Below are 72,089 nucleotides of genomic sequence, written 5' to 3'. Positions count from 1 at the left end.
TAACGGCCCCCCTCTTTGCCGTCTGCTAGCAAACGGCAAAGAGCAAAAAAGCGGACGACAAAGGGGGCGGACGGCAAAGAGACAACCTAACTAACGGCCGTCCCCCCACCCGCTCCCTCCCTCTCTCTCTCTTTCTGTCCTCCCCACCCCGAAGACCACCGCCACCCGCCGCGGCCCCCGCCACCAGCCACCCGCCGCCACCCCCACCACCCGCCGCCACCACCCGCCCACCCACCGCCTCTCGCCCCGTCGCCCCGACCACCCGCCGCCCTCCTTGCCCCGTCGCCCCACCGCGCGCCGCCGCCCTCTCGCCCCGTCGCCCCGCACCCCTCCCCTGCGGCGCCCCTTCCACGCAGGCCAGCCGCCCCCTCCCCTCCCCTGCGTGGCCGTCCCCGCCCCGTCCCGCCGCGGCCTCCCCCTCCACCGGGCTGCCGCCCCCACCCGCCGTGGCCTCCCCCTCCACCAGGCCGCCGCTGCCCCCACCCGCCGTGGACTCCCCTCCACCGGGCCGCCGCCGCCCCCACCCGCCGCGGCCTCCCCCTCCACCGGCGATCCCCTGCGCAGGTGAGTGATCTTCCCCCTTTTTTTAGTTTAGTTTGTTTTAGTTTAGTTTCTTTTAGTTAATTTAGTTTCTGTTTTAGTTATAGTTTTACTTTAGTTTTATTTTCAGTTTTATTTTTAGTTTAGTTTATTTTAGATTAGTTTTAGTTTTAGTTTAGAAGAATAAGAAGAGTAGAAGGAGGAGGAGGAGGGAGGAAGAGGTGGAGGGAGAAGAAGAAAGAAAAGAAGAAGAAGATGAAGAAGAAGAAGAAGAAGAAGAAGAAGAAGAAGAAGAAGAGGAAGAAAGAAGAGGAAGAGGAAGAGGAGGAGAAGAAGAAGAAGAAGAAAAGAAGAAGAAGAAGAAGAGGAAAAAGGAGAAGAGGAAGAAGAAGAAGAAGAAGAAGAAGAAGAAGAAGAAGAAGAAGAAGAAGAAGAAGAAGAAGAAGAAGAAGAAGAAGAAGAAGAAGAAGAAGAAGAAGAAGAAGAAGAAGAGAAGAAGAAGAGAAAAAGAAGGAAAGAAAAAAAACAGGAAAAAAGAAGAAGAAGAAGAAGAAGAAGAAGAAGAAGAAGAAGAAGAAGAAGAAGAAGAAGATACCCTGACACCCCGACCCCGACACCCCGACACCCCGACCTCGACACCCCAACAACCTGACACCACACCCCGACCCACACCCCGACCCCGACACCCTGACACCCCGACCCCGACACGCCACCCCGACACCCCGGCACGACACCCCAGCACGACACCCCGACCCCCGACCCCGACACCCTGACACCACACCCCGACCCCGACCCCGACCACCCCAACACCCCGACCCCGAAACAGCACCCCGACCCCGACACGGCACCCCGACCCCGACACGACACCCATGACACCAGAGGCCGACGAGGTCATATATTTGTGAATTATGAGTTAGGTCATATATTTGATGCCACTGAACCCTATGAGCCCGTCATTGATTATAGTGATGATGATGATTATGCATTTATTGATGATAGTGATCGAGATTATTAGTAGTGTCAGGTATTCAATTTTTTTATGTTGTACTTGATGATGATACATAAGTGATATACATATTATTATTCATGTCGGTATTTTTTTATGTTGTACTAATTTCGTTTACTCTTTGTCATGGCAGGTGTTGAAAGATGGTGGGCGCTGGTCGGGAGCGCTCCGAGGCCCCTTCTTCGTCGGCGCGTGGTGGGAGGTCTTCCATTCCACACGCACCTCTCCGTCGAGCGTTGCTGGATAGTATGGCAACACCGTCGGGCCCTTCTTCATCGACAGCGGTGCCCAGCAGGGGACAAGGTAAGGGAGGGAAGAAGAGAGGAGTTGGAGCACGTGGTCGCGGGAGAGGAGGTAGGGTGACTGCTAGGGCGCCTTCCTCGCCGCCACCCCCAGCTGTTTCACCCGAGCACGTGACTGCTAGGGTGGACTCGGCCGAGGAGGAGGCTACACGGACTCCGGTCCACGAGCCTTCGGCCCACGAGCCTCGGGTCGACGGACCTTCAGCCCATGAGCCTTGGGTCGACGCGCCTTGGGCCCACGAGACCCCGGAGGAGCACACGTCTGGATGGGGTACCTGGCCGGATGAGCCTGAGGGGCCGAGTGGCCATGCTGATGATGGCGGGGAGCCGACTGATATTGAGGAGGAGGGGGGCACCGTCTACCAGCGTGGTTGTACACGACTCCCGTTCGTGCCAGCGACCCGCGAGCAGAGGTGGTTGATTTTCCCTGATGGGGAGAGGTAAGTGCATTTAATCCTTTTATACCTTCTGCATTCACGTTTCTTCAAATATCTAATGCGTTGGCCTTGTCATGCTGTAGTGGCCAAGGACAAACGTGCCCAAATGAAGGTGTGCCACACCATCAAGGCAGCTCAAAAGAATGGCCAGCCGTCCACAACGCGGCCAAGGACAAACGTGCCCAAATGGAAGGTGTGCCACACCATCAAGGCAGCTCCAACTTATATCAGTTCGGGCGCAACTGGGTATGTGGTTTGCTTCATGATTCATGAGATTCATTCATCATGCTAGCTTGAGCCCTTTAATTACTAATTTACTTTGTTTCTCTCTTTCAGGCACGCTACAATAAGGCGGATAAGGTGCCAGAGGTGTACGACATGTATGCCATGGCCCACACTGCCTCTTTTAAGAAAGTCAAGGCATTCTCTCCGTCTGACCTCGATGATGCAAACAACTTCACCAACATCTCCTCCCACGACAAGCTCGTGAAATATAGAGATGAGGGGAAGGCGAGGAAAGGGGAGGACTTTAACCCAAGCCAGGGTCCCATTGATCCAGAGCTGGTGATGATATCTGGTGGCGGGAGGTCCCATGGCTCCATAGCCATTGGAGATGGACTTATCCGTTGTCCTAGCACTCTCCCGGAGATCAAGGCGCGCCAGTCGAGCTCCACTCCTAAGATAAGGCCTCGTGAACGGCCAGTCCAACTCGCCATCAAGGTTAGTTATACATACTCAGTTATCTTTCTCCATTACATTGTTTGTGCTTCCATCAATGATTACAAATGGTAACGAGGAGTGGTGTTGCAGGCTGCTATACAGAGTGAGAGAGATAGAACGGAGAAACTTCTGGCGGAGGCGGCGGAGAGGCAGCGGGAGTTGGAGGAGAGGACGACAACGATGTTGGAGGAGGAGAGGGCACGGAATGACATGCAGGCAAGGGCCATGTACGAGCTCCTTGTGGTAAGTTTCTTCTGCAGATTAGCCAAAACATTCATGTATTGTTTGTCTCACTACTAACTAGTATGACTGAGTCGTCAAAACCAAATGTGCAGTCTGTGTGCGAGAAGACCGGTCAGACCGCTCCGCCGATGCCAGTGATTGCTCCTGGGACCACGGTGAGTTTAATTTGAATGGACATTACTTGCTAGTCTTAACATTTGAGTGTCATCATGCTAATGAGACATTGGAAATGATCTTTGGTGCAGCGTAACTCCAGACAAGCATCGCGCGATCCTTCTCCAGCTACCGGCACGAGCCTGCCCGCTCCTACACCTCCATGATCATGGTAAGTTTCTCTAGTGTTTTGCTTAACAAATGCATAAAGACCTAGACTTAGCCTTATTTCCTCCAAAATGCTTACCACAATGACCTAGACTTAGCTTTATTTCCTCCAAAATGACTTAATAAGCTTACTGACCTCCAAAACCATCCATTTTACCTAAGTTAGCTCTAAAATGATCTATACTTAGCTTTGTTTCCTCCAAAATGACCAAAGTTAGCTCTAATATGCTTAGTTAACTAGGTTTGCTCAATAATGACATGTACTTAGCTTACTTATGTCAAAAATGGCATAATTAGCTTAGTTAGCTCATAAACGATCCATTTTACCTAAGTTAGTTCTAAAATGATCCATTTTACCTTAGTTAGCTCATAAATGATCCATTTTACCCAAGTTAGCTCTAAAATGACCCATTTTACCTTACTTAGCTCATAAATGATCCATTTTACCCAAGTTAGCTCTAAAATGACACATTTTACCTTACTTAGCTCATAAATGATCCATCTTACCTAGGTTAGCTCTAAAATGATGCATTTTACCTAAGTTAGCTCATAAGCGATCCATTTCATCTAGGTTAGCTCATAAACGATCCATTTCACCTAAGTTAGCTCACAAACGATCAATTTCACCTAAATTAGCACATAAATGTCATATATTCTTCTTCTTCTTCATTTTCTTCTTCTTCTTCTTCTTCTTCTTCTAATCTTCTTCTTCTAACTTTCTTATTTCCCTTTTTGCAGAATTCATTCGCTTCACGGAAGCTAGCATAGATGGAGTGCTTGTTTGGATGAACTATGTTTCTTTTGTATCGATGAACTATGCATGTATGGTAGGATGACACTATTGTAATATGTATGGTTGGATGCATGTATGTGGAACTTGCTATGTATGGTTGATGGAACTATGCATGTATGATGAAATTATATGTGTTGGATATCTCATATGTTTGCTGTGAACTTGCCATGTGAAAAATATATATGTATCATCTATTTGCCGTGAAAATGGTTGGGTATAAGGAAAAACAGAAAAAAGAGGCAATTCAGGCTCTTTGCCGTCTGCCACCGACGGCAATGGGCTCTTTGCCGTCCGCGGCGGACGGCAAGGAAGCCACGTGGCAACCACCTGTGCTTCCTGCCAGCTGACCCATTTGGTCAGTTTGCCTACAGTGGCAGACGGCAAAGGCCGGATGCTCTTTGCCGTCAGCCACGGACGGCAAAGACTGCCATTAGCCACCTAATGGACTAACAGCGAATTTATTGCCGTCAGCTTTCTTTGCCGTCCGCCGCTGATGGCAAAGGCCCCTTTGCCGTCCGCTTCAGAAAGCAGACGGCAAAGAAGCTCTTTACCGTAGCCTACTTTGCCGGAGCCTTTTGCCGTCCGCGGTAGACGGCAAAGGCCTTTGCCGTCCGCCATCCTTGCCTTTGCCGTCTGCCGTGGCAGACGGCAAAGTAGCTGATTCCTATAGTCTTACCTCAATGGGGATATGCACATCCCCAATAATAAGAATATCATATTTCTTCTTGGCAGTAGGAAGAGGAAATTCAAAACCTCCAAAAATAATCGATGGAATTTTTCCAATAGAATTAATACTATGGACTTGAGGTTGTTTCCTCGGAAAGTGTACCGTATGCTCATTACCATTAACATGAAAAGTGACATTGCCTTTGTTGCAATCAATAACAGCCCCTGCAGTATTCAAAAAGGGTCTTCCAAGAATAATAGACATACTATCATCCTCGGGAATATCAAGAATAACAAAGTCCGTTAAAATAGTAACGTTTGCAACCACAACAGGCACATCCTCACAAATACCGACAGGTATAGCAGTTGATTTATCAGCCATTTGCAAAGATATTTAAGTAGGTGTCAACTTATTCAATTCAATTCTATGATATAAAGAGAGAGGCATAAGCTAACACCGGCTCCAAGATCACATAAAGCAGTTTTAACATAGTTTCTTTTAATGGAGCATGGTATAGTTGGTACTCCTGGATCTCCTAGTTTCTTTGGTATTCCACCTTTAAAAGTATAATTAGCAAGCATGGTGGAAATTTCAGCTTCCGGTATCTTTCTTTTATTAGTAACAATATCTTTCATATACTTAGCATAAGGATTCATTTTGAGCATATCAGTTAATCGCATACGCAAAAAGATAGGTCTAATCATTTCAGCAAAGCGCGCAAAATTCTCATCATCCTTTTTCTTGGATGGTTTGGGAGGAAAAGGCATGGGTTTCTGAACCCATGGTTCTCTTTCTTTACCGTGCTTCCTAGCAACAAAGTCTCTCTTATCATAACGTTGATTCTTTGATTGTGGGTTATCAAGATCAACAACAGGTTCAATTTCTACATCATTGTTATTACTAGGTTGAGCATCAACATGAACATCATCATTAACATTATCACTAGGTTCATGTTCATTTCCAGATTGTGTTTTAGCATTAGAAACAGAAATATCATTGGGATTCTCAGGTATGTCAGCAACAGGTTCACTAGAAGCATGCAAAGTCCTATCATTTTTCCTTTTCTTCTTTTTAGAAGGACTAGGTGCATCTACATTAGTTCTCTGAGAATCCTGCTCAATTCTCTTAGGGTGACCTTCAGGATACAAAGGTTCCTGAGTCACTTTACCCCCTCTAGTTGCAACTCTAATAACAAAGTCATTATTCTTACTATTCAATTCACTAAGAAAATCATTCTAAGCTTTAAGTACTTGTTTTACTTGAGTGGTAACCATAGAAGCATGTTTACTAATGAGTTTAAGTTCACCTTTAACTCTAGACATATAATCACCCAAGTGTTCAATCATATAAGCATTGCGTTTTAATTACCTACCAAAATAAGCATTGAAGTTTTCTTGCTTAACCATAAAGTTATCAAAATCATCCAAACATTGGCTAACAAACTTAGTAGGAGGGATTTCAGATTTATCATATCTATAGAGAGAATTTACCTTTACTACCTGTGCCGGGTTATCAAGACTGAGTGGTTCTTCAATAGGTGATGAATTAAGACCATGTATTTCTTCAACAGGAGGTAAATTCTTAACATCTTCTGCTTTAATACCCTTTTCTTTCATAGATTTCTTTGCCTCTTGCATATCTTCAGGACTGAGCAATAGAACGCCCCTCTTCTTCGGAGTTGGCTTAGGAGTTGGCTCCAGAATTGGCTCAGGAAGGGTCCAATTATTTTCATTTGTCAACATATTATTCAATAGAATTTCAGCTTCATCCGGTGTCCTTTCCCTGAAAACAGAACGAGCACAACTATCCAGGTGGTCTCTGGAAGCATCGGTTAGTCCATTATAAAAGATATCAAGTATTTAATTTTTCTTGAGAGGATGATCAGGCAAAGCATTAAGTAATTGGAGAAGCCTCCTCCAAGCTTGTGGGAGACTCTCTTCTTCAATTTGCACAAAATTATATATATCCCTTGAAGCAGCTTGTTTCTTATGAGCAGGGCAATATTTAGCAGAGAAGTAATAAATCATGTCCTGGGGACTACGCACACAACCAGGATCAAGAGAATTAAACCATATCTTAGCATCACCCTTTAATGAGAACGGAAATATTTTAAGGATATAATAGTAGCGAGTTCTCTCATCATTAGTGAAGAGGGTGGCTATATCATTTAATTTAGTAAGATGTGCCACAACAGTTTCAGATTCATAGCCATAGAAAGGATCAGATTCAACCAAAGTAATTATATCAGGATCAATAGAGAATTCATAATCCTTATCAGTAACAAAGATAGGTGAAGTAGCATATGCAGGATCATATTTCATTCTAGCATTCATAGTTTTTTGTTTAAGCTTAGCTAATAATTTCTTAAGATCACTTCTACCATTGCAAGCAAGAAAGTCTCTAGCAGTTTCTTCATCCATAACATAACCCTCAGGCACAAGAGGCAATTCATATCTAGGGGGAGAATCTTCATCATCACTTTCATCAACATTATAAGTTTCAATAATTTCATTCTCTCTAGCCCTAGCAAGTTGTTCATCAAGAAATTCACCAAGTGGCACAATAGTATCAAGCATAGAAGTAGTTTCATCATAAGTATCATGCATAGCAGAAGTGGCATCATCAATAACATGCGACATATCAGAATTAATAGCAGAAGCAGGTTTAGGTGTCGCAAGCTTAGTAAAAACAGAAGGTGAATCAAGTGTAGAGCTAGATGGCGATTCCTTACCTCCCCTCGTAGTTGAGGGATAAATATTTGTTTTCTTATCTTTCAAGTTCTTCATAGTGACCAGCAGATATAAATCCCAAGTGACTCAAAGAATAGAGCTATGCTCCCCGGCAACGGCGCCAGAAAATAGTCTTGATAACCCACAAGTATAGGGGATCGCAACAGTTTTCGAGGGTAGAGTATTCAACCCAAATTTATTGATTCGACACAAGGGGAGCCAAAGAATATTCTCAAGTATTAGCAGTTGAGTTGTCAATTCAACCACACCTGGATAACTTAGTATCTGCAGCAAAGTATTTAGTAGCAAAGTAGTATGGAAGTAACGATAACGGTGGCAAAAGTAACAATGATAGTTTTGTAGTGATTGTAACAGTAGCGACAGAAAAGTAAATAAGCGAAGAAAAATATGTGAAAAGCTCGTAGGCATTGGATCGGTGATGGGGAATTATGGCGGATGCGATTATTCATGCAACAATCATAACATAGGGTGAAACAGAACTAGCTCCAATTCATCAATGTAATGTAGGCATGTATTCCGAATATAGTCATACGTGCTTATGGAAAAGAACTTGGATGACATCTTTTGTCCTACCCTCCCGTGGCAGCGGGGTCCTAATGGAAACTAAGGGATATTAAGGCCTCCTTTTAATAGAGTACCAGACCAAAGCATTAACACTTAGTGAATACATGAACTCCTCAAACTACGGTCATCACCGGGAGTGGTCCCGATTATTGTCACTTCAGGGTTGCCGGATCATAACACATAGTAGGTGACTATAGACTTGCAAGATAGGATCAAGAACTCACATATACTCATGAAAACATAATAGGTTCAAATCTGAAATCATGGTACTCGGGCCCTAGTGACAAGTATTAAGCATAGCAACATCAATCTCAAAACATAGTGGATACTAGGGATCAAACCCTAACAAATTTAACTCGATTACATGTTAAATCTCATCCAACCCATCACCGTCCAGCAAGCCTATGATGGAATTACTCACGCACAGCGGTGAGCATCATGAAATTGGTGATGGAGGATGGTTGATGATGACGATGGCGACGGATTCCCCTCTCCGGAGCCCCGATCGGACTCCGGATCAGCCCTCCTGAGAGAGTTTAGGGCTTGGCGGCGGCTCCGTATTGTAAAACGCGATGAATCTTTCTCTCTGATTTTTTTCTCCCCCAACACGAATATATGGAGTTGGAGTTGAGGTCGGTGGAGCTCCGGGGGCCCACGAGGCAGGGGGCGCGCCCCGCACCCTCGTGCCCAGGGTGTGGGCCCCCTGGCCTTGATTCTTTCGCCAATATTTTTTATTATTTCCAAAAATAATCTCCGTGGAGTTTCAGGTCATTCCGAGAACTTTTGTTTCTGCACATAAATAACACCATGGCAATTCTGCTGAAAACAACGTCAGTCCGGGTTAGTTCCATTCAAACCATGCAAGTTAGAGTCCAAAACAAGGGCAAAAGTGTTTTGAAAAGTAGATACGACGGAGACGTATCATGGACGAGGGGCAGAGAAAGGGGAAAACGCTCGCGAAGGGACCTGCCCAACCCCTCGCGAGGTGGGCGAGAGAGAGAACAAGTTAAACCAGAATCGGAAACGACGGCAAAAAGCGACAGAACCAAACCAGCAAGGAACACCAGGAGCAAATTTCAACTAAAAGGAGGCGAGCCAATTACGGAAAGCAAATGAAAAGCCACGTCCGGCACCTAGTCTAGTCTTCAAGTCTGCTCACGAGCGCGAGCTAAGTGCTGCCACTTGGACGTGGGAGGGAGCCCCTAAGGCCCGAGGGTGGCACTCCTGAGACTCTGGGGCGTGTACAGCCCCACTCATTATTACGTGAGAGTGTCACGGGCGGCGATCTTCACAGGCACTGGCCCTTCTTCACAGGCACTGGGCCTTTCTTCACAGGCGCTGGGCCTTGCTTCATGGGTAGAACTTCCGGAGGTGCTGGATGTTCCAGGCGTTCTGGATGGGCACCCCGTCCTGTGTCTCCAGGCGTGCGGCGCCAGACCTGGAGACATGGATGACCTTGAACGGGCCCTCCCACATGGGCGAGAGCTTATGCAGCCCTTCTCTGGGGAGGACCCACCTCAGGACGAGGTCACCCATCTCGAGCGTCCTGGAGCGGATGTTGCATCAGTGGTATCGCCGCAGCGCCTGCTGGTACCTTGCCGCCCGTAGTGCGGCTTCGCGGCGGCGTTCCTCCCCCAGCACGAGGTCCATCCCCCCCGTGGCGTCCTGTTGCTTTTCATCAAACGCCAGGACCTGTGCGGAGCGATGCCTGACCTCATGAGGGAGGACCGCTTCTGCTCCGTAGACGAGGAAGAATGGGGTCTCGCCCATTCGCTTGGTGGCAGTGGTGCGGATGGACCACAGCACGGACTGGAGCTCGTTGTACCAGCCCTTGCCGCATGCCTCGAGCTTCTTCTTCAAAGTCCTGGTCTTGAGGCCCCTCAGGACCTCTGCGTTGGCGCGTTCGGCCTGGCCATTGCTCCTGGGGTGTGCCACCGAAGCGTAGCAGATCTGCGTTCCAAGGTTAGCACAGTATGTTCTGAAGAGACTACTAGTGAGCTGTGAGCTGTTATCAATGATGATGCGGTTGGGGACCCTGAAACGGCTCACGAGACTCTTGATGAACTTGACCGCGGAACCGTGTGGGATGGTGCGGACGGCTTCCACTTCCGCCCGCTTGGTGAACTTGTCGATGGCGACGTAGAGGTAGCGGTAGCCCCTTGGCGCTCGAGGAAATGGGCCCAAGATATCCGGCCCCCAGACCACGAACGGCCAAGTGAGTGGGATAGTCTGGAGGCCCTGAGCTGGCTGATGGATTTGCTTGGCGTGGAACTGGTAGGCTTCACAGGACTTCACCAGCTCAGCTGCGTCGTTGAGCGCCGTGGGCCAGTAGAATCCGCTGCGGAATGCCTTGCCGACGAGGGCCCGTGATGACGAGTGGTGCCCGCAGTCCCCACCATGTATGTCGGATAGCAACTCCTTCCCCTGGTCTCTGGAGATGCAACGCAATGAAACGTCATTTGGTCGCTTCCTGTATAACTCACCATCCCGGATGCAGTATGTCGTGGCTTGCCGGGCCACGCGCTCCGCGTCCTCCTCCTTCTCCGGCAGCGTCCCTTGCATTAGGTATTCCTTGAATTCCTTGGTCCAGCATTCCTCCTGGGGCTCGAGCGCCAAGAGTAGGCGCGCTCCCGAAGTTGGGCCATAGGCTGGGGCTCCTGTGGCAGGCGGCTGCGGGAGCTCCTCCCGAGGCTGGGCTGTCCTTGGAAGTGGTGTCCTTGCTGACGGCTTGAAAAGCCGCTCCTCGAAGACGCTAGGCTCTTGGGGCTGCCGCTTGGACACCCTCTTGGCGATGTCGTCAGCTTCCTTGTTGGTGACGCGAGGCACGTGCTGCAATTCCAGGCCCAGGAACTGCTTCTCCATCTTGCGCACTTCCGTGAGGTATGCCTCCATGTGCTCGTCCCTCGACTCGTATACCTTGTTGGAGAAGTTGATGAGAAGCTGCGAGTCGCCCCTGACGGTGAGGCGCTTCACCCCCAGAGCTGCCGCAGCTTTCAGGCCAGCTATGAGGCCTTAGTATTCTTCGATGTTGTTGGAGACCTTCTCGCCCTGCTGAAACTAGAGTTGCACGACGTAGTAGAGCTTGTCTTGAGTGGGCGAGACGAGTACTACTCCAGCCCCCGCGCCCTGGAGCGCGAAGGCCCCATCGAAATACATGACCCAGCCGTCGGGCGCCTCACTTCCCGGCGAGGTGGACAGGTCCTCGCCTACTTCCAGTGTCTGGGCATCCATCCATTCTGCCACGAAATTAGCGAGTGCAGCTCCCTTGATGACCCTGGTGGTGCTAAACTCCAACTGGAATGCCTGCAGCTCGATGTTCCACTCAGTGACCCTTCCAGCTGAGTTGGGGCTCCTGAGCACTCTCTCCAATGGGTAGGCCGAGATGACCTTGATGGGGTGGCCCTGGAAGTAGTGCCGCACTTCCGTGAGGCCACCAAGAGTGCGAGCAAAAGCTTCTGGGGCATAGGGTACCGTGCCCTTGCGTCCCGCAACACCATGCCGACGAAATACACCGGGTGCTCGACGAGAACCGGTGTGTCGGTGAGGCTCGTGTCCTGCAGGAGTTGGGGTGTCTCGCGAGGTAGTGGGACCTTTGACGCTTGATCGCTTGCCGGGACCTTGACGGTGTCGTCCTGCTGAGCTTGGTCCTCTGCCGATGCCGCTACGGCTCTTGCGGTGTCTTCCCGACCTTGCGTCAGTCCGGTTGCAGCTCGGCGTGACGCGCCTTTGGCTTGGTGTTCTTCCCGAACCGCCACTAGAGCTGCGCTGGCTGAGTACGGAGTGGCGGCGAGATAAAGCACTAGGGGCTCGAGAGGCCGCGGCGCCACTATCACTGGAGGGCTGGTCAGGTATCTCTTGAGGTCTTGAAAAGCTTGGTCGGCCTCCGGGGTCCACTCGAACGGGCCCTTCTTCTTCATCAGCTTGAAGAAAGGGAGGGCACGCTCTCCCAGCTTGGAGATGAAGCGCCCCAACGCAGTCACCCGTCCAGCCAGCTTCTGCATTTCCTTGAGGGTCTGAGGTGGGCTCATGTCTTCGATGGCCTTGATCTTTTCTGGGTGTGCCTCGATCCCTCCGTGTGATACGAGCAAACCCAACAGCTTGCAGAAGGGACACCAAACACACACTTCTCTGGGTTAAGTCGCAAGTTCACCTAGCGTAGACTTGTTGGGGAACGTAGTAATTTCAAAAAATTTCCTACGCACACGCAAGATCATGGTGATGCATAGCAACCAGAGGGGAGAGTGTTGTCCACGTACCCTCGTAGACCGACAGCGGAAGCGTTATCACAACGCGGTTGATGTAGTCGTACGTCTTCACGATCCGACCGATCAAGTACCGAACGCACGGCACCTCCAAGTTCTACACACGTTCAGCTCGATGACGTCCCTCGAACTCCGATCCAGCCGAGTGTTGAGGGAGAGTTTCATCAGCACGACGGCGTGGTGACGATGATGATGTTCCACCGACGCAGGGCTTCGCCTAAGCTCCGCAACGGTATTATCGAGGTGTAATATGGTGGAGGGGGGCACCGCACACGGCTAAAATATCGTATATCAAGTGTGTCTAGAGGTGCCCCCCTGCCCCCGTATATAAAGGAGCAAGGGGGAGGCCGGCTGCCTTTGGGCGCGCCAAGGAGAGGGGGGAGTCCTCCTCCTAGTAGGAGTAGGACTCCCCTTTCCTAGTCCTACTAGGAAAAGAGGGGGGGAAGGAAAGAGAGGGAGAGGGAGAGGGAAAGGGGGCTGCGCCCCCCTCTCCTAGTCCAACTAGGACTCCTCCTGGGAGGGGGCGCGCCACCTCCTGGCTGCTGCCCTCTCTCTCCCCTCAAGGCCCACTAAGGCCCAATACTTCCCCGGGGGGTTCCGGTAACCCTCCGGCACTCCGGTTTAATCCGAAACTTCTCCGGAACACTTCCGGTGTCCGAATATAGTCGTCCAATATATCAATCTTTATGTCTCGACCATTTCGAGACTCCTCGTCATGTCCGTGATCACATCCGGGACTCCGAACAACCTTCGGTACATCAAAACATATAAACTCATAATATAACTATCATCGTAACTTTAAGCGTGCGGACCCTTTGGGTTCGAGAACTATGTAGACATGACCGAGACACCTCTCCGGCCAATAACCAATAGAGGGACCTGGATGCCCATATTGGCTCCCACATATTCTACGAAGATCTTTATCGGTCAGACCGCATAACAACATACGTTGTTCCCTTTGTCATCGGTATGTTACTTGCCCGAGATTCGATCGTCGGTATCTCGATACCTAGTTCAATCTCGTTACTGGCAAGTCTCTTTACTCGTTCCGTAATACATCATCCCGCAACTAACTCATTAGTCACAATGCTTGCAAGGCTTATAGTGATGGTCATTACCGAGTGGGCCCAGAGATACCTCTCCGACAATCGGAGTGACAAATCCTAATCTCGAAATACGCCAACCCAACAAGTACCTTTGGAGACACCTGTAGAGCACCTTTATAATCACCCAGTTACGTTGTGACGTTTGGTAGCACACAAAGTGTTCCTCCGGTAAACGGGAGTTGCATAATCTCATAGTCATAGGAACATGTATAAGTCATGAAGAAAGCAATAGCAACATACTAAACGATCGGGTGCTAAGCTAACGTAATGGGTCATGTCAATCACGTCATTCTCCTAATGAGGTGATCCCGTTAATCAAATGACAACTCATGTCTATGTCTAGGAAACATAACCATCTTTGATTAATGAGCTAGTCAAGTAGAGGCATACTAGTGACACTCTGTTTGTCTATGTATTCACACATGTATTATGTTTCCGGTTAATACAATTCTAGCATGAATAATAAACATTTCTCATGATATAAGGAAATATATAATACTTTATTATTGCCTCTAGGGCATATTTCCTTCAGTCTCCCACTTGCACTAGAGTCAATAATCTAGATTACATAGTAATGATTCTTACACCCATGGAGTCTTGGTGCTGATCATGTTTTGCTCGTGGAAGCGGCTTAGTCAACGGGTCTGCAACATTCAGATCCGTATGTATCTTGCAAATTTCTATGTCTCCCACCTGGACTAAATCCCGGATGGAATTGAAGCGTCTTCTGATGTGCTTGGTTCTCTTGTGAAATCTGGATTCCTTTGCTAAGGCAATTGCACCAGTATTGTCACAAAAGATTTTCATTGGTCCCGATGTACTAGGTATGACACCTAGATCGGATATGAACTCCTTCATCCAGACTCCTTCATTTGCTGCTTCTGAAGCAGCTATGTATTCCGCTTCACACGTAGATCCCGCCACGACACTTTGCTTAGAACTGCACCAACTGACAGCTCCACCGTTCAATGTAAATACGTATCCGGTTTGCGATTTCGAATCGTCCGGATCAGTGTCAAAGTTTGCATCAACGTAACCCCTTACGATGAGCTCTTTGTCCCCTCCATAAACGAGAAACATATCCTTAGTCCTTTTCAGGTATTTCAGGATGTTCTTGACCGCTGTCCAGTGATCCACTCCTGGATTACTTTGGTACCTCCCTGCTAAACTTATAGCAAGGGACACATCAGGTCTGGTACACAGCATTGCATACATGATAGAGCCTATGGCTGAAGCATAGGGAACATCTTTCATCTTCTCTCTATCTTCTGCAGTGGTCGGGCATTGAGTCTTACTCAATCTCACACCTTGTAGTACAGGCAAGAACCCTTTCTTTGCTTGATCCATTTTGAACTTCTTCAAAACTTTGTCAAGGTATGTGCTTTGTGAAAGTCCAATTAAGCGTCTTGATCTATCTCTATAGATCTTAATGCCTAATATATATGCAGCTTCACCGAGGTCTTTCATTGAAAACTCTTATTCAAGTATCCCTTTATGCTATCCAGAAATTCTATATCATTTCCAATCAGTAATATGTCATCCACATATAATATCAGAAATGCTATCGAGCTCCCACTCACTTTCTTGTAAATACAGACTTCTCCAAAAGTCTGTATAAAACCAAATGCTTTGATCACACTATCAAAGCGTTTATTCCAACTCCGAGAGGCTTGCACCAGTCCATAAATGGATCGCTGGAGCTTGCACACTTTGTTAGCTCCCTTTGGATCGACAAAACCTTCCGGTTGCATCACATACAACTCTTCTTCCAGAAATCTATTCAGGAATGCAGTTTTGACATCCCTTTGCCAAATTTCATACTCATAAAATGCGGCAATTGCTAACATGATTCGAACATACTTAAGCATCGCTACGGGTGAGAAGGTCTCATCGTAGTCAATCCCTTGAACTTGTAGAAAACCTTTCGCAACAAGTCGAGCTTTATAGACAGTAACATTACCATCAGCGTCAGTCTTCTTCTTGAAGATCCATTTATTTTCAATGGCTTGCCGACCATCGGGCAAGTCAACCAAAGTCCATACTTTGTTCTCATACATGGATCCCATCTCGGATTTCATGGCTTCAAGCCATTTTGCGGAATCTGGGCTCACCATCGCTTCTTCATAGTTCGTAGGTTCATCATGGTCTAGTAACATGACCTCCAGAACAGGATTGCCGTACCACTCTGGTGCGGATCTTGATCTAGTTGACCTACGAAGTTCAGTAATAACTTGATCTGAAGTTTCATGATCATTATCATTAACTTCCTCACTAATTGGTGTAGGTGTCGCAGAAACTGATTTCTGCGATGATCTACTTTCCAATAAGGGAGCAGGTACAGTTACCTCATCAAGTTCTACTTTCCTCCCACTCACATCTTTCGAGAGAAACTCCTTCTCTAGAAAGGATCCATTCTTAGCAACAAATATCTTGCCTCCGGATTTGTGATAGAAGGTGTACCCAACAGTCTCCTTTGGGTATCCTATGAAGACACATTTCTCCGATTTAGGTTCGAGCTTATCAGGTTGAAGTTTCTCCACATAAGCATCGCAACCCCAAACTTTAAGATACGACAACTTTGGTTTCTTGCCAAACCATAGTTCAAAAGGCGTCGTCTCAACGGATTTCGATGGTGTCCTATTTAGAGTGAATGCAGTCGTCTCTAAAGCATAACCCCAAAACGATAGCGGTAAATCAGTAAGAGACATCATAGATCGCACCATATCTAATAAAGTATGATTACGACGTTCGGACACACCATTATGCTGTGGTGTTCCGGGTGGCGTGAGTTGCGAAACTATTCCGCATTGTTTCAAATGTAGGCCAAACTCGTAACTCAAATATTCTCCTCCACGATCAGATCGTAGGAATTTTATTTTCTTGTTACGATGATTTTCAACTTCACTCTGAAATTCTTTGAACTTTTCAAATGTTTCAGACTTATGTTTCATTAAGTAGATATACCCATATCTGCTTAAATCATCTGTGAAGGTGAGAAAATAACGATATCCGCCACGAGCCTCAATATTCATCGGACCACATACATCTGTATGTATGATTTCCAACAAATCTGTTGCTCTCTCCATAGTTCCGGAGAACGGTGTTTTGGTCATCTTGCCCATAAGGCACGGTTCGCAAGTACCAAGTGATTCAAAATCAAGTGATTCCAAAATTCTATCGGTATGGAGTTTCTTCATGCGTTTTACACCGATATGACCCAAACGGCAGTGCCACAAATAAGTTGCACTGTCATTATCAACTCTGCATCTTTTGGCTTCGACATTATGAATATGTGTATCACTACTATCGAGATTCATTAAAAATAGACCACTCTTCAAGGGTGCATGACCATAAAAGATATTATTCATATAAATAGAACAACCATTATTCTCTGATTTAAATGAATAACTGTCTCGCATTAAACAAGATCCAGATATAATGTTCATGCTCAACGCTCGCACCAAATAACAATTATTTAGGTCTAAAACTAATCCCGAAGGTAGATGTAGAGGTAGCGTGCCGACGGCGATCACATCGACTTTGGAACCATTTCCCACGCGCATCGTCACCTCATCCTTAGCCAATCTTCGCTTAATCCGTAGCCCCTGTTTCGAGTTGCAAATATTAGCAACAGAACCAGTATCAAATACCCAGGTGCTACTGCGAGTATTAGTAAGGTACACATCAATAACATGTATATCACATATACCTTTGTTAACCTTGCCATCCTTCTTATCCGCCAAATACTTGGGGCAGTTCCGCTTCCAGTGACCAGCCTACTTACCGTAGAAGCACTCAGTTTCAGGCTTAGGTCCAGACTTGGATTTCTTCTCCTGAACAGCAACTTGCTTGCTGTTCTTCTTGAAGTTCCCTTTCTTCTTCCCTTTGCCCTTTTTCTTGAAACTAGTGGTTTTACTGACCATCAACACTTGATGCTCCTTTTTGATTTCTACCTCCGCTGCCTTTGGCATTGCAAAGAGCTCGGGAATTGTCTTATCCATCCCTTGCATGTTATAGTTCATCACGAAGCTCTTGTAGCTTGGTGGCAGTGATTGAAGAATTCTGTCAATGATGCAATCATCCAGAAGTTGAACTCCCAGTTGAATCAAGTGATTATTATACCCAGACATTCTGAGTATATGCTCACTGACAGAACTACTCTCTTCCATCTTGCAGCTATAGAACTTATTGGAGACTTCATATCTCTCAATTCGGGCATTTGCTTGAAATATTAACTTCAACTCCTGGAACATCTCATATGCTCCATGACGTTCAAAACGTCGTTGAAGACCCGGTTCTAAGCCGTAAAGCATGGCACACTGAACTATTGAGTAGTCATCAGCTTTGCTCTGCCAGATGTTCATAACTTCTGGCGTAGCTCTTGCAGGAGGCATGGCACCTAGCGGTGCTTCCAGGACGTAATTCTTCTGTGCAGCAATGAGGATAATCCTCAAGTTACAGACCCAGTCTGTGTAATTGCTACCATCATCTTTCAACTTAGCTTTCTCAAGGAACGCATTAAAATTCAACGGAACAACAGCACGGGCCATTTATCTACAATTAACATAGACAAGCAAGATACTACAGGTACTAAGTTCATGATAAATTTAAGTTCAATTAATCATATTACTTAAGAACTCCCACTTAGATAGATATCCCTCTAATCATCTAAGTGATTACGTGATCCAAATCAACTAAACCATGTCCGATCATCACGTGAGATGGAGTAGTTTCAATGGTGAACATCACTATGTTGATCATATCTACTATATGATTCACGCTCGACCTTTCGGTCTCTGTGTTCCGAGGCCATATGTGCATATGCTAGGCTCGTCAAGTTTAACCTGAGTATTCCGCGTGTGCAACTGTTTTGCACCCGTTGTATTTGAACGTAGAGCCTATCACACCCGATCATCACGTGGTGTCTCAGCACGAAGAACTTTCGCAATGGTGCATACTCAGGGAGAACACTTTTATCTTGAAATTTTAGTGAGAGATCATCTTATAATGCTACCGTCAATCAAAGCAAGATAAGATGCATAAAGGATTAACATCACATGCAATCAATATAAGTGATATGATATGGCCATCATCATCTTGTGCTTGTGATCTCCATCTCCGAAGCACCGTGCTTGTGATCTCCATCTCCGAAGCACCGTCATGATCACCATCGTCACCGGCGCGACACCTTGATCTCCATCGTAGTATCGTTGTCGTCTCGCCAACTTATTGCTTTTATGACTATCGCTACTGCTTAGTGATAAAGTAAAACTATTACATGGCGATTGCATCTCATACAATAAAGCGACAACCATATGGCTCCTGCTAGTTGCCGATAACTCGGTTACGAAACATGATCATCTCATACAACAAATTATATCACATCATGTCTTGACCATATCACATCACAACATGCCCTGCAAAAACAAGTTAGACGTCCTCTACTTTGTCGTTGCAAGTTTTACGTGGCTGCTACGGGCTTAGCAAGAACCGTTATTACCTACGCATCAAAACCACAACGATAGTTTGTAAAGTTGGTGTTGTTTTAACCTTCGCAAGGACCGGGCGTAGCCACACTCGGTTCAACTAAAGTGAGAGAGACAGACACCCGCCAGTCACCTTTAAGCAACGAGTGCTCGCAACGGTGAAACCAGTCTCGCGTAAGCGTACGCATAATGTCAGTCCGAGCCGCTTCATCTCACAATACCGCTGAACCAAAGTATGACATGCTGGTAAGCAGTATGACTTATATCGCCCACAACTCACTTGTGTTCTACTCGTGCATAGCATCAACGCATAAAACCAGGCTCGGATGCCACTGTTGGGGAACGTAGTAATTTCAAAAAAATTCCTACGCACACGCAAGATCATGGTGATGCATACCAACGAGAGGGGAGAGTGTTGTCCACGTACCCTCGTAGACCGACAGCGGAAGCGTTATCACAACGCGGTTGATGTAGTCGTACGTCTTCACGATCCGACCGATCAAGTACCGAACGCACGGCACCTCCAAGTTCTACACACGTTCAGCTCGATGACGTCCCTCGAACTCCGATCCAGCCGAGTGTTGAGGGAGAGTTTCGTCAGCATGACGGCGTGGTGATGATGATGATGTTCCACCGACGCAGGGCTTCGCCTAAGCTCCGCAACGGTATTATCGAGGTGTAATATGGTGGAGGGGGGCACCGCACACGGCTAAAATATCGTATATCAAGTGTGTCTAGAGGTGCCCCCCTGCCCCCGTATATAAAGGAGCAAGGGGGAGGCCGGCTGCCATTGGGCGTGCCAAGGAGAGGGGGGAGTCCTCCTAGTAGGAGTAGGACTCCCCTTTCCTAGTCCTACTAGGAAAAGAGGGGGGAAGGAAAGAGAGGGAGAGGGAGAGGGAAAGGGGGCCGCGCCCCCCTCTCCTAGTCCAACTAGGACTCCTCCTGGGAGGGGGCGCGCCACCTCCTGGCTGCTGCCCTCTCTCTCCCCTCAAGGCCCACTAAGGCCCAATACTTCCCCGGGGGGTTCCGGTAACCCTCCGGCACTCCGGTTTAATCCGAAACTTCTCCGAAACACTTCCGGTGTCCGAATATAGTCGTCCAATATATCAATCTTTATGTCTCGACCATTTCGAGACTCTTTGTCATGTCCGTGATCACATCCGGGACTCCGAACAACCTTCGGTACATCAAAACATATAAACTCATAATATAACTATCATCGTAACTTTAAGCGTGCGGACCCTTTGGGTTCGAGAACTATGTAGACATGACCGAGACACCTCTCCGGTCAATAACCAATAGAGGGACCTGGATGCCCATATTGGCTCCCACATATTCCACGAAAATCTTTATCGGTCAGACCGCATAACAACATACGTTGTTCCCTTTGTCATCGGTATGTTACTTGCCCGAGATTCGATCGTCGGTATCTCGATACCTAGTTCAATCTCGTTACTGGCAAGTCTCTTTACTCGTTCCGTAATACATCATCCCGCAACTAACTCATTAGTCACAATGCTTGCAAGGCTTATAGTGATGGTCATTACCGAGTGGGCCCAGAGATACCTCTCCGACAATCGGAGTGACAAATCCTAATCTCGAAATACGCCAACCCAACAAGTACCTTTGGAGACACCTGTAGAGCACCTTTATAATCACCCAGTTACGTTGTGACGTTTGGTAGCACACAAAGTGTTCCTCCGGTAAACGGGAGTTGCATAATCTCATAGTCATAGGAACATGTATAAGTCATGAAGAAAGCAATAGCAACATAGTAAACGATCGGGTGCTAAGCTAACGTAATGGGTCATGTCAATCACGTCATTCTCATAATGAGGTGATCCCGTTAATCAAATGACAACTCATGTCTATGGCTAGGAAACATAACCATCTTTGATTAATGAGCTAGTCAAGTAGAGGCATACTAGTGACACTCTGTTTGTCTATGTATTCACACATGTATTATGTTTCCGGTTAATACAATTCTAGCATGAATAATAAACATTTCTCATGATATAAGGAAATATATAATACTTTATTATTGCCTCTAGGGCATATTTCCTTCAAGACTCGCGAAGGTCTCCTCAAGATCCTCGATCAAGGTTCTCGCCTCCTGAGATTTTACCACAATGTCGTCGACGTAGGCCTCCGCGTTCCTCCCGAGTTGTCGCCCTAAGGCGATGTGCATCAGCCGCTGAAAAGTCACGCCCGCGTTACGCAGCCCGAAGGGCATGCAAGTGTGGCAGTACACCCCGCATGGGCTCAGGAAGGCTGTCTTCTCTACATCTTCTACCGCCATCTTGATCTGGTGATACCCTGAGAATGCATCCAGGAAGCACAGCAGGTCGCACTCGGTAGTAGAGTCGACGATCTGGTCGATGCGTGGGAGCGGGAACGGATCTTGGGAGCAGGCCTTGTTGAGGTTCGTGAAGTCGATGCACATTCACTCCTTCCCACCTTCCTTCGGCACAACGACGGGGTTCGCCAGCCATTCGGGGTACCAAACCTCGCGAATGGTACCCGCAGCCTCCAACTTGCGGGTCTCTTGGACGATGAAGGCCTGCTTCTCCGTGGACTGCCGTCTCGCCCCCTGCTTCACCGGGCGTACATTGGGGCACACCCTCAAGTGATGTTGAATCACTTCTCTCGGGACCCCCACCAGCTGCTTGGGCTCCCATGCGAATATTTCCTTGTTTGCGCGCAAGAACTTCACCAACGCTTCCTCTTGGCCTGGGTCGAGGTCGGCACCTATGGTAAAGGCAGCTCCCGAGGATCCGTCTTCGTCGACCGACACCTGCTTGGTTTCCGCCTTGTCTTGGGTGAACAACTGCTTCTTCTTGGTTGGTGCGGCCTCCTTGGCCTCGGGGGCGCCCGTGCCGACAGGCTGCGCCGCCGCGGCGTTCTTGAAGGCAAGTTTGAGCGCCGCCACAGCCTCCTTGGTGTCCCCCTTGATAGTGAGGACACCCTTGCTTCCAGGCATCTTCATGAGGTTGTATGCCGGGTGGGTTGCTGCCATGAACTGGGCCAGAGCCGGGTACCCAAGGATGGCGTTGTACGGGAGGCTGATGCGGGCGATGTCGAAGTCGACCAGCTCGGTGCGGTAGTTGTTGCGCATGTCGAAGTTGACGAGGAGGCGGATCTGCCCTAGGGAGTGGGCGGTGCCGCCACCAACTCCTGAGAAAGGCTTACTGAGGCTGAGCCGCTCGAGCGGTACGTGAAGAAGGCTGAAGGCCTCCACGGAGAGCACGTTGAGGTCGGCGCCACCGTCGATGAGGGTCTTGGTGATGGCCACGTTGCAGATGGTGGGCGTGCAGAGCATCGGGAGCATACCCAAGCGGGCGGTGGTGACGGGGTGGTCTTCTGAATCGAAGGTGAGGTCAGCCTTGGGCGCAGCCCAGCCCGGTGGAGCCCCCGAGCGCTTGGAAGCGGCACCGATCTGGCGAAGGAATGGCTTGACATGGCGATCTGAAGGCGGTGCTTGAGAGCCGCCTAGTAGGGTCACGACCGCGTGGTGCGCCGGTGCCGCGTAGCGCGCAGTGAAGAGGTCGCGCAGGTCCTCCCAAGATGCCACCGTGGATCCGGGGAGGTCGAGCAGCTAGGCACGCGGCGCGTCGGTGAGGGCCATGGGAAACCAGTTGGCCATGACCTTGTCGTCGCCCCGGGCCTCGAGGACGTCCTCCTCGTATGCCAGCAGGAAAGCCGACGGGTCCGCCGCACCGTCGTAGCGCGGCGGCATCTCCGGCTTGAACTTGGGTGTCCACTGCACCCGCCGCAAGGCGGGGGCCAGGGCTCGGAGCCCCCTGGCCTGGTCGCCGGCGCCGGCCGTCGGAGCCCGCAGCGGGGCGCCGGCCATGAGGGCGGAGCGCGGTGGTGGCAGAGCGTAGATTGGCAGAAGGAGGCTACGGCGCACCCCTACCCGGCGCGCCAAATGTCGGATCACGGGTTCCGGCAAAACCCTTAAGGTTCGAACACTGGGGTGCGCGCGAAGTTCTCCCCCTACCGATCCATGTCCTAACTTACTAAGATCTTAAGAACGAACTCGACAAACTCACAACACAAGGGACACAAGATTGATACTGGTTCGGGCCACCATTGTGGTGTAATACCCTACTCCACTGTGGTGGTGGTGGATTGCCTCTTGGGCTGATGATGCACAGTACATGGGGAAGAAAAGCCTCCTGAGGTTGAGGTGTTCTTGTGCTTGGCGAACTTGTGTGTGTGTGGATTCGATCAGCTCAGGCTTCGCTGCTTTCTACTGTGGTGGCTCGTCCTATTTATAGAGGCCCTGGTCCTCTCCCCAAATATTGAGCGGGAAGGGAGCCAACAACGGCCAATTTGATAGGGGACAGGTAGTACAGCTTATCCTGACAAAAGCAGTCTTCGCCCGCAAAAGGCTCTGGTGGTGACGCCGGCTTAGGCTCCATGGTGACCTCCGTCTTGCCGTCCTGCTGGTCTTGGTCTCGTTGCACCGATATGGAAACCTTTGCTTGATGCCTCGATACTCCACGACTGCGCTTGCCGCCTTAGCACCAAAGGGGAAACAAGGATGCTGCGCGCGCTGGCGCCCGCCTGGTCTCGATCGTCATGGCTCACGCCACGAGAACCTCGCGAGGTTTGCCTTGCCTTGACCTCTCCGCCCCTCGCGAGCCTGCCTGGCGAGGCCGCTCCTGAGGAGGTCTTGCGTCGTCCGCCTCGCGAGGCTTGGCCCCTCGCGAGAGTCTTGAATGCCTTGTTGATGAAGATGGGTCGTACAGGCCTGCTAGCATAGCCACGCCGTGGGCCGCAGGTAGGAAAGTCTGGGGACCCCCGTTCCCAGGATGCCGACAGATCAAATGGATGTATCTAGCACTATTAAGTTCTAAAGACATCCAATTAATCAACAATTAATTCGATATAGAGGGAGTACATGACAATAGGTACATACATGAGCAATCCAAAAATTCATAACCATTGTGTTAATTCTACATTTATCTAAGAGTAAATATAGATCTTATAATTCCAAGCAAAGGGAGGATAAAGAAGCGAACATTTACAGTGATGCTACATAATCAAACAGCAATGAGTGTACGTATGCTGACAGAGGGCAAGAGGTACTGACAAGAGCAATGCAGAACCCAGTATTGTTGTGAGATTCTATGATCCTTTGAATGAGGAGCTTCATCTGAAATTAGTTTTCATACAAGCGAGAAGGTAAGGCACATGCAGAAATTTAGGAGTTCAAATTTTGAATTGATATCATAGACAGTACCTAACGCTGGGCTGTCAGCAGTTCTAATAGGGGTTTGGCAAGTGGAGTAGGGGTAGAGTGTGGTACATTTGGGCCTGTGTTTTCTGTGGCTGCTGATTTATCAGCTATCACTACCTTTTCCAAATACCTAGTTTGTACTCCTTGAGGATCTGCACTCACTCTCTTGCTTTTGGACATCTATTACGAAAGAACAACATTTGACTGGAAAAACATAGTATGACGACACATGGAATAGGTACAGAAAATGGATAGGTATGGCATATACTCGTATATAATGCTTAAACTAAGCAGATGGTGTAACAAAGTAGAAGTAATGCAAGAGGTCAGATGCAAAATATATGTGACCAATACAACCTTGCCAAGTTAGAGCAAGCACCTTGACGGGTGAATAAGATGGGCCATCCTCCACCATGCCAAGTTTGTTAGCCAGTGGATTGTTCCACAATATTCCTCTCGTGCGCCCATTCTCATATTCATTTTGATAATGTTCAGTACCTGACATCCATGAAAACATAAAAACAAGTGAGATTATCTTTGTAATGCAGAAGTGATTCTAATCCAATACTGCCTCCCTATAAACCCCTTTGTGCTATCTCTGCAATTCTTCTGAGAGATGCCATGCATGTTGTAACTTGATGTGTGCATTAATATAATGTGGCCTACTACTCAAAATATGAGAGCTCCAGAAGTGATGACACTTCGCAGATGACAGCTTCAACATATAGTAAAGAAGAACAAGTCGATCTGACCTGACAGATTCAAAATATACTAAGGGAGAACAACTTGACCTCACCAGTTGACCTTAAATTTCTCTGCTACTCTTCCCAACAAGGAACATACTTATTAAAGAAGAGAAGAGGATCATCTTAAAGAAGAGAAAAGGAGCAAGCAGATTGAAGATACTACAAGTCTTTCTATACAATGTCGGTTGCCCACCCATGATGAACCAGAGCGCATAGAGAAATAGTATTCCTTCTGGTCTCTCCATATGTGGCTCACATACATTTCGAAACTAAAGTAGGAACATTTAGCTAACCAATTAAACATCTCTCAGTTTTACTAATATCAGCATAATATCATATTTGAATTTGTACAACTAAGCTTGTTTAGCTCGATGGGTGGAGCAGTGCAATTACGACACGAACCACGTAGGCTGATCGTGGTCATCATAAAATGGGGAAACCGTAAGCATGATGAGTATAGTGTTGACCGTGGCAGTGGGATGGCATATCTGAAGCTGCAAACTGCGCAAAGGGTAGTTAGCAATCGATCTTTGCTTTGGAATAACAACTACGATTTAGTAAGGACAAGAAAGTACAGTCAACAAGTGACAAAGAAATGCAATTCTGTTGTCTCTCTATATGTCGCAACATGCATTTGGAAACTCAAGTGGGACCTTTAGCTAACCAATTAATTGTGTTTGTTAACTAATATCAGTATCATATCACAATCATATTTGAACAACTAAGCCATGTGTTGTTTAGCTTGAAGGGTGGAATCATGCTAGTACGACAGAAAGCACCTATGCAGATCATAGTAGAGTAGATAAAAGGGGAAAACCCTAAGCATCAATAGTAAAATCAGGAAAGTGGAACTAGCTGGACCAGTGGGTGGCGCACATGCTTTTCGACACGAATATAGGAACATTAGGTGACCAATTAAACGTTCTCTGTTTTAGTAATATGAGCATCATATCAGATTCGTATTTCAACACCTAAGCTTTGGAATTATGATTGGCATGTTGTTTTGCTTGATGGGTTGAGGTCTTGAGGAGCAATGCTAGCACGACACGAAGCACCTACGATGATGGTAGTGAATATAAAGGGGGAAAACCATAAGGTTTACGAGTATAGTGACCGTGCCATGGCGGATCTGAAGGTGCAAACCGGACAAAGCTACTTCGCAACCAATGTTTGCTTTCAACTAGCCACTACGATTTGGTACGGACAAGAAAAGTACAGTAAACAATTTACAATCTATTTTTTGGGTGAGATCAATTACTTAAGCACATATGGAACAGTACCACCTCTCTTACGATGCCGTGTAGGCCCCTGCTGATACGTTGAGGGTGTTGCGGGTGCGATGGCTGTCGGTGGCGGGGAAGAAGACTTTAGACGGCAGACGACCGGGTCGGGGGATAAATCATGTTGCCGTGGACGAGGCGGTCGTAGGAGCGGCAACGACAAGGTGGACGACGGCGCCAATGAAGCGAGATGACGCGATGAAAGGATCCTGGTCTGGCGCCATGGATGAGAGACGTCCATCTCTTGCAGTGGACGACGGGGTAGCGGCTCCGGCAAGGTGGAGGATGGGGTGGCGGACGGAGGAGGCTGGCCGCAGTGGGGAGGTTGTTGTGGCACCGACGGTGTATGAATGGGGAAATGGAGGGGAGGGGGATCTCAAACTTTGGGACGCGTTTGTCTGAAATGTGGGAAAGTTACGAACTTATCCCCCGTTTAAAATTTCGGACATCACGTTGGTTGGGGATAGGATGGTAATCTCGCATCTCCCAAATATTTGCCGGTAGCGATTTCGGGCGAGGAGAGGCTGTTTTTCCGCCCACGGTGTATGAACGGGGCTGACAGGTAGGGCGGTTGTGTCATGTCTGAGGGAAGTTACACATCTACCCAATTTAAAATATTTGCCTACATCGATTTCGGGCGAGGAGAGTTTTTTTGCCGCCCACCGTTTATGAATGGGGAAATGGAGGGAGAGACACATGTCTTTCGGACGAGCTTGAATCAAATGTGTTTTGCCGCCCACGTTTGGAGCCCACTGTGTCGGAATGGGCTCAGAGGCGGCCGTGTCACATCTGATTGAATTTACTAGTCTACCCCTATTGACAGGAGTGTAAATCCGGTAGATAAGGATGTCAAAGTGTCAGGGGTAGACAGTAATTTCCATCTTGCAAATACTTGCTTCGGGCAGCCCACAAAGACAGTAATTTCCATCTTGCAAATACTTGCTTCGGGCAGCCCACAAATGATAGTGGGTGTTTAGTCGCTTCGTCCAAAACTTGGGAGAATTAGCATTCACGTTTTCCCTGGGCCCTGGCAACTAAATTCAAATCCAATTTGTATTCGATTACGAATATCCACCGATAATTCTACGTTTTGTTATTTATTTCTTCAAAACCACACAAAGATTTATTCCACCTTTATATATGATTATGATTTAGAAACGCCGTGATCTTCAAATTCAGTAGGTTGGATACACTTTGAGTCAAACAGTTATTTCATCCAATACAATATTCTCCCACGAAAAATAGTTCACCTTATGTCAATCATACAAGTACTGAGGATTACCTCGCCTAAAAATTTTGGATCATTACAACAAATGGACAACATAGGGGGTCTTACAACATAATCCATTCAGAGACATGACACAACATGCAAGTACAATAATCTATTGACAATTTCAACTGGTATCTAAAGAAGAATTGGGATTACCCTCGGCTTCAGATAGCAGAAACAACAGGACCTCCTCCGTCTTCAAATGCAGCATTCTTACTTCCTCCAATTCTTGGGTTGCTTGCATAATGTGTGCAGCTAATTGCATAATTTTCAGCCTCAAGATCAAGATTACCTCATTCATGGCAGCCACACCATCTCTTTCTGCCTCTAGTAGATCCTCAAGAACTATAATATATGTGCTCACACTGCTCTCCGGCGGTGTTGCCTCTGAACTGCTACCATCTGGTAACATGGATGGCGCACTGCTTCCACAAATATATTCTGGGGTTGTGCATTGTGTCCTAGTGTGAACGGCATCCTGAAAGGTTTCCGCTGGACATAAGTAAGAGATAGTTATCGCATGATCCAGGTAGTAAGCTTACATGGTAAATGACATACGAATTATTGCCGAGCATGGCAAGCTATATTTAAATGGTTCAAAGCAGCATCAGCCGAAAAGAAATTAAAATGGTAAGATGAAACAAGGGATGTAAGTGGCAAATAAACGACATCCGCCAGTCCCATCTAGTTAGTTTTTGCTAGCTCCCTAGTTCATTTTCCTCAAAAAACAAAAACTCTTTTGAACTATCATACCACTAGTGGATTTTAATCGGGATTAAACAGGACCTAGTTGACATCCCTAGTTGAAAGGGAGTGTACCACTGCTATATTGAAGTTGCCAAGGCATCTAAGCAGTGCAAATAATCTGAGAAAGCACTTAACAGTGTGGCCTCATATAAACTACAAAGACAGTCTTGTGATGAAGTTCAGAGAAAAGTTAAGGACTCAAATGAACTAGGCATGCATTTCTTTACGATAGTACAACATGCACTGCTGACATATTGGCCAACTCAGGTATAGCCTAACAAGTAACAAACAAACATTCGAATCAAGCAATACAGCAAAGCGGACAACTGAACTATTTGTAATTCTGTAGGATTACAGGTTGAGGGCACAAGCCAAGAAAGCAGCCCACACGCATTACATTTTACATGTACTAAAACACACTGGCTTACCATATGTTGCTGTGAAGCCTCGCTGCTGTTGCAATGTTCTTTGAAGATATCGTCAGCATCCCGTGGTTGCAAGTCTAGTTGTTGTAGTTTATTCTGCACCCTCTATTTAGGTAAAATTAATTTTAATCGCATGCACTGGTTCGAATTGATCATCAATGGTTCATCTAAACTAATGAAAGAAGGGTGTGTGCTTACACGACAATATATCTCCTTCACTCTATTTTTATGCTTGTTTGAGGTGCCAGCCCCAAAAGAACAAATATTTTGCTTGATGGGGTTGGCAGCTCCATAATTAATCCTTACTTATGAAGCCTGTTATCCCAAACAAGTTGGAGTAGGCTAGATATGAAACCCTTTCACGAGGACTTCCCAGGAGGTCACCCATCCTTGTACTACTCTCGCCCAAATGGATTTCATACCCAAAAGACTGGCTAGTTTATAATTAGTCATGCAACTTGGGAAGATCAAGAACACACAAAAAAGTAATGAACAGAGGCTCGGAGCAGTGATGTAATAGCTAGCATCAGAAATTGTAGGGTAAAACGAACAAAAAGCAGCGGAACCACATGCTAGTTTGCTGATGTATAATTAAGCATAGAGAACATGAAGCAGTCTGATGGAACCAACAGGTGGCATCAGAACAACACCATTATCATATATATAGCATGCAAGAAGTAAAATAGTAGGCAGTGATATCTAGGAAGTACAATAATACTTAGGACAAAACTAAAGCATTAACTATATGTGCACTGGTATGTAATTTAGCACATGTAACATGTTCACTGCTAGAAGTATGGCCCTATAGGTGCAAGCAGAATAACGCGTCTCATGAAAAATTGAATGATGCCCTGAAGAAATTCAAAGGTGCGGTGCTTATGCTAAGAAAGCGAACGTAGGCGCCGGCCGTTGGATAATAGTATATGATTCTCAGCGACGTATGGGTATCGTTGTCATACTTGATAGCTAAGGATCGTCGATGGTGCTCGTGTTGCGGTTGAGTTTGGGCCAGCTGTCGCCGTCGCTGAAGCGGCTCCGGTGCTTCGGTTGCGGCGCCTGTCGACATACAAGAAAGCTCATCTGTGATAAGTGAACAGTTGCATGATAAAGAAGAGAAAAACCAAAGGAGTACAAATCGAAATAACCTTATGAGGCTGCGGCGTCAGTAAAGCAGGGCCGGTGGAGTTGAATATGGCGTCCGTGGAGCGGGTCCGGTGAAGTGGACGAAGGCTTTGGCGGGCGCGATGTACAGTGCTTTCGGTGAGGTGGGTCTGTTGCGGCGGAAGAGGGCTTGTATGAAGGGCCAGCGATGGGGCGGATGAGGGAGTCAGTGAAGGGCCTACACTGTGGTGGACAAGGGCGTCGGTTAAGCAGATCCGGTGCGGTGGACCATGATGGCGGTCGAGGAGATCTGGAGCGGTGGACAAGCCAGTCGGTGAAGCGGCTCCGGTGAAGTGGTGAGTTGGCAATTGGGGGTTCCAAGGTGCGGAAGGTAGATCCGGCGGGGTGTGAGGTCCACCGCTGCGGGGGAGGACTAGATTCGGCGGCTTGTAGTGGTTGGGGGGTCGGGGAGGGGAAGGGGAGGGGCTTTGGGGAAGAATGTTGGGGGCAAAGAGGGGAAAACAATGGAGTTACCAAAGCAGCCCTTTCCCGTTCATGTGGCAGGGGTAACATAGGAATATCGCATGGCTAAACTTTCGGGCGCGAGATATTTTGATGTGAGCGGGAAGTTTGAAAGCTTTTGGCGCCTGAAATTATAAGTGTTCTGCTCTTTTACGGCCGACTATGATATCATGGCCGAGAATTTATTTGTTTTGCACGCAAAAAAAAGTGCAAGTTTTGAAAATCAATGTCTCCAACTCGAAACTTAGATTGTCCATTCAATTCAAATATGGATCATTGAGCTAGTACAAGTAAATACCATCATACGGTCCAATTCAAATGAAATTCCAAATGTGTTTATCCTAAATATGATGACAAAAGCAAAAATGTGTATGTGTATGAATAAAGTGGATGATTATAAAGTTTGAACATGCCCGCATGTGTACATCTCTAGGTTGATATATAAATTTGAAATCACGAAATCCCAGCTTAAAAAATGTACCTCCATTTAAAAGAATTACAAAAGCTAATGATGGAGTCGAATTCCGAAATTCCAATCTTAGGTTTGTAATTCTGGTACATCAAGGTATATCACGCATGTTCAAAAGTATCGTTATCTCATAGTCCAAACTGTGAAACAAATTGATCAACCATGAGTGCACACACTATTAACCATATATATTTCAAGTACGCTGAAGTCCCTCAAATATAGACACCTAACTCATTATCTGAAGCCAATCACCCCCACCCCCGCCCCCTCCGTCGCCCCCCCATACACACACACACACCGTTCTCTCCACCAGACACGAACACACGAGCACATTAACACCCCCTCTCTTGTAAAGTCCGGACCGCAATATAGGTCTCTTATCACTTTGTCTCTCGGGCATGCACACATCTCTTCTCCCACTCTCCAGGTCTCCCGGCATCTCTCTTTCCCAAGCACACGCACTATGTAGAGTGTATCTTTGTCATACATATAAAACTTCGCCCCAAAACGTCTATCTCCCTAGTTATGTGGTTCTCGCACACTCACCTCACACACCACCCCCACTGCAAACAAGCACACTTTGTCTCCTTGTGCACCACTCTCCTCTTTCTATCTCTCCCACATGCGGACCCGCCCCAGCTCCTTCCCTGTATACATATATGCCGTGACTCTTTCGATAGCTCCCTAATGTATCATTGTTCTCAATCTCGCATGTTGTTCTCTACACCATCTATTCTAGATCTCTCATGAAGTCCCTATCACACACACGATGACTCGCTTCCCTTGCGTCTCCGTACATAGGCCAATTTCGAACAACATCAACATTGTCTCCCTATCTATACGCCACTTATGGACACAAACGACCCCTATCCCCCCCTCTTTTCCTCTCTCTCTCCATCGCTAGCTCTCTCTCTCTCTCTTCGTCACTAGCTCTCTCTCTCTCTCGCTCGCTCTCACACCCCTCCCACACACACTCGATGTCTCTTCCAAATAGTATGCTCCCCGCCCGCACCCATGCTATCCCGCTACTACACATGCCTTTGTCTCTCTTTGACACACATGTCACACCATTCCCCCTTCCCTTATACTAGGTTTACATCATTAGTGGTATCTCTACTCCACATACACACACTCCCTCTCACACACAAACACGTGCACAAAGACACACAGACATGCACAAACACCCATCTAGCTATCTGGATCCTTCTTTTAAGACACACACCCTTGCATATTCTCTACAGCTCTAGATATGTATATAGCCCCCCTCTCTAGCTCAGATGCACACCAAAAATCTCCATCTCTCTAACTCACACATATCTCCCCATGTCCGCATGTGTATCTCACACACTCACTCTCTGATTATGTCTATGTGTCTCCACGTTACACAAGACAAAGCCCCATGTACATGTCTCTCTCTATCCTCCACACACATAGACACAAAGAATCTATTATCATTGCCTCAGTCTCTAGACATATCACACATGCACACTGTATCTCTCTCTCTCGCGCGCGCGCAAACACGCTCAACAAGGGTTTCCCCTTGAATAACTTACCCTCTATTCATCAACAGTCGTGGCAGTACGGCGAACATGAGACGTGAAAAAGAATAAATCTACACGTGCGTAGACCACCTAGTATGACTACTAGGACTAGAGCAAGCCGAAAGCGCACCGCCATCACCCCCTCCTTATCGGCGACGGGAAATCCTTTGTTTTACACAGTTGAGAAGTCATTGTGCTAAGGCCCCACATGCTGAGCCGTTCAATAGAATGTAGATCCTAGTTTACGGAAACAAGTATCGATAATACATTTGTATCTCCATACTTATATTTCTTCTCTTATAAAAAACCGAGTTGGTGATGATGGTATGCGTGCCATCTTGCAATAGATCGTCTGATCTATATCTGACGGATGGAAATTAAACTAAAAGATACCCGCACCTCTCTCCACATTTGCAGACAAGGCCTTCCCTCGTTCATCCTTATCTCCAACAACCCCATCGTTGAGCAATTAAAAAGGAAGCCTCTGGAACAAAATGGCCTGGTGGCCGCTGCCGGTGTCGTCCATCCCCTTGCCTCCGCTCAGTCTGACCACCAATCACCACCACGCCCCACTCCTCTTCACCTTATCTCCTCTTTCACGAGATATCATTAGTTTTTACACATTGGATTACTCCTGCATGGGTCAATCACAACAAGTGTTTTATAAAAATATGCATCTTGATGTTCCGTGCAATGCACGGACATCTTGCTAGTACTCCTACAGAAGACTAAGTTGGTGATGATGGTGTGTCTGCCATCCGTCATTTCTGACCATTAGATCTACATCTAACGACTCTGAGGTAAGTTGTTGCCTTTTCTCACCAACATCCCACTTATCTACCAATTTGCAGTAAAAACCCACAATTAGTATCTTAAAACCAAGCACACCCCTCCCTCACCTCGCCAAAACAGCCCAAGGAATATTTTCTGATTGAAACATAATATATCTCTAGTGATATATGTATATCAAAATTAGAGTGTTTTGTATCAAGTTTGTGAATAAGTATTATTCTAATTATGATTCCTTGCAACGCACGTGAACATTGCTAGTATTTCCAACCATTCCAAAAAAATGCTAGTATTTCCATAGTATCGAGTTTTCCATCAAGATATTAGTCACTCATGGTTGATATTTACTTTCAATCACGTACACATAGGCACTATGTAACTAGCCTTGCTTATTGGCTTCCAAAGCTTAACTTTCACTCCTACTTACAAAATGTATAGTATTTAACAAAAAACTACCACTTTCAACCAGCCCTAGGAAGAAACTATTGTACAAAAAATAGCAAAAACATACCCAAAATTTCTTAATCTGTGCCAAAAACAACTACCTAGTGCTGATTAGGCTCGTTTAAACCCATTTATGACAGGGTTGGCCCACACGTGCGTGCTGACGAGGCAGCTTAAACCAACACATTTTGTTTGACCGTTGACACGAGGGACCCACATATGACCTTCTATCCTGTTATATTCCCCCTCAAATCATTATTATTCCTGAATATTACTTCAAACAGTACTGATGCGTGTTCGTCGGTGGCGTCGGTGATGAGGGAGTTGGCCGCCGCTCCGCCAGACGGGCCGGACGCCGCGCTGGCCTCCGCACGGGTTGGCAGGTTGGCCCGAGCGTGACTCACGCACGAGCAAGCCGCCACGCTGGCCTTCACTCGAGCCAGATGGTTGGCCTTAGCGCGGCGCGCGTGAGCAAGCCGCCGCACCGATGTGCCAATCTAGCTAGCAAACCTTGTAGACACGCAGCTGGACGGAGCTATGTTGGCTAGCTAGTGGTCGCGAGTGCCGGACGGAGCTGGCATCCAGGCTGCCGCAAGATGGGTTCCGCACCGCTGGCAGTTTTGACCTCGCCTTCTGCCGGCGGCGGTAGCTGCATCCCATGGCCAAGGATGACTAGGTGGATGCGGGCCGGAGGTAGGGGGTCACTCGGGGATTTTTGTGCAGACTGACATGTAGGTCCCACAAGTCATAACGCCTAATTTGCCGGTCTTATAGAAGGCGTTGACTTAAGGGGCGACATGGGTTGAAACATGCCTATAACGACACTTTGTAGAGTAGTCGTTTCTTGGTAGGGCTGGTTGGTAAGGGCATGGACAATGGTTGATAAGGTAGTCTTATCTTAAGTCTGCCACGTATGCAAGTGGTAGTAGTTTCTTGGCATTATTAGTAGTTTCTTTGCATTATTAGTGGTTTCTTGTCAGGAACAATGTACTACTAGTGACAAAAGGCGATTGTAGGTTGCGTTGTACTCCAACGAGTACTACTAGTGGTCGCGGGAGTGTATACCTCGTTTTGTGGGTTCGATCTCGGCCGAACGCATGGCGGCCTTTTTTTAAATAGTAACTTCGCTGCGAGCCAATATTGTACACGGGTAGTTTGAGTTTTGAAGTCGAACGGACGTGTGATGTCTACTACGCAACCTTCTTCTTGTAGACGTTGTTGGGCCTCCAAGTGCAGAGGTTTGTAGGACAGTAGCAAATTTCCCTCAAGTGGATGACCTATGGTTTATCAATCCGTGGGAGGCGTAGGATGAAGATGGTCTCTCTCAAGCAACCCTGCAACCAAATAACAAAAAGTCTCTTGTGTCCCCAACACACCCAATACAATGGTAAATTGTATAGGTGCACTAGTTCGGCGAAGAGATGGTGATACAAGTGCAATATGGATGGTAGATATAGGTTTTTGTAATATGAAATTATAAACACAGCAAGGTAACAAGTAACAAAAGTGAGTGTAAACGGTATTGCAATGCTAGGAAACAAGGCCTAGGGTTCATACTTTCACTAGTGCAAGTTCTCTCAACAATAATAACATAATTGGATCATATAACTATCTTTAACATGCAACAAAGAGTCACTCCAAAGTCACTAATAGCGGAGAACAAACGAAGAGATTATGGTAGGGTACGAAACCACCTCAAAGTTATTCTTTCCGATCAATCCATTGGGCTATTCCTATAAGTGTCACAAACAGCCCTAGAGTTCGTAGTAAAATAACACCTTAAGACACACTTCAACCAAAACCCTAATGTCACCTAGATACTCCAATGTCACCTCAAGTATCTGTGGGTATGATTATACGATATGCATCACACAATCTCAGATTCATCTATTCAACCAACACATAGAACCTCAAAGAGTACCCCAAAGTTTCTACCGGAGAGTCAAGACGAAAACGTGTGCCAACCCCTATGCATAGGTTCATGGGCGGAACCCGCAAGTTGATCACCAAAACATACATCAAGTGAATCAATAGAATAACCCATTGTCACCACGATTATCCCACGCAAGACATACATCAAGTGTTCTCAAATCATTAAAGACTCAATCCGATAAGATAACTTCAAAGGGAAAACTCAATCCATTACAAGAGAGTAGAGGGGGAGAAACATCATAAGATCCAACTATAATAGCAAAGCTCGCGATACATCAAGATCGTATCACCTCAAGAACATGAGAGAGAGAGATCAAACAGATAGCTACTGGTACATACCCTCAGCCCCGAGGGTGAACTACTCCCTCCTCGTCATGGAGAGCGCCGGGATGATGAAGATGGCCACCGGTGAGGGTTCCCCCCTCCGGCAGGGTGCCGGAACAGGGTCCCGATTGGTTTTTGGTGGCTACAGAGGCTTGCGGCGGCGGAACTCACGATCTATTCTGTTCCCCGAAGGTTTTAGGGTATATTGGTATATATAGGCGAAAGAAGTACGTCAGGGGAGCCCATGAGGGTGGAGGGCGCGCCCAGGGGGGTGGGCGCGCCCCCCTGCCTCGTGCCTTCCTCGTTGATCCCCTGACGAGCACTCCAAGTCTCCCAGATTACTTTCTTTCCAAAAATAACTTTTCCGAAGGTTTCATTCCGTTTGGACTCCGTTTGATATTCCTTTTCTGCGAAACACTGAAACAAGGGAAAAAAACAGAAACTGGCACTGGGCTCTGGGTCAATAGGTTAGTCCCAAAAGTAATATAAAAGTGCATAGTAAAGCCCATAAAACATCCAAGATGGATAATATAATAGCATGGAACAATCAAAAATTATAGATACGTTGGAGACGTATCAGCATCCCCAAGCTTAATTCCTGCTCATCCTCGAGTAGGTAAATGATAAAAACAGAATTTTTGATGTGGAATGCTACTTGGCATAATTTCAATGTAATTCTTCTTAATTGTGGTATGAATATTCAGATCCGAAAGATTCAAGATAAAAGTTCATATTGACATAAAAGTAATAATACTTCAAGCATACTAACTAAGCAATTATGTCCTCTCAAAATAACATGGCCAAAGAAAGTTCATCCCTATAAAATCATATAGTTTAGTCATGCTCCATTTTCGTCACACAAGAATGCTCTCATCATGCACAACCCCAATGACAAGCCAAGCAATTGTTTCATACTTTAGTAATCTCAAACTTTTTCAACCTTCACGCAATACATGAGCGTGAGCCATGGATATCGCACTATGGGTGGAATAGAATATAATGATGGGGGTTATGTGGAGAAGACAAAAAAGGAGAAAGTCTCACATCAACGAGGCTAATCAATGAGCTATGGAGATGCCCATCGATTGATGTTAATGCAAGGAGTAGGGATTGCCATGCAACAGATGCACTAGAGCTATAAATATATGAAAGCCCAACAAAAGAAACTAAGTGGGTGTGCATCCAACTTGCTTGCTCACGAAGACCTAGGGCACTTGAGGAGGCCCGTTGTTGGAATATACAAGCCAAGTTCTATAATGAAACATTCCCACTAGTATATGAAAGTGACAAAACAAGAGACTCTCTATCATGAAGATTATGGTGCTACTTTGAAGCACAAGTGTGGTAAAAGGATAGTAACATTGTCCCTTCTCTCTTTTTCTCTCATTTTTTTGGGCCTTCTCTTTTTTTATGGCCTTTCTCTTTTTTTTTCCTCACTTGGGACAATGCTCTAGAAAATGATGATCATCACACTTCTATTTATTTACAACTCAATGATTACAACTCGATACTAGAACAAAGTATGACTCTATATGAATGCCACCGGCGGTGTACCGGGATATGCAATGAAGCAAGAGTGACATGTATGAAAGAATTATGAATGGTGTCTTTGCCACAAATACTATGTCAACTACATGATCATGCAAAGCAATATGACAATGATGAACATGTCATGATAAACGGAACGGTGGAAAGTTGCATGGCAATATATCTCGGAATGGCTATGGAAATGCCATAATAGGTAGGTATGGTGGCTGTTTTGAGGAAGATATAAGGAGGTTTATGTGTGAAAGAGCGTATCATATCACGGGGTTTGGATGCACCGGCGAAGTTTGCACCAACTCTCAATGTGAGAAAGGGCAATGCACGGTACCGAAGAGGCTACCAATGATGGAAGGGTAAGAGTGCGTATAATCCATGGACTCGACATTAGTCATAAAGAACTCACATACTTATTGCAAAAATCTACAAGTCATCAAAAACCAAGCACTACGCACATGCTCCTAGGGGGATAGATTGGTAGGAAAAGGCCATCGCTCGTCCCCGACCGCCACTCATAAGGAGGACAATCAAAGAAAACCTCATGTTTCAAATTTGTTACATAACGTTTACCATACGTGCATGCTACGGGACTTGCAAACTTCAACACAAGTATTTCTCAAATTCACAACTACTCAACTAGCACAACTTTAATATCACTACCTCCGTATCTCAAAACAATCATCAAGCATCAAACTTCTCTTAGTATTCAACACACTCATAAGAAAGTTTTTACTAATCTTGAATACCTAGCATATTAGGATTAAGCAAATTACCATGCTATTAAGACTCTCAAAATAATATAAGTGAAGCATGAGAGTTCGTCTATTTCTTCAAAATAAAACCACCATTGTGCTCTAAAAGATATAAGTGAAGCACTAGAGCGAACAACAAACTACTCCAAAAGATATGAGTGAAGATCAATGAGTAGTTGTAGTATTATGTAACTATGTGAAGACTCTCTAACATTTAAGAATTTCAGATCTTGGTATTTTATTCAAACATCAAGCAAAACAAAATAAAATAAATGACGCTCCAAGCAAAACATGTATCATGTGGTGAATAAAAATATAGCTCCAAGTAAAGTTACCGATGGAAGTAGACGAAAGAGGGGATGCCTTCTAGGGCATCCCCAAGCTTAGGCTCTTGGTTGTCCTTGAATATTACCTTGGGGTGCCTTGGGCATCCCCAAGCTTAGGCTCTTGCCACTCCTTATTCCATAGTCCATCGAATCTTTACCCAAAACATGATAACTTCACAACACAAAACTTAACAGAAAATCTCGTGAGCTCCGTTAGCGAAAGAAAATAAAACACCACTTCATGGTACTGTAATGAACTCATTCTTTATTTATATTGGTGTTAAACCTACTGTATTCCAACTTCTCTATGGTTTATAAACTATTTTACTAGCCATAGAGTCATCAAAATAAGCAAACAACACACAAAAAACAGAATCTGTCAAAAACAGAACAGTCTGTAGTAATCTGTAACTAACGCAAACTTCTGGAACTCCAAAAATTCTAAAATAAATTGTGGACCTGAGGAATTTGTCTAGTAGTCGTCTGCAAAAAGAATCAACTAAATAGCACTCTCCAGTAAAAAGTTTTAGCTAATCTCGTGAGCGCTAAAGTTTCTGTTTTTTACAGCAAGATCATAAAGACTTCACCCAAGTCTTCCCAAAGGTTCTACTTGGCACAAACACTAATTAAAACATAAAACCACATCTAAACAGAAGATAGATGGATTATTTATTACTAAACAGAACCTAAAAGCAAAAACTAAAATAAAATTGGGTTGCTTCCCAACAAGCGCTAACGTTTAACGCCCCTAGCTAGGCATGATGATTCCAATGATGCTCACATAAGACATAAGAATTGAATCATAAAGAGAGCATCATGAAGAATATGACTAGCACATTTAAGTCTAACCCACTTCCTATGCATAGGGATTTTGTGAGCAAACAACTTATGGGAACAATAATCAACTAGCATAGGAAGGCAAAACAAGCATAACTTCAAAACTTTAAGCACATAGAGAGGAAACTTGATATTATTGCAATTCCTACAAGCATATGTTCCTCCCTCATAATAGTTTTCATTAGCATCATGCATGAATTCAACAATATAACCAGCACCTAAATCATTCTTTTCATGATCTACTTGCATAGAAATTTTACTACTCTCCACATAAGCAAAATTCTTCTCATTCGGAATAGTGGGAGTATCATAAGAGACTTGAATACTATAAATTGTTTCCACATTAAAAGAGTAATGTTCAGAAAAAGGGTAATCATAATCATGACAAGTTTTATAAATATAATCATCACTACTTCTTATAGCATAAGTTTCATCACAATAATCATCATAAGTAGCAACTTTGTTCTCATCATAATTGATTGAAACCTCTTCCAAGATAGTGGACTCATCACTAAATAAAGTCATGACCTCTCCAAATCCACTTCATAAATATTATAAGATTCAACATCCTCCAAAATAGTGGGATCATTACTTCCTAAAGTTGACACTCTTCCAAACGCACTTTCATCACTATAATCATCATAGGTAGAAGGCATGCTATCATCATAACAACTTTGCATATCAAAACTTGGGAGGCTAAAAATATCATCTTCATTGAACATAGCATCCCCAAGCTTGGGACAAACAATAATTTCAGCAAATATATTATCAAATATTTCATTCTCATCAAACATAGCTTCCCCAAGCTTGGGCCTTTTCATATCATAAGCATAATCACTCTCATCATTGATAGTATGGATAGCACCAATAGTATAGCAATTATCATATTCTTCCAAGCAAGTGCCAAAAAGATTTTCAAGATCATAAGAAGTATTATTATCTTCCCAATCATAATAATCACAACAAGCAATAGGCATAACGAGATCATCATCAAGTGCATCATCTTCCACAATTATTTTTGATTCATTTTCATGAGGCACAACAATAATAGGAGCAACATTATTTGGGAGAGATATCTTTTTACCTCTCTTACCTTTTCTTTTCTTCTTCTTCACCACACCATGTGTGGGTTCAATCCTCTTTTTGGAGCTCCTTATTAATGAGATTGGTTGAATATAAGGCTCCTCCTCGTTACCTGATTCATCAAAAGAAATAATAGGAGAATATTGGGAAGTCTCTTCCCTTTCGTTAGTATTCTCTTGATCTTCTATTTGTTTTCTTTTCTTTATGTAATTGGCAATATAAGGATTTTCAATGCAATTCACCGCATAATACATATAAATTTCTTCTAGATCAAAATCTAGAAGTTTATAACGGGCAAATTCTGGAAGATGCTTAGTTATACGTTTCATTTCTTCGTAACCCATAACCAAACTAAGTTCATTATAATGTGCAAGGGAAATCAAGTCATCACAATTTTTTGACATGATTAGATCATGAAACAATTTGCATCGGATAGTTAAATGACCCCGTTCATTGCAAAGTTCACAAGTATGGCCAAGAAAATTTAAATTTTCAGCACAAACATCTAGCCTTTTTTGCAACAATTTAGTTTATAAATGCTTATGCCTCTTGCAATATCTATCTTCCCTATTTGGTGTGTACTTGCAAACCCAATACACTCCACAAAAATCGACATGCTTATAAGAGATATTTTCATCATGACTATTGCAATCATCATTAGTACTATGGATATTCAAGGAGTTCATACTAACAACATTGCAATCATGCTCATCATTCAAAGATTCAGTGCCAAACATTTTAATGCATTCTTCTTCTAACACTTTGGCACAATTTTCCTTTCCATCATTCTCACGAAATATATTAAAAAGATGAAGCATATGAGATAAACTCAATTCCATTTTTTGGTAGTTTTCTTTTATAAACTAAACTAGTGCTAAAACAAGAAACAAAAAGATTCGATTGCAACATCTAAAGATATACCTTCAAGCACTCACCTCCCCGGCAATGGCGCCAGAAACGAGCTTGATGTCTACAACGCAACCTTCTTCTCGTAGACGTTGTTGGGCCTCCAAGTGCAGAGGTTTGTAGGACAGTAGGAAATTTCCCTCAAGTGGATGACCTAAGGTTTATCAATCCATGGGAGGCGTGGGATGAAGATGGTCTCTCTCAAGCAACCCTGTAACCAAATAACAAAAAGTCTCTTGTGTCCCCAACACACCCAATACAATGGTAAATTGTATAGGTGCACTAGTTCGGCGAAGAGATGGTGATACAAGTGCAATATGGATGGTAGATATAGGTTTTTGTAATATGAAATTATAAAAACAGCAAGGTAACAAGTAATAAAAGTGAGCGTAAACGGTATTGCAATGTTAGGAAACAAGGCCTAGGGTTCATACTTTCACTAGTGCAAGTTATATCAACAATAATAACATAATTGGATCATATAACTATCCCTCAACATGCAACAAAGAGTCACTCCAAAGTCACTAATAGCGGAGAACAAACGAAGAGATTATGGTAGGGTACGAAACCACCTCAAAGTTATTCTTTCCGATCAATCCATTGGGCTATTCCTATAAGTGTCACAAACAGTCCTAGAGTTCGTAGTAAAATAACACCTTAAGACACACATCAACCAAAACCCTAATGTCACCTAGATACTCCAATGTCACCTCAAGTATCCGTGGGTATGATTATACGATATGCATCACACAATCTCAAATTCATCTATTCAACCAACACATAGAACCTCAAAGAGTGCCCCAAAGTTTCTACTGGAGAGTCAAGACGAAAACGTGTGCCAACCCCTATGCATAGGTTCATGGGCGGAACCCGCAAGTTGATCACCAAAACATACATCAAGTGAATCAATAGAATAACCCATTGTCACCACGGTTATCCCACGCAAGACATACATCAAGTGTTCTCAAATCATAAAAGACTCAATCCGATAAGATAACTTCAAAGGGAAAACTCAATCCATTACAAGAGAGTAGAGGGGCAGAAACATCATAAGATCCAACTATAATAGCAAAGCTCGCGATACATCAAGATCGTATCACCTCAAGAACACGAGAGAGAGAGAGAGAGAGATCAAACACATAGCTACTGGTACATACCCTCAGCCCCGAGGGTGAATGAGGGAGTCCTGGATTAGGGGGTCCTCGGACAGCTGAACTATATACTTCTGCCGGACTGTTGGACTATGAAGATACAAGATTGAAGACTTGGTCCCGTGTCCGGATGGGACTCTCCTTGGCGTGGAAGGCAAGCTTGGCAATTCGAATATGTAGATCTCCTACCTTGTAACCGACTGTGTAACCCTAGCCCCCTCCGGTGTCTATATAAACCGGAGGGTTTAGTCCATAGGACAACAACAATCATAACCATAGGCTAGCTTCTAGGGTTTAGCCTCTACGATCTCGTGGTAGATAAACTCTTGTAATACTCATATCATCAAGATCAATCAAGCAGGAAGTAGGGTATTACCTCCATCGAGAGGGCTCGAACCTGGGTAAACATCGTGTCCCCCGCCTCTTGTTACCATCCGCCTTAGACGCACAGTTCGGGACCCCCTACCCGAGATTCGCCGGTTTTGACACCGACATTGGTGCTTTCATTGAGAGTTCCACTGTGCCGTCACCATAAGGCTTGATGGCTCCTTCGATCATCGGCAACGATGCGATCTAGGGTGAGATTTTTCTTCCCGGACAGATCTTCATATTCGGCGGCTTCGTACTGCGGGCCAACTCCCTTGGCCATCTGGAGCAGATCGAAAGCTACGCCCCTGGCCATCAGGTCAGGTTTGGAAGCTTGAACTATACCGCCGACATCCGCAGAGACTTGATCTTCGACGGATTCGAGCCCATGTCAGGTGCGCCGCACAGTCACGACGAGCACGACTTAGCTCTGCCGTCGGACAATGTTCGGGCGATCACACCTGCGGCTACTCCGGCTCTCAATCCAGAGTAGATCATGCCGTCCGAGGAAGGGTGGATAGACCCAGCCACGGAGGTCGCACACTCAGCGGCGATAGAGCTGAATGCTGACTTCACCCCCTATGAGACCTGTGCTGCCGGACACCTGGATTCGTCCCCGGCCACGGGCTCTGAACCGCATGCGTCCGTGCCTATCGAATCTAATTGGGCACCGATCATGGATTTTTCCTCCGCGAATATCTTTCAGCACTCACCACTGGGCGACGTGCTAAACTCATTAAGGTCTCTCTCCTTGTCACGAGACCCTTGGTCGAACTATGTTCGGCTGGAGTGGGAAGCGGACGACGAAGAAATTCGTTCCCCACCCACCACCCACTTAATAGCCACTGTCGACGACTTAACCGACATGCTCGATTTCGGCGCCGAAGACATCGACGGTATGGACGACGATGCAGGAGAAGAACAGGAACCACCGCCCACAGGGCGCTGGACTGCCACCTCATCATACGATATATACATGGTGGACACCCCCAAAGAAAACAACGACGAGGAATGGGAAGAAGCAGCGAAGGACAGTTCCCTCGAGAAGCAACCAAATCGACGGCGTAGGCGCCGCTCCAAACCCCGCCTCGGCAAAAACAACGGTAACAGCGCAAAAAGGAATAATACCCCGGACGACTCCAGAGGAAACGACGACCACATCGACCCAGCGACAGAGCAGGATGAACCAGCGGACGGCGAACACAGTACGGAGCCGCTGTCCGACAACGGTGACCCCGAGGGTAAAGCTAATCAACCTGTCTCCGGAGAGGAGAACAGTCCGGACAACGATGCACACATCATCCCGGAAAGGCACTTCAAGCAAGAGAACCTCCATGGAAGGCTTCTTGCCACCGCAAGGAGCCTAAAGAAGCAGAAGCAAAGGCTCAAGGCCGCGCAAAATACACTCAACAGTAGATGGAACAAAGTGCTCGACACTGCAGAAAAGTACGGTGGCAGTCGCCACACAAAGAGCTATCCAAAGCGCAGGTTGCTGCCGGAATTCGATGACGAGGCTTTAGAGCCCACACAGCCGAAAAATAAAACGGCCAATCAGCCGGATCGACTACCCCGTGGCCGCGATAGGGCGGCTAACGATGTCGGTATGACCAGGTCCATCTACGGATCTAGGAAGCGCGCTCCAGCACAGAATCAAAACCGAACACTACAACCGTCAGAACGTCATGACACATCCAAGTACAGGGGTGCCGCACACCCCCTATGCTTCACCGATGAGGTGCTGGATCACGAATTCCCAGAGGGATTCAAACCCGTGAACATAGAGGCGTACGACGGAACGACAGACCCTGGGGTCTGGATTGAGGACTTTATCCTTCATATCCATATGGCTCGCGGAGATGATCTCCACGCCATCAAATACTTGCCCCTCAAGTTGAAAGGACCAGGTCGGCATTGGCTGAAGAGCCTCCCCGAAAACTCAACTGGAAGTTGGGAAGAGCTTGAGGACGCTTTTAGGGCTAATTTTCAAGGGACCTATGTCCGACCTCCGGATGCAGACGATTTAAGTCATATAATTCAACAGCCCGGAGAGTCAGCGCGAAAGCTTTGGAACAGATTCCTCACTAAGAAGAATCAAATCGTCGATTGCCCAGACGCCGAAGCTTTAGCAGCTTTCAAGCACAGTGTCTGGGACGAATGGCTCGCCAGACACCTCGGCCAGGAAAAACCGAGGACAATGGCAGCCCTAACAAGCCTTATGACCCGCTTTTGCGCGGGCGAAGATAGTTGGCTGGCCCGTAGCGGCACTAGCGACCCAGGCACGTCCGAAGTCAGGGATGGTAATGGGAAACCGTGACACCATAAAAGCAAACATCGAAGCAATGAAGACAGCCCAGACAACACGGCGGTAAACGCCGGATTCAGGGGCTCTCAACCCGGTCAATGGAAAAAGCCATTTAAAGGAAGCCGAGATGGACCGTCCAGCCGAAACAAGATTCTAGACAGATTATGTCAGATTCATGGCACCTCCGACAAACCTGCAAATCACACCAACAGAGAATGATGGGTCTTCAAGCAAGACGGCAAGCTAAACACCGAGCACAAGGGGAGGGAGACACCAAGTGAAGACGAGGATGAGCCTCGCCGGCAAAACACTGCGGGACAGAAAAAATTCCCGCTAGAGGTCAAAACAGTGAACGTGATTCACGTAATGAAGAGGAGGAGCAAACATGCACTCCGAGACGTATGCGCCGTGGAGCCCGTCACCCCCAAATTCCACCCCTGGTCGGCCTGCCCGATCACTTTCGATCGTAGGGATCACCCGAATAGTATCCGGCACGGAGGATCTGCTGCCTTGGTGCTAGACCCAATAATTAACGGATACCATCTCACCCGAGTCCTTATGGACGGCGGCAGTAGTCTCAATCTGATATATCAGGACACAGTCCGCAAAATGGGGACAGACCCGACAAGAATTAACCAAAGCAATACTACCTTTAAAGGAGTAATACCAGGCCCAGAGGCCCACTCCACGGGCTCTCTAGTACTAGAGGTTGTATTCGGTTCTCCCGACAACTTCCGAAGTGAAAAGTTAACCTTCGACATCGCTCCATTCCGAAGCAGCTATCAAGCACTACTCGGAAGAATGGCCTTCGCTCGTTTTAACTCAGTACCGCATTATGCTTATCTTAAGCTTAAGATGCCCGGTCCACGTGGCACCATCATAGTTAGCGGAAACGCAGAGCGTTCCTTGCGTACGGAAGAATGTGTGGCGGCTTTAGCAGCCGAACACTGACTGGCCTCTCCAACCAGAATAAATGATCTGTCGTCAAGACCGCGGACACGGCTAGACGAGTCCGGTGCAACACTGGCTGTAACAGCTCAGATAAACCTGAGATTGGGTTGATGGATATATCCCCATAAGTGGCGCTAGGGGCTTCCCGCATGTAAAAAAGAACTACAGTTCGGGTTGCCCTTATTTAGATTGAATTTTAATGGTTTATTAAGAATAACCAATTTTTCGCACGAATACTTTCACCTGAGTTTTTCTCTTTTATAGATGATAATCGTGGTACACCCTTCCAGGATACGGCACAACGGAGACACAGGCGCAGACGTGCAGCAGGGCCCCGCTCAAAGGTTTCTTTTTAGATTAAGACCCTATGTAAACCTTTCTTACTGTCTCTTGTTGCTTTACACCCTCCGGATACTAAACACAACCGAGAGGGATGCTGGCGTTATTGGCATTTTGCCACGCCAGACTAATGCACGCACCTGGAAATTCAGGGTTCATTATCAAGGGCGTTACTCAGTCTGGTATATGTTGTAAAGACCGAATACCTTAGGGAGTGTTCGGCGTCGCCAGTTTGGCCTTATATGCATCAGCTCCGAATCATGTCTTTGGTCAATAGTTGGGTTTGCCAGACTCCCATGTTTTGGTACCTTACGTTCCGCTATATCGGCTAAGGTAGCACTGGGAGAACTACTGCGATTGTGCCCTGGTTCATCCGGACGAGCACCTCAGTAGAGAAAGCCGAAAACTGACTGTCATGATACAGCGCGAGACTGGTCAACCACTCGATGACTCATCGGAATCTTCGTGATTCCTCTGCATTAATGAAGGACCGGTTTCCCTGTCATGTATGTACGCGCACCGTCTTCGGATAGACGCGGAAGTACCAGGGGCTATATAGTAGCCCCACCGTCAAACTCCTATGGCTAAGTGAAAGTGTTAAAGCAATATAGTCCGATTGCCTTGTTCGCCGCGCTATCACCTCCTTAATGGACCAAGAGGTTGGATCAAGTGTGAATACGCGCTTTTCCAAACACCCCCGCATTATATGCGTGGGGGCTGAAGCCGACGACTGCAAACTTTCAGGTTATATACATACATAAACGGCCGCACAGGAGGCATAATAATACTTTCAGGCAAAATTATAAACACAGCCTTTATAATCCTAATAGCATTATTTTTACAATCGGGTTACATGTAACTAGAACATGATACTCTTCGAGCACTGAGCCTCTATTAAACGAGCGCCTTCTAGGACTTCTTCAAAATAGTGCTCGGCCGATGCCTGGCCTACGGCCGGACTCTGGGTTGCAATAGCGGTGGCCCCCATCTCTGCCCAGTGTGTCTTAACACGGGCAAGAGCCATCCGTGCACCCTCTATGCACGCCGACCTCTTTGCAGCGTCGATATGCGGCACAGCACCAAGGAATCGTTGCACTAAACTAAAATAACTATTCGGCCTTGGTCCGTCCGGCCAAAGATGATCCACGACAGACCTCATGGCAAACCCGGACAACCTATGGAGCTCAGCCCCCTCGGCCATTTGCTCATTCAGCAGTAGCGGACGCGTTGGAGCACTGAACTGCGACCAGAACAACTTTTCCACTTCATGATCTTTCTGATCATTGAAAAATTTAGTCAAATCAGCAGCACTGTTTGCCAAGTCCACGTACTCATCTGCAGCACTCCATAATTGATCCAGAGGGGCATACTTCGGATCTTCGAACTTCGTCTGCAACAAAAAGGGCTTCCCAGCCGTGATATCTCCGCCTTGATGAAGCTCCTCCTTCACCGCTCTGATTTTCGAGCGGGTCTCCTTGGCTGCTACCATGGCTTTCTCCAGGTCCGCCGCTTTCGCTTGACTTTCCTTTTCGAGAAGCTCATACCGGTCGGCGGCATCCTTCAGCTTAACAGCCATCTTGGCTATTTTATCTTCGCTCTGGCGATGAGCAGCCTGTTCGGCTCTCAATTCCTCGACCGCCTTTAGAGCGGCCGCATCACTTCTCCTGGCTTGTTCCTTGGCTCGGGCAAGCTCCGCCCGAAGGGTCTCCACGGCGGCAGCTGCATCTGCAGTCACAGCAAATTATAGATACTAGCATCATGCTCCTCTTACATATCTGTTGACCACCGGAGAATACATACCCTGCGCCTCGTCAAGCCGCTTGTTTACAAGCACGATGTCGGCATCTGCTGCATCAAGTTGCCGCTTCAGTTCGGCAAACTCACCAGTCCGGCTAGCCACCGGACCCTCAGCCGCCTGCACATAAAAGCAGCATGATCATTACCTGGGACTATGATCCTCTGTTTGCCGCCTTTGGACAGCAACCAGAGTCTCAGGGGCTACTGTCTGCATAGGGCACACCTAGCATATGCGGTACCGTCAAAAAATATATATATTACTTTGCGTACCTCAAAACCTCTTAGCAGGCTCATAAAAAGCCTCATGCAACCCACTTTCGGCGGATGAGATCCTCTCAACCACCGTACCCATTAAAGTATGATGCGCCTCTGAGATAGCCGCTTGCTCCAGAAGACTCATCAGCGCGTCCGGTCGTGCACCGGACAGTCCCAGACTCTTTCTGTTGCTCGCCTTAGGAGCCGAATACTCCGGACTTTGGGTGGCCGGGGGGTTACCTTCTGGCCTTGGTGGATCAGGAGAAATTCTCTATGACGACACCTCAGGGTCGTCCGCCTCATGAGGCGAGGAGACAGGGGGAGGCGTTTCGCTCTCCATCATCTCCGGAAGAAGATCCCCCGAAGATGAACTCTGCCGAGAAGGGCTACGATCCGAACTGCAAGACATACGTCTCGATTATTGTCCTTAGAGATGAAGCAGGATATATTTACCAAAATTACTCTTGTTCACTTACAGCTCGGTGGAGGGCTGATCCCCTTGCGGGCACTGTGCGGTAAGGATGCCCTCCGGGGCAGGACCCCCTGGCGAAGGTTTCTTCCCTCGTTTGGAAACCCTCGTTTCCAAATCTTCAGAGGCGGTCCTCTTCCGTCCTTGGGGAGAGGGAATTTTAGATTCTTCTCCCCGGTTATCCTCCTTCGTGGAGACACTAATTCCCCCGGTTCGGATGAGTAATGCGTGAGGCCCGCTTTCGGCTTCCTTATTCCTCCCTTTATCTTCCTCTGATGGCACCTGGTGAGGTGCATACTCAAGCATCCTGGCTAGTACAGGATCCAGTGAGCCTTCGGGAAGGGGAGTCGAACACCTGATCATCTTCGCCTTTTTTATCCAGTCCTGGTCAAAGGACGACTTTTCAGAATGATGTTGTGATAAATAAAAAGACAGCGTGTTCGGCTGCAGAATTACTAACCTGGGTATCTGGACGATTGCAGTTTAGACCCGCATCCTCGGTGGTGTCCGGACACTTTATTCGTGGTCCGAAGAACAATACATACATCCATTCGAGCGTCACACCGAAGAATTGCTGAATAGTTCGCGGTCCTTCCGAGTTGAACTCCCACATACGGAGAGGTCGACATTGGCATGGCAGGACCCGACGAACTAGCATGACTTGCATTACCTTGACAAGGCTGACATCTCTCTCGAGGAGATCTCGGATGCGACTCTCCAGTATCGGCACGTCGTTAACCGGCCCCCAGTCCAGCCCCTTGTTGACCCACGACGCCAGTTGTGGCAGGGGGGGCGAACGGAAGGCGGGGGCAGCTGCCCACTTAGTACTTCGGGGAGCCGTGATGTAAAACCACTCCCGCTGCCATAAGTTGGACATCTCCGGGAAGGAACCCACCGGCCATGGAGCATCGGCGCCTTTGCTTATTATGGAACCTCCGCACTCTCCGTGTCGCCCCTCGATCATCCTCGGCTTCACATTGAAGGTCTTGAGCCATAAGCCGAAGTGTGGGGTGATGCGTGTAACGCCCATGATGCGGCTATATCTCCCACGTGTCGAGGCACGACTTAGAGGCATAACCGCATTGTGGTATTGTCGCAAGAAGGGTTATCTTCACACAATCCCATGTAATGAACAAGAATGGGATAATGAGAGTTGGCTTACAATCGCCACTTCACACAATACATAAATATAATTCATACATCATCCAAAATCCACACATAGACCGACTACGGTCAAATCCAAATGAAAAATAAGATAACCCCAAATGCTAGATCCCCGATCGTCCCAACTGGGCTCCACTACTGATCATCAGGAAACGAAACATAGTAACGACGACGTTCCTCGTCGAACTCCCACTTGAGCTCGGTTGCATCATCTGCACTGGCATCGTCGGCACCTGCAACTATTTTGGTAGAATCTATGAGTCACGAGGACTCAGCAATCTCACACCCGCGAGATCAAGACTATTTAAGCTTATAGGAAAGGATGGTGTAATCAGGTGGAGCTGCAGCAGGCACTAAGCATATATGGTGGCTAACATACGCAAAAGAGAGCGAGAAGAGAAGCAACGCAACGGTCGCGAAGCTAGAAGTGATCAAGAAGTGATCCTGAAACTACTTACGTTCATGCATAACTCAAACCGTGTTCACTTCCCGGACTCCACCGAGAAGAGACCATCACGGCTACACACACGGTTGATGTATTTTACTTGGGTCAAGTGACAAGTTCTCTACAATCGGACATTAACAAATTCCCATCTGCCTCATAACCGCGAGCACGGCTTTCGAAAGATAATACCCTGCAGGGGTGTCCCAACTTAGCCCATTATAAGCTCTCACGGTCAACGAAGGATAAACCTTCTCCTAGGAAGACCCGATCAGTCTCGGAATCCCGGTTTACAAGACATTTCGACAATGGTAAAACAAGACCAGCAAAGCCGCCCGAATGTGCCGACAAATCCTGATAGGAGCTGCACATATCTCGTTCTCAGGGCACACCAGATGAGCAGTCCATACAACTAAAACCAGGCCTCAAGTTTCCCGGAGGTGGCGCTGCAAAGGGCTCTAGTTTGGACCAGCACTCAGAGGAACACTGGCCTGGGGGTTTAAATAAAGATGACCCTCGGGCTCGTGAAAACCCAAGGGAAAATGCTTAGGTGGCAAATGGTAAAACCAAGGTTGGGCCTTGCTGGAGGAGTTTTATTCAAGGCGAACTGTCAAGGGGGTCCCATAAATCACCCAACCGTGTAAGGAACGCAAACTCAAGGAACATAATACCGGTATGACGGAAACTAGGGCGGTAAGAGTGGAACAAAACACCAGGCATAAGGCCGAGCCTTCCACCCTTTACCAAATATATAGATGCATTAATTAAATAAGAGATATTGTGATATTCCGAAAGATCCATGTTACAACATGGAACCAACTTCAACTTCACCTGCAACTAGCAACGCTATAAGAAGGGCTGAGCAAAAGCGGTAACTTAGCCAAACAACGGTTTGCTAGGAAAGGATGGTTAGAGGCTTGACATGGCAATATGGGAGGCATGATATAGCAAGTGGTAGGTAGCGCAGCATGGCAATAGAGCGAACAACTAGCAAAGCAAAGATAGAAGTAATTTCGAGGGTATGATCATCTTGCCTGCAAGGTTCTCAGAGTTGTCGAAAGCTTGATCCTCGTAAGCGTACTCAACAGGTTCCTCGTTCACGAACTTATCTCCCGGCTCTACCCAAAACAAGAACACAAGCAACGGAACCATAATCAATCACGGGAAATGCACAAGCAACATGATGCAAAACATGCATGATATGCAAGATATGATATGCGATGCGTATGCATGCTCCGGACGAAAAAGGATGAACAAGGCAGTAACTTGGCAAACCAAGCATGCCGCTGGAAAGATGAGATGATTTCGCTCGAAATCGATATAAAGATCACCGGAAACGGATGCACGGTTTGCAAATGGCAAGCAAAACAAGAATGACACGATTCTGCGATTAACAGCATGATAGCACTTAGAATGCAACAAGAACCTATGCTACAGCACCCCAACATAGCAACAAAGCATATGGCAGTAATCTACAGGAGATGCTTAACAAAAGATGAACACTGAGCTACGGCTTGATCACACCACAACAGGTTCAAACAAGCATGGCAAAAGTGCAAAAGATATCAGGTTCACAGACTTGGTGAAATTACTGGACATGGCATAAACAACATCAGGTCGCAATGTTCAGAGCAAGCAAAACACATGCTACAGGAACTTAACATAGCAAAACAAGGCATGGCATGAATCTACTAAATGCATATGACAAAAGTCCCTTACTGACCATGAGCCAAAAGGATCAGAAGATATGATGGCAGCCATGTAAACATAGCAAGTTTCGTTAACAGATTTCAGACTTGCCAGAAAACAGAGCATGGCAGAAACAGTATTATGAAGGCATCTTGGTGAGCTTGATGCACTCATCACAAAGCAATGCATGACAAAACAAGCATAGCTACAGCAAGAGGGCATGTTTATGAAGCTAAACATGGCAAGAGCAAATAAATTACATGAAAGGATCAACTACAACAAGCTTGGCAAAATTGAATAGCACATAAACAATCTGCCAGGAACATTTTATAGCAAAAGTAGAGCAAGATTAAGACATGCTATGGCACTCCATAATTGCAAAAAGGGGCATGGATGGATAGAGCACAACTATATCTACAAAACATCCTTACTGAACATGCCCAAAAGAAGCATGGATCTCTCTGTAGCCACATGGATACATGGCACCAAAATAACAGTAGAAACAGAGTGAAATTACCAAGTCCCTGAAAACAGAAACATCACGAAGCCTAGTTTGCATGCTTGTGCTAGTCACCACATAGATCACAAAAATACATAGCATACACCTCTGTAAACATGGCATGACATAGATCAAAACACCTGTAGAGCTCATGCCCATAAGATGCACACATCAAATGCAACAAAAATAACAAATCACCAAGTTCTGATAAGTAACAGCAGTTAACAGTATATAGCACTCTTGCACCAGAGATTTGGGCATCAAGATGGACTCAAACGAGCATAGCATAATAGAACAAAATTTAGAGCATCATGAGACGAACATTTCGATATATTACACGCACGAAATGGAGTAGTATGCGAAGAGTTATGATGCAATGAACAGAGCCATATATTGTAAAATACACGGGACTTGGCAAAATTTCGGGGGGGGAGAAAGTCAACCGTGGGCAGTGGATCTGGATCGGGCTCGCCGGACTTCGGTCGCCGGAGCAGGAGGGACGGCGCTCGGAGGAGAGGAGGGAGACGCGGCCGGAGAGGAGCTCGGGCGCGGGCGCCGACGCGGGACAGCGGAGGGGCGGAGCGAGGTGCGGCCGGCGATGGCGTGGCGGCGCGGGCGCGGGACGGCGGAGGAGCGGGCGAGGCCGACGGGCGTGGCGGCGTCGGCGAGGCGGCGGGGTGCCGCGGTGGACTGCTCATCCGTGTGCCCTGAGAACGAGATATGTGCAGCTCCTATCGGGATTTGTCGGCACATTCGGGCGGCTTTGCTCGTTTTGTTTTACCATTGTCCAAATGTCTTGTAAACCGGGATTCCGAGACTGATCGGGTCTTCCTGGGAGAAGGTTTATCCTTCGTTGACCGTGAGAGCTTATAATGGGCTAAGTTGGGACACCCCTGCAGGGTATTATCTTTCGAAAGCCGTGCCCGCGGTTATGAGGCGGATGGGAATTTGTTAATGTCCGGTTGTAGAGAACTTGTCACTTGACCCAAGTAAAATACATCAATCGTGTGTGTAGCCGTGATGGTCTCTTCTCGGCGGAGTCCGGAAAGTGAACACGGTTTGAGTTATGCATGAACGTAAGTAGTTTCAGGATCACTTCTTGATCACTTCTAGCTTCGCGACCGTTGTGTTGCTTCTCTTCTCGCTCTCTTTTGCGTATGTTAGCCACCATATATGCTTAGTGCCTGCTGCAGCTCCACCTCATTACACCATCCTTTCCTATAAGCTTAAATAGTCTTGATCTCGCGGGTGTGAGATTGTTGAGTCCTCGTGACTCACAGATTCTACCAAAACGGTTGCAGGTGCTGACGATGCCAGTGCAGATGACGCAACCGAGCTCAAGTGGGAGTTTAACGAGGAACGTGGTCGTTACTATGTTTCGTTTCCTGATGATCAGTAGTGGAGCCCAGTTGGGACGATCGGGGATCTAGCATTTGGGGTTATCTTATTTTTCATTTGGATTTGACCGTAGTCGGTCTATGTGTGGATTTTGGATGATGTATGAATTATATTTATGTATTGTGTGAAGTGGCGACTGTAAGCCAAATCTCGTTATCCCATTCTTGTTCATTACATGGGATTGTGTGAAGATAACCCTTCTTGCGACAATACCACAATGCGGCTATGCCTCTAAGTCGTGCCTCGACACGTGGGAGATATAGTCGCATCGTGGGCGTTACAATGCGGAGGAAGGCTTCACACACGATGATGAACGACGAGATGTGAAGGATGGAATCCGGAGCCGGACCATGGAAATCGAGCCCGTAGAAGAACATAAGCCCTCTAACAAAGGGATCAAGACTAAAGCCTAGACCTCGGAGGAGGTGGGAAACAAATACGACACTCTCGTTGGATTCGGGAGTAGGGATGACCTGCCCTGGAGTAGGCAGCCTGTGCGAGATTTCAGCGGTCAGATACCTGGCTTCTCTTAGCTTCTTGATGTCCTCCTCTGTGACAGAGGAGGCCATCCACCGGCCTTGAAGGTTGGATCCGGACATGATTGAAGGTCCGAAGCGCTTAGCCGGAGCCTCGGGTGATGGAATTCGAGGTGGGGAAGCGGAGGATTGAGCACGAGAAGAAAAGGACAGGCCTTGGCCCCTTTATAAAGGGGGTGAATATCGAGCGTCCTCCGCATGGCCGTTTGAAACTTGCCTAAATCGAAGAGTCATACAAACATGCACGATTGGGTTACCCACACCCGTATTGATGAGAATCCCGTGATAAGAGGAACATGATCTCTGCTTCGACAAGACGTGCCAATAAAGCCGCCTCGCAACACGTGCAGTGGCAGGCTGGGAAAAACGGTTCGTCATGACCAGACCGCGGCAGAACGTCACGCTATGAAAAGTTGTCAGCAGATTAGATTTGTGGAAATATTATACTCTCTACGGTGGTATGTGGAATTTGTTTTGCAGAGCCGGACACGATCCTTGTGCTCAAAATCTTCTATGGACTATTCGGAGGACGAACCCGCCTTGCAATGCCGAAGACAATCTGCGCGCCGGACTCATCGTCATTGAAGCCTGGTTCAGGGGCTACTGAGGGAGTCCTGGATTAGGGGGTCCTCGGACAGCCGGATTATATACTTCTTCCGGACTGTTGGACTATGAAGATACAAGATTGAAGACTCCGTCCCGTGTCCTGATGGGACTCTCCTTGGCGTGGAAGGCAAGCTTGGCAATTCGGATATGTAGATCTCCTCCCTTGTAACCGACTCTGTGTAACCCTAGCCCCCTCCGGTGTCTATATAAACCAGAGGGTTTAGTCCGTAGGACAACAACAATCATAACCATAGGCTAGCTTCTAGGGTTTAGCCTCTACGATCTCGTGGTAGATAAACTCTTGTAATACTCATATCATCAAGTTCAATCGAGCAGGAAGTAGGGTATTACCTCCATCGAGAGGGCCCGAACCTGGGTAAACATCGTGTCCCCCGTCTCATGTTACCATCCGCCTTAGACGCACAGTAAGGGACCCCCTACCCGAGATCCGTCGGTTTTGACACCGACAGTGAACTACTCCATCCTCGTCATGGAGAGCGCCGGGATGATGAAGATGGCCACCGGTGAGGGTTCCCCCCTCCGGCAGGGTGCCGGAACAGGGTCCCGATTGGTTTTTGGTGGCTATAGAGGCTTGCGGCGGCGGAACTCCCGATCTATTCTGTTGCCCGAAGGTTTTAGGGTATATTGGTATATATATAGGCGAAAGAAGTACGTCAGGGGAGCGACGAGGGGCCCACGAGGGTGGAGGGCACGCCCAGGGGGTGGGCGCGCCCCCTGCCTCGTGCCTTCCTCGTTGATCCCCTGACGTGCACTCCAAGTCTCCCAGATTGCTTTCTTTCCAAAAATAACTTTTCCGAAGGTTTCATTCCGTTTGGACTCCGTTTGATATTCCTTTTCTGCGAAACACTGAAACAAGGGAAAAAACAGAAACTGGCACTAGGCTCTGGGTCAATAGGTTAGTCCCAAAAGTAATATAAAAGTGCATAGTAAAGCCCATAAAACATCCAAGATGGATAATATAATAGCATGAAACAATCAAAAATTATAGATACGTTGGAGACGTATCAACGTGTCGCACCACAATCTGGGTGCACTGGATAGCCCAGCCACGTGAACGGGTTTTCCATCCCATCATCGCGTGGCTCGCGTGCTCGCCCTAGCCGCACCTCGCTTGCAGCTTCCTCATCAGCTAGTAGCATATTTAAACTAGCGCCTCCCAATTAAGCGGAGCCGGAAAAGCCTGGCGTGGCATTGGGAACTGTGCAATATTGCTCTGTACTTAAAGTGCTAGTACTCTACTACGCTGTAGCTTGTGGCGTTTCACGCATGGACTTCACTCCATTATCTACTCTATAAAATAAATTCCTCTTGACGTGATTTTTTTTGAAACGGAGGCAAAAGTGTTGCCTTATCTGAAATACTAACGAAGTTCGTCGAGATCCATTACACCTCCACAAATGGAAGCGAAAAGCCTAGTCTCACTGTATCAAATAACTCAAATGTTCTGCCCCCGCAGTAACCGTCACTGATAAACAGGCTGCTAGTGTGTGCGTGAGAAGAGCGGTTGAGTAGGCCAGCTAAGCGTTTGAATAGAGCACCGAGAGTACCCACTACACAGGTGTACTTTCCATGCATTGATAGTACAGCGATGGTTCTAGAGAACAGTACTACCCTCCACTTCCAACTGTTGCTCCTTGCCCTAAGATTAAGAGTTCAAAACTGGTGCACTATACTGGAAGCACAGTACATCGCACTACTAGTTGAGAAAGTAGTACTAGTACTGCTACCGTTCGAGTACGTAGTAAATAATATCCTCACCCCTTCGCTAAGGAACGATTGAGGAGCTACAGTTGGAAGGGACGAGGCCCTGCGGTTACTACGCTCTTATCTCCTCCTCGCCAGTTCTCCTCTCCCTGAAGAGAAGGAAGTTTGTCGCTGCTCCCATGGATTCGCCAGGCGGTTCTCCTCCTCATCGGTGCTGGGAGACCTTGGACGATGATCCTCTGGGAGAAATCGCACGCTGCTCTGACATCCTCACTGCCGCAAGACTCGGTGCTTCCTGCACCAACTTTTTCAAGACGGTGCTTAAACATGCTTGGGAAAAGGCCATGCCTGTTGGTCTTCCATGCGTCCTCGAGGAGAAGGTTCTTCTATGGGACAATCCTTCAAACTGCTCCCTGGCCATGGTTGCACGTTGACTCTGCTAGAGTTGCCGACATTGAGAGGTAGTCGGATTTTGTCCGATGAGCAGGCCAGTCATGGAGTTTGATCATGTAGTACTTAGTTATTCCATTTCCATCCCGTAATTTCTATGCTGCCCACCGTCTTATATATAGGTCTGGGTCGGTGCCAACGAAGATTGGCTTGCATACCTCTGGCCGGATACCACCATCATTTTGCACAACATCCACAGCAGTGCGGCCGTTCCCGTAGACCCTTTCAAAACCAATGGCATCGGCCTTCCGTACTGGCTGGGCTTGAATACGTATGATGATGCCTACATGAGATTGAAGAAGATAGCAATTGCGGACCCGCCGACAAAGCGACACGGCTATGACGATTACTATCTCATTGCGGTGTTCGACATAAGGATTGCCATCAATGCAAGAGGCAGTAACGGCAGAGGCTGGCGCATGTTGGCCGCGGCAGATTTGTACCCCTACACGTTCGAAGACGCCGTGCGCCATCTAGACCGCATCTTCACAGTGACAAGCCAGGGGACTTGTTTCATCTGGTTGCCATCCTACGATACGGGAGATTACAAACGGATTGCACAAACCATCATTTGCATCCCTAACGGTACTCCATTATTTTGCAGGGACCAGTCGTCCCCCGATCAAAATAAGATCGCCGATCCTGGATGTGCATTTGCATCTGCGATTCGGTCGAACCTGGAACCTTGTAGCTGACTTTGGCATATTGGGGTCAACGATCTTAGCAGTCGTTACCCATGGTACCACTGATGTGCAACATGGTCACACAATCTACCACGATCGGCCCGTCACCATATACCCAGGTATTCCACTTAGTATTATATTTTTAACCCTCTTGCCTTCTCTTTTGTTGTTGTACTACTTACTAGTACTAGTAGGAGTACTTTTTACCTTGGAGGATGCGTATAGCTAGCTAGGCCCTTGAAGACTTGAACCCACTAGCTGCCACCATTTTTGTTTTTCCATGTCTTACTATCTCATCCATGTAGCCAAGAGTGGCTATATATAATAAGCCGGTTATTTTACTTCCTCTATACCGGAGTAGTACTATTTGCTGCACAGTATTACTGACCACCATATTTGAGCACAACATTATTATGCATGGACCTTGACTATGTACGTCACCACGTGTCCAGATCTGAGATGCCGCGTGTACCAGATGAACGGCGCCGAGTTTGACCCCTGTGATGCTATGTGGGTGCCGAGGAACACTCTTGGAGAGTACTCGCTTTTCATTGGGGATAGCTACCCCATTGTGAAGCAGATGCCACCTTCCGTGCACGACACCGAAGGCCTGCCGTTCATGAAGCATGGTTGTGTCTTTAGTGCGCACCGCCGGATGAACGACATGCTGGGACACGCTATCCCTGATTTATGCTGCTTCAGCTTGGATGAGTCTCCATCATGTGGAAGCAGACTAGAAAGTTGCGACAATGATTCCCGTTGCCCACCGCTATGGATCGTGCCATCCATGAAGAACACCTGGGACTGGAACCTGGAGGAGGACATGTAGCCCATCTATAACGTGTAAGTGGGGTATGGTAAATTGTGAACTGTAGCGCTATGAATATATGTAGACTAGTCGTGCACAAATTTATCACATGAATTGGAGATGAACTTGTGTGGCATACTGGCATTTGTCCTTTAGAATTTATTACTAGTAAATGTGTTATGTGTACGTGCAACTTGTGTGGTTGTTGCACGGGATCCAACATGCTCTTTGAGAAGAAAAAAAAGGTGGCACAACTTTGGATATAGGTGACGTGGCGGCATCATACAGTAGCATCGTTCGCTATAGTTGTAATACTCCTACTAGGACGACAACTCCTATAAAACCGTGCGCTTGGCTCTTTGCCTCTTCGGGAGGTTCAACAGTTCATACTCGTGTGAACCTTACACTTGGCTCTTCGCCTCTTCGGAAGGTCCAACAGTGATGATACTACAGTACAATATGCTTCTGGCAACCTGACACCGATTGAACTTTTGCACGTCCACCGCGAGGGCGAGGGCGAGCGAGAGGGAGAGGGAGAGGGTGCTGTAGTCAAAACCCTCTCCTAGTCTTGCGAGCCACCGCGCGCGTGGGCGAGGGAGAGGCGTAGTAAGCAAGCTTCTCCTCGTTCGGCGAGTTGACGGGACACATCAAAGCAGTACTAGTACTAGTCCTTTCCGGTCAATATGGCTTAATTTGAAACGAGAAAAATACACTGGCGGTCAACGTATGTAACAATACACACTTTACGGTCACTATATATAGTTTTGTGCTGATTATACAATCACTAGCTCATCGTAGAGCACCGTATTGCGCCCTACTGACCGGCCACATAGTCGACGTGGCACTTTGTTGACTGGTTAAATTGTCACCTGGTTTCTGGGTCCCACCTGTCAGTTGGCAAAGCAAAGAAATCAGTTAAACAAAACTTTACGTAGGCGTGACAGGAGTCCAACCCTTGCACGTGAACCACCCTGGCTGTGTATGTGAGTGCATGCACGTGTACTCCCTCGGTCTTCCAACAAAGAGTGTACGTCGGCTAAAAAACAAAGAGTGTACATCTACACTTCCAATGCATTTAGCCTTTAATCTAAAATCAATATTGATTGACTAATACACCAACTTGTGCTCTAGCTATAGGCTACATGTCTATCCTTAATTACAGCATGCAACAACCTTGATTTAATCTTCTTCTCTCAATGGTCGCATGCACACATAAGTCTGTTACTTTTGGGCGTTAATTATGCTCTGGTCAATGTGTAAATCTCTAAATGTACAATCTTTCACGGACTAGGGAGTAGGTTGAGCACTTGAGTGTGAGCGTGTGTGTTGCGTCGTGTGCTGTGTGCCGCATGGGTGCGTGAGTGTTGCGTGCGTCCATGTGTACGTGTGAGTGTTGCATGTTGCATGCATGCATGCATAAGGCTTTTACTCCCTCCCATTGACATGTTCATATTTCAAGCTTCCTCTGTTCCCTCCATATGGTGATACTCCCTCTGTTCCCAAATACGGAGTAAAAGCCTCCCTCTGTTCCGAAGTACGGAGTATTTGTCTTTCTAGAGATTTCAACAAGTGACTACATACGGAGCAAAATGAATGAATCTACACTCTAAAATATGTCTACATACATCCGTATGTTGTATTCCATTTCAATGTCTACAAAGACAATATTTAGGAACGGAGGGAGTAGCAAATAAACATTAAGTTCTCTTGTTTTTTCTCTCCTTGGTCACGGTGCACAACCAAAGATGACTTATTCACCTGAATGGAGGGAGTAGATTGTCAAAGTTTGACACAAAATTAATGCATTGGTAAACATAATTTTTTTGAGGAAAACGAGTGCATTAATTGAGTGTTTTTGCAAACTACAAAAATTATTCCACCTCTCATCATCTACCTTGGTTGATGAGATTTTTGAATTGAGCCCTATAAACCGGAAAGGAGGTAGTAGTAGTACTCCTACATTATTGGCGCCGGGTGCCTTGGCCAATGTTTCGTCTTGTTGGATAGGATGATGAGCGTACAAGCATAGGGATACTATAGATAGGAAGTCTTCACGATCCATTATTCCCCATCTCGGTCAGAGAGAACAATTGAACTAGTCTTCACAGTGAAGTGACAATACACGCTGCAGCAGATGGGACACTTAATTAATAAGCTGAACCAGCGTGTTGGTTTTACTAAATCCGTCTTACCCAGTACTGCCATCATGTTTGCGAGTGGAGCACGCTTCCGCAAATACGCCTACGCACCTCTCTCCTCCATTAACTGACATATGGGCCCTCCTGAGGTAGACCCACATGTCATCGGCGTAACTATTTACACTCCAAAGGACGGTATATCCTGGTAGTAGTACTAGTAGAATTGAGATTTAATGCACTTTCTTCCCCGTCTTTCACTCTTCTCCTCCTCTCTTCTTCTTCCTCCTCTCTTCCCCATCGTCGGCCGCACACCATTTCCCCCCGCTCACTGCTCGTTTGCCCACGCCATCTTCCTTGGTAGCTCGCGCGTACCATATCCCCCCGCTCACTGCTCGGCCACACACGCCATCTTCTTCGCTTGCCCGCCCGAATCCACTTCCCCGCTGACTCGCAGGCACCGAAAACCCTAGTCACTAGCGCCCTAAAAAAACCTATGGCAGAACCGACTGACACGCAGAGCCGCGATTCGAATTCCCTCCTCGATGTTCTCTTGGAGCAGATTTGTAATCGTATGGACCTGCTCAGCACCGTCCGTCTAGCCGCATGCTCGGTGTCTTTGTACCGTCTACTCGTCTGCAACCGGCCGGCTCTTTTCAAGACACCCTGCTTGGTGATGCCTGATCCTCGCAGGTGGCCCAGACAACGACTTGACGATCCTACGGAGGTTGTCGTGGTGCCCCTCGACATGCTACCACTACCCGTCCACCCGTCCTTCATGCGCGACCACTACTGGGCGGGCATGAAGGCCAATTGGATCGTCCTCATCCACCAATCTGGTAGTCCGTGGCATCTCGTGGATATCTACACCCAGCGAGAGATCACCCTTCCATCGTTGGAGCCTCGCGGCCCATCGGACACTCCTGCCTACTACGCACGAGACGCTCGAGCTTTTTGCTCGACCTCTGTTTGCTGAAGGTTGTAATCTGCGAAGTGCCCACACCATCAGAAGACTACATGGATTACAAGCTCATTGCCGTGTTCAACATGGGATTAGTCTATCTGGAATCCGGTCGCCATACATGGTTATGGCTCATCGTCAATCCTCTTCATCCAACATTTATGTCTGATGCTATAGTGCACGATGGCATCATTTACGCGGTCGACGCACAGATTGGCTGCCTATACTGGTGGAATCTATCGTCGTGTAATTGTTCTATCCCATCTCATCTTTACCTTATGAATACAACTGCATGTTCATTGTTACAAATTTAGAATATATAGTATGTCTATAACCACATCATTGCTATATGTTCCTCTCATTTCCTAGATTTTTATGACCACACATGCTATTGTTAGAGTTGATATGAGAACAATTGGCATCTAATGATTGTTAGAATAGATATTATGAGTATAACCTCATGATTGCTATATGTTACTCTCATTTCCAGGATTTTTATAACAACGCATGTTATTGCTTAGAGTTGATATGATAATTGTAGTAAGTGCTATGGTAGAATATGAGTAGGCCCTGTCATATCTGTTTTCCTCTCATTGTTACATGATGTTTGAACCATGATATGTTGCTAGAATATGAAAGCCATTGGCTTATTTTTTTAACTTGGGGTATGATTATGACCACGGCATTGCAATTTTCTGTCTATGATCACTGGTGCGCATCGGTCCTAAACAAACGGTTTTTAACCCCTTTCCGCGGTGGCATCTGGAACCGTTGCCAAGTGAGTGTGGGCGATAGGGGTCCTTCCCACACGGCCCAGAAACCGTCGGGGATATGCCCTCCTGGCACACACGTTCGGCAAAATGAGGTCGTGTGCGACCGGCGAGCGCTCAAATACGGAAATACGTATAGTAGAGCTAAAAATACAATTATACGGCGAAATTGTTTCCGGTCGCAAGTACATCCCACACAGTCAGTCCCCGCTAAATGTTTCCGTTCGTATGTACATCCCACACAGTCGCTCCAAGGAAAATGTTTCCATTCACAGATACATCACACACAATTTTCCTGTTAAATCGTTTGTGATAGCATTGCCATTGCACACGATATTAATAATTTTATCGTTTGCGTTATTGAATGCATCACACACGGTGCGTAGAAAGAAACTGTGTGGCAAAGGTTGTCCATCCTACACACTTTTTATGTGATAAACGTTTGGGCAAGGTGGCCTAACGCAAACAGTTTTCAAGACAAAGTCGTGTGTGCAGTGGAGATTGATCGCACACGTAGTGAATCCTAGAAACGTTTCTGATCTCCACATATATCACAAACCTTTCGCTTTCGCAAACAGTGTGCAGTGTAATCCCTATTTAATCAATTAATCCCTAATTTAAAAATCACATGTTATGAATTTGAAAGTAGGCAATCACTTATTTCATATCCAACCATGTTTATTACAAATATAGGTTCAACCACGAATCAATAATTCAATGCACAGGTACATATACTGAAGAACTACAGAAGCACCAAGTAAAGAATGATGAACCATAGTTGTACTAAACACTGTAAAGAGAGAGGCGAAAGACATTCTGGTTGCTGGAGAAGGTGAAGCGGAATGCCCATATTGTGCCCTCCTCCATGCGTAAGGCGCGCACAACTCTACCTTCTGATGGTTGTCCGTCCATCCTTCACTGTCTTCATTAGGACTTCTCGGTGCTCATTGTAGTCTGGATGAAATACTTTAACCTTCATTCCGTGTCCACCAATCATGTACTTTGTGAGGTAATCTTGAGTGAACTGCTTCAGGAACCACTAGGAACGAAAAAGATTCAGACATTGTTGTCTAACAACTCATTATGGGCAGTAAAAAGAGAAGGTTGCAGAGTTTGTAGTTACCATCCTACAGCTCACTATTGTGTTGGATAGAGCATAAACAAATAATTTGCTTCCACCATTCGTATCTTTTTGCTAATAATCCTTATCAGTTTCCTCACTTGATGCTTGTTCATCAATATCTCATTGCCCCATACGCAAAAAGGGTCGATGCGTGGATCCTTGCCAAGGGCATATGTACCTACAAGCAACAAGTCAATATTAGAAGCTAACTAGTGTCCAGGCCTGGATCTATATGCACTACATTATGGAACGACGGGGGGAGTACAAGCCGAGGGATGAAGCTAACCTCGGCGGAAAATGGTGGCCACTCCCGTTGTTGTCCTGCATAAGTAGTGGAAAGGCATGATAAGTACAGCAATCTTAACATCAAACAAATATAGCAAAGGTAAACAACATCATCTCCAAATGATAGCTTGAATGTGTTGGTTTCAGCATGCTGTTAAAGCAGATATAAAATGGAAGGCAATGTTACCGACAGCAGGCTTAACAGCCATCAAATATTGCAATTCAAACTGGTATTGTTGAAAATGAATAGAACGTAGGTAATGCTTAAACATCACACTGGATAAATGTGTAAAACTGAAATAAAGGGCATGTGTTAACTACACCAGGAATAACTGGAACCAAATATAGCCGTTCAAACTGGTATTGATGTAGTCGAGCGGCACAGTTCCGACTTGCACATAATGAACCACACATTGTGAATGACTGAAATAAACAAGGCATAAATGACCAGTATAACAACCAAATATAGCCATTGAAAACTGGACAGAGTCTCACTGCAACCAACCTAACAAGCAAATACAGATAAACAGGGCATATGCTTGAAAACTGGACAAATGCTCACTGCAACCAACCTAACAAGCAGATAAAGATAAACAAGGCATCTGCTTGATAACTGGAGAAATGCTAAAAAAGCAACCTAACAACCAAATACAGATAAACAAGGCATCTGCTTGATAACTGGACAAATGCTAAAAAAAGCAACCTAACAACCAAATACAGATAAACAAGGCATCTGCTTGATAACTGGACAAATACTCACTGCAACCAAACTAAGAACCAAATACAGATAAACAAGGCATCTGCTCGATAACTGAAAAAATGCTCACTCCAACCAACCTAACAACCAAATACAGATAAACAAGGCATCTACTCACTATAAACAACCAAATATAGCCATTCGTGAAACTAAAGTGAAAAATTCATACTTAAACATCACATAGACCTATTGAACAATACATTTTTGCATAACCGAAATAATTAAACACGGCACAGTTAAAGCACCGCACGGCAAATGCTACTACAACAAAGGGTATGGGTTGGCAAGCTAGAAAAGGTAATATTTGCTGATAGAATGTTGCTCACATTTCATGGACGGGGTCCTTCCAGTTGGAAGAGCACAAACCCATGGTGCGCTCTCTGATGTCACAGATGGGTTGTTTCACCTTAGAAGAACCTTCGTGTGTGCTGTCCTCGTGGTCGTGGTCGTGGTCGATGAGATCTGACTTGGCAATTGAGGATCCCAAGCTGCTGCCAAAGAACGTGTCCTTCTGAAGTGACAAAATGGGCTCGATGGCGTATAAAGCTCGCAAATCCTTGACCGCTTGGCAGAGGAGATCAGCGGCAGGGCCGTCGAAGAGATCGACGGCGGTTGAACCAGAGGGGTTGGGGATGGACCACTTAACCTATGACATGGCCCGCGTGAAGCCGTCGGTGTGGACGAGCTTGATGTCGTAGCCAGCTTTCCCGAGATACAGTAATACACTAGCCCGCTGACATGAAGCCTTCGGCATGGCAACATAGTCAACGTCTTCGCCGGCTTCCGCGGCGATGTGTTGCTCCGAGATCGACAGGTCGGGGAGAACAGCGGCCACCTCGCCAACGTTCGCCGGAGAGGCCATGATAAACCTCTTCTTGGCCGAACGCTCGTCAGGCTCCCCGAGATACGTGGTCGAGCTTAGGCTGCGACATTCTGGAGCAGGGGATGTGGATCTGGCGGGGAGGGTCACCGCAGGCCTCATCTAAAAACTCAGGGGAGTGGGCGACGGTATGGGAATCGATGGATAACCTGAACTTTATTATCTAAGCTAGCAGGAACGGGCAGACCGGCAGGGTTGGCGGTGGCGCCGGCGGCGGTCGCGAGCTAGGGTTCGAAGAGGGGCGGGTGGGGGACTGTGGAGGGGGTGGTGTTTGAGGATACGCCGTGGCTACTAAATTTTTTAGTAATGGTGGGTGGAGATGGTGGTGGACGAGGGAGGGTGACGGTTCAAATGCCTCGGCTGCTAAAATTTTACTATAAGGTCGGTACTGGAGGAGTCTGGGCGACGGTTGAAGTACGACGGCTACTAAAATTTGGGTAAAGGAATTGATGTGGGGCGGGAGTGCCCAAGATCGCGCACGGTCCAATAACAATATGCGTGTATGATAATAAGGAAAAGTGGCGCGGATCCGCCGATTTTTGCAACACTCAAGGCGGGTAGTTTGTTTTTATATTTCTAGCTAGCTGGTCTATCGCACACGGCTCGTCCTAATTTCCAAAAAAACTTACCCGCCTTTAGCTTCCACAGGTGGTGGTTTTACAACACACTTGCATCGCACACGGTTAAGCCAGTACATCCACCCTTTGCTCGCGCTTGAGCGGTTGTGGTCATTTCAGCGCACTTGCATCGCACACGGTTGAGCCAGTACCTCCACCCTTTGCTCGCGCTTGCACGGTCGTGGTGATTTCAGCGCACTTGCATCACACACAGTTGAGACAATACATCCACCTTAATTTGCTCGTGCTTCTGCGGTCGTGGTGATTCACATCGCACTTGTATCGCACATGGTTTAGATATTATACCCCGTGTCCGTTGAGGATCATCAGAGTCTTTGCAGCAAAAAAAATAACGTTAGAGAGGGTCAAAAGACAGCCACACCAGCATGTGGCCCAAATATATATGAGTGAAAAGGGTGGTATGTGATGTTCAAAATTCCAATGCACAACTTTCACCCCACGGGCCCACGGTTGGGCGCGTCATTGAAGATCGATGAGAGGGGCCAGAAGTCAAGAACCACCTGGAAGTGGCCAAATATATGTACGAACATTGGGGATGTTTAAAACTTTAAATACACAATGCATAACTTTGGTGGCACCTGCCTCGCAAACCCGAAAGCACCCTAACAACCACCTAGCTAGGATATATATAATGACATAATGTCGTACCTAGCTAGGATGCTTGGCCCACCACCTCCCACTTCGTGTCAGCGGGGCGGATGCACGTAATGATCGATACTTTGGTCATACATGCATGTCGCCATGACCTACCATAAGACGGACCAATGAATCTTTGGTTTGGTCAAATGACAGTTGTTGTTATCGATAAACAACTTGGGCCAATAGATTGAACCATCATAAACATTGCATGAGAGGGACCACAAAACCAGCGCCTCTTGCATGCGGCCCGAAATGATGTACGTTGGGAAGGGGTGATGTGTGTTTTCAATATAGAATAATGTACAATTTAGATGTGGTGCCTACCTCTCGATACAGACAACAACCATGAAGGCAAGGTAGTTAAGGACGAGATACGTACGTAGGGTTTGACGTAGGTCGAACCCAGCAATCCGAGCATCTGGGAGGGAAACCTGACAACGCATGAGCTCGAGCTTTGGTTGACTAACATTTGATGGTGACCGGCCCTAACATGAACTAGGAGGAATCCATTCATGGCCAACACATATCCCTCATTATCGGTCAAAGGGATGATATATATATATACACTCGGGGAGCCCACAGATATCCGTGTCGTCACAAAAAACCGCACAAGGGAGACGTGGTCGATCAGAAGACCCGTATACACTGCATGCGGCCCGAAAATATGTATGGGTAGGATGGTGTATGATGGGTTTAAATCACAAATGCACAACTTCGATGGGCCACGCCTAGTACATTACAAACCGAACATCGTACCCGACTCCAAGCCTGGTTCAATACCTATGATGTCAGTTTCCCAACTTCGAGGCGGCAGCGGGGGGGGGGGGGGTCGTCCCACGCATGCGCTCAAACTTTATTTTGTCTAGCATGGGACACATCTATATATATCTATACATCTATACACATATATAGTGTGCGAATAACTATGAAAGTTGCTCGTTGGATGAAGTCAATCCGACGGTATAGAGATGGCAAATCCGAGCACTACTGGCCGTTGGATATCATCTACATTCCACCAGATTCTGCCACATGTACAATCTAGAAGACTCCATGGTTGAACTTAAGCATAATGCACAAACCTCAAAACACAAGCACTTCTCCTTTGTTCTCTAGAATCTTCCATATCTTAATTGCCCAAACCTTTTTTTCTAAATGAATTGTTACTTTTTGTTTTTACCTTTACAATGCACAATTCCATGAATCTTAAAATAGTTTTTTTACAAAACTAATTGATTTTGGATGAGATGAACTATAAGAATTAAACGAACATCTACATCATGCATATCTGGGAGAAGAGGCGGGAAACCGATGAGAGGAGTGGCGAGAAACGGTAGCCTGTTTTGAATGAAAACCTAGTAGAGAAGGAAGCGTGAGCTACACGACGCATGCGCACAGTGCTTACCCATGTACTGCATGTGCTGTCGAAAGGGCTCAGGGTTGCCGTTCGATCTGGGAGCATCCAACGGTGCACACGTACGATCCGTGGGGTTTGGGTTCTGGCCAGTCAGAACGCAGGACTCAGATCGCGCGCGCAGCGGGGGGGGGGGGGATATCATACGGAAACCAACATTCGGTGGAAACCGGTGAAAACCACGAGAAAAAGATGTTTTGAAGTTTAAAAAAATCAAAAAATGCGGGATGTTAAGAGGATGATGTTTTATTGGCACACAAAATTTCAAGTTGAAACACATTAAGAGATGTGAGCTATGAAAAAGACAAAATCAGTGTTGAATAGTGCCGAATAGTAATGTCACTATTTAGGGCGGAATTTGTCTTTTTCATAGCTCACATCTCGTAATGTTTTTCAACTTGAAATTTTGTGTCGCAATAAAACATCACCTTCTTAACATCCCACATTTTTTTCAGATTTTTATGAAACTTTAAAATATGGTTTCCACGAAGTTTTCATTGAATATCGGCTTTCGTGAGTGAACCGTGTGCTATTTGAAAACATTTCGTGAGAAGAATCTCGGTTTTTAAATCCCCGTAAATCCAAAACTAAGCTGAAAATCGTGAAACCTGCCATGGTGTCACGACATCGCACTTATATGTCGAGGAATTTTTTTCGTCCATTGTGGCGCAAGTTTTATTACAAGCCTCTTACAAACCGGAGCTTCTCTCAAAGAAGCCTCGTGGTTCCGATAGGGAAACGTGTCCCCCTTGTGGGCGAAACGTAATCACTGCCTCTTTTCACCTTGTATTTTCTTCTACGGGCAACATGGAACGACAGGATATCCGTGCTGAAATTTAAACTTATTCAGGGTTCGTTTGGCCTTTTTATACACTAATTGAGTTTCCTAGGCATTTAATGTCCATAATTCAAATCTGAACTACAAATACATGCTCCAGTTCACCAAAATGGCTAGAAAAATTATACATGTGTCCTTGGGTGCATGTTTAGGTCCCATGCCAGGAATGGGAACGAATTACAACCGTACTGGTGTCATGGCTCGTACTCAAACATTTCGAATCTCGGTTTTTAAGTCCCCATAAATCCTAAACTCACCAGAAAGTCATCAAAGGTGGCATGGTGTCACGTCATGGCACATATATGTCGTGGTAAAAACATTGTCCAATTTGGGCCAAGCTTTATTACAAACCTCTTACAAAAACTGGAGCTTCTCTCAAAGAAGCCTCGTGGTTCTGATAGGGAAACGTGTTCCCCTTGTGGGCGAAACGTAATCACTGCCTCTTTTCGCCTTGTATTTTCTTCCACGGGCAACATGGAACCACAGGATATCCGTGCTGAAATTTAAACTTATTCAGGGTTCGTTTGGCCTTTTTATACACTAATTGAGTTTCCTAGGCATTTAATGTCCATAATTCAAATCTGAACTACAAATACATGCTCCAGTTCACCAAAATGGCTAGAAAAATTATACATGTGTCCTTGGGTGCATGTTTAGGTCTCATGCCAGGAATGGGAACGAATTACAACCGTACCGGTGTCCTGGCTCTTCCTCAAACATTTCGAATCTCGGTTTTTAAGTCCCCATAAATCCTAAACTCACCAGAAAGTCATCAAAGGTGGCAAGGTGTCATGTCATGGCACATATATGTCGTGGTAAAAACATTGCCAATTTGGGCCAAGCTTTATTACAAACCTCTTACAAACCGGAGCCTGTCGCAAGAACCCTCGTGGTTTCGATAGGGAAACGTGTCCCCTTGTGGGCCAAACGATAATCACTCCCTCTTCTAGCCTCGTATTTTCTTCTACACGCGACACGGAACAACTGGAGATTCGCGCTGAACTTTGAAATTATTCAGGGTTCGTTTGACCTTTTTTATTCATTAATTGAGTTTTCTAGGCATTTAATGTCCATCATTCAAATCCGAACTACAAATACATGCTCCAGTGCACCAAAATGGCTAGAAAAAACGTACATGTTTCCTTGGGGTGCATGTTTAGGTCCCATGGAACGAATGGGAACGAATTCAACCGTCTCGCCGTCCTGGCCTGGCCACAAACATTGCGAATCTCGGTTTTTAAATGTCTGTAAATCCAAAACTCACCAGGAAATCATGAAACTTGGCATGGTGTCACTACATGGTATATATAATTGTCCAATTTGGGCGAAGCTATATTACAAGCCTTTTACAAACCGGAGCCTGTCGCAACCCTCGTGGTTCCGGTAGGGAAACATGCCCCTCTTGTGGGCGAAACGATAATCGATGCCTCTTCTCGCCTTGAACTTTGTTTTCTACAGGCAACATAGAATAACAGGAGTGTCGGGCTGAAATTTGAAACTGTTCAGGGTTCGTTTGGCCATTGTATATATATTACTAATTACTAAGTTTTCTATGCATTTAATGTAGTCCATAATTCAAATTTGAACTACAACCACATGCTCCAGTGAAGCAAAATGGGTGGGAAATCGTACATGTGTCATTGGGTGCATGTTTAGGTCTCGTTTAAGGAATGAGAATGAATTACAAACTTGTCGTCGTCCTGAAACAATGAGAATCTCGGTTTTTAAATCCCAGTAAATAAAAAAGTCACCCAAAAAACATGAAACTTGGCATGGTTTCATGACATGGCACATATATGCCGTGGTAAAAAAATCGTCCAGTTTGAGAAGAGGCGCACACATTAGTAGCCAACGAAGTCCTTTTTGAAACAAAAAGCTGACACGTTAATATCGCAAACGGTTGTATTATATTTACCGTGTCGAAATTTAACCATACTCGGTGGCGTGCGTGCAGCTGTTTGATTAGACGGGACGAGCGCGAGAAGTCCGCCGTGCAGGTTCGACGGGACGCGTGCGAGCAGTCCGCCGCGCAGGCTCGACGGGACGCGTGCATCCTGTCCACCTCGCAGGCTCGACGGGACACGTGCGAGCAGCAAGGCCGCCCATGCTCACCGGGAAGCGAGCTCTTTGACCTCCATGCACCAGCCGCCGCCCGCCTCGCTCACAACTTCTCCATTAATGGGTTAATTAAAGCACCTGGACGGAGGGTGTTTGCTTGTGATCCCATGGCAGCATTTGCTTTGTTCGTGTTTTCAACTAGTATTCCGCCCTAATTTAAATTGCCACATAGGGCAACGGATAATACGACCACAAATAAAATGGCAACGGATAATACGACGACAAATTTACAATGGCGCACATAATAATTGTCTTACATATTCCGGATAATTTAAAATGCCACATGCGGCAAAGCCCGGAAGACACGGGGGCAAGAGAAGAAGGAAATTGCAGACAACGATCTGGGTCGCTACTGTCTCTACTCGTCGATGGATCGCCGGGCGGCGAAATCCTCCAGCTCCTTCTTCAATTCCTCACGACTTTGCT

General features: G+C 46.5%; 1 pseudogene; it reads right to left on the bottom strand.

Annotated features, from left to right (window-relative positions):
* Nucleotides 1–12,606: 12,606 nt before the first annotated feature.
* On the bottom strand, nucleotides 12,607–71,622 carry LOC123074615 (uncharacterized; annotated as a pseudogene).
* Nucleotides 71,623–72,089: the final 467 nt, after the last annotated feature.

The sequence above is a fragment of the Triticum aestivum genome, chromosome 3D, assembly GCF_018294505.1.
Source record: "Triticum aestivum cultivar Chinese Spring chromosome 3D, IWGSC CS RefSeq v2.1, whole genome shotgun sequence".
Taxonomy (NCBI): domain Eukaryota; kingdom Viridiplantae; phylum Streptophyta; class Magnoliopsida; order Poales; family Poaceae; genus Triticum; species Triticum aestivum.
Note: the sequence above shows the minus strand (reverse complement) of the source record. Positions and strands in the feature narration are given on the sequence as shown.